Source organism: Mobula hypostoma, chromosome 2 (assembly GCF_963921235.1).
Source record: "Mobula hypostoma chromosome 2, sMobHyp1.1, whole genome shotgun sequence".
Taxonomy (NCBI): Eukaryota; Metazoa; Chordata; class Chondrichthyes; order Myliobatiformes; family Myliobatidae; genus Mobula; species Mobula hypostoma.
This window is the reverse complement of record NC_086098.1, coordinates 165,036,272-165,107,503: the sequence shown is the minus strand read 5'-3', so window position 1 is coordinate 165,107,503 and position 71,232 is coordinate 165,036,272. Positions and strand designations below refer to the sequence as shown.

Genomic DNA, 71,232 nt, shown 5'->3' with positions numbered 1-71,232 from the left:
GAGATGGTAAGGTGAGGTGGTAAGAGGAGATGTTGTGGGGAGATGGTGGGAGATGGTAGGGGGGAGATGGCAGGGGGGAGATGGTAAGGGGAGATGATGGGGGGAGATGGTGGGGAGATGGTAGGGGGGAGATGGTAAGGGGAGATGGTGGGGGAAAATGGTGGGGGGAGATGGTAAGGGGAGATGGTGGGGGGAGATGGTGGGGGGAGATGGTGGGGGGAGATGGTGGGGGGAGATGGTAGGGGAGATGGTGGGGAGAGATGGTGGGGAGAGATGGTGGGGAGAGATGGTGCGGAGAGATGGTGGGGAGAGATGGTGGGGAGAGATGGTGGGGAAAGATGGTGGGGAAAGATGGTGGGGAAAGATGGTAGGGGGGAGATGGTAGGGGGAGATGGTGGGGGGAGATGGTGGGGGGAGATGGTGTGGGGGAGATGGTAGGGGGAGATGGTAGGGGGAGATGGTAGGGGAGATGGTAGGGGAGATGGTGGGGGAGATAGTAGGGGAGATGGTGGGGGGAGATGGTGGGGGGAGATGGTAGGGGAGATAGTGGGGGAGATGGTGGGGGGAGATGGTGGGGGGAGATGGTAGGGGGAGATGGTAGGGGGAGATGGTGGGGAGATGGTGTGGGGGAGATGGTAGGGGGAGATGGTAGGGGAGATGGTAGGGGGAGATGGTAGGGGGAGATGGTAGGGGGAGATGGTAGGGGGGAGATGGTAGGGGGGAGATGGTAGGGGGAGATGGTGTGAGGGAGATGGTAGAGGGAGATGGTAGGGGGGAGATGGTAGGGGGGAGATGTTGGGGGGAGATGGTAGGCGAGATGGTAGGGGGAGATGGTAGGGGGAGATGGTAGGGGGGAGATGGTAGGGGGGAGATGGTGGGGGGAGATGGTAGGGGAGATGGTAGGGGGAGATGGTAGGGGGAGATGGTAGGGGGGAGATGGTAGGGGGGAGATAGTGGGGGGAGGTGGTAAGGGGGAGATGGTAAGGGGAGATGGTAAGGGGGAGATGGTAAGGGGAGATGGTGGGGGGAGATGGTGGGGGGAGATGGTGGGGGGAGATGGTAGGGGAGATGGTGGGGGGAGATGGTGGGGGGAGATGGTGGGGGGAGATGGTAGGGGGAGAGATGGTAGGGGAGAGATGGTGGGGGAGGTGATAAGGGGAGATGGTAAGGGGAGGTGGTAAGAGGAGATGTTGTGGGGAGATGGTGGGATATGGTAGGGGGGAGATGGCAGGGGGGAGATGGTAAGGGGAGATGATGGGGGGAGATGGTGGGGGAGATAGTGGGGGAGATGGTAGGGGGAGATGGTAGGGGGAGATGGTGGGGGAGATGGTGGGGGAGATGGAAAGGGGAGATGGTGGGGGAAAATGGTGGGGGGAGATGGTAAGCGGAGTTGGTGGGGGGAGATGGTGGGGGGAGATGGTGGGGGGAGATGGTAGGGGGAGATGGTAGGGGGAGGTGGTAAGGGGAGATGGTGGGGGAAGATGGTGGGGGAAGATGGTAGGGGGAGATGGTGGGGGGAGATGGTGGGGGGAGATGGTGGGGGGAGATGGTGGGGGGAGATGGTGTGGGGGAGATGGTCGGGGGAGATGGTAGGGGGAGATGGTAGGGTGAGATGGTAGGGGAGATGGTGGTTGGTGGGGGGAGATGGTGGGGGGAGATGGTAGGGGGAGATGGTAGGGGAGATGGTAGGGGAGATGGTAGGGGAGATGGTGGGGGGAGATGGTAGGGGGAGATGGTGGGGGGAGATGGTGGGGGGAGATGGTGGGGGGAGATGGTGGGGGAGATGGTGGGGGAGATGGTGGGGGGAGATGGTGGGGGAGATGGTGGGGGGAGATGGTGGGGGGAGATGGTGGGGGGAGATGGTGGGGAGATGGTGTGGGGGAGATGGTAGGGGGAGATGGTAGGGGAGATGGTGTGGGGAGATGGTAGGGGAGATAGTGGGGGAGATGGTAGGGGGAGATGGTGGGGGAGATGGTGGGGCCAGATGGTAGGGGGGAGATGGTAGGGGGGAGATGGTAGGGGGAGATGGTGGGGGGAGATGGTAGGGGGGAGATGGTGGGGGGAGATGGTGGGGGAGATGGTGGGGGAGAGATGGTGGGGGAGAGATGGTGGGGGAGAGATGGTGGGGGAGAGATGGTGGGGGAGGTGATAAGGGGAGATGGTAAGGGGAGGTGGTAAGAGGAGATGTTGTGGGGAGATGGTGGGAGATGGTAGGGGGAGATGGTAAGGGGAGATGGTGGGGAGAGATGGTGGGGGGAGATGGTAAGGGGAGATGGTGGGGGGAGATGGTGGGGGGAGATGGTGGGGGGAGATGGTGGGGGAGGTGATAAGGGGAGATGGTAAGGGGAGGTGGTAAGAGGAGATGTTGTGGGGAGATGGTGGGAGATGGTAGGGGGGAGATGGCAGGGGGGAGATGGTAAGGGGAGATGGTGGGAGGAGATGGTGGGGGGAGAGATGGTAGTGGGAGAGATGGTAGTGGGGAGATGGTAGGGGGAGATGGTGGGGGGAGATGGTAGGGGGAGATGGTGGGGGAAGATGGTGGGGGTAGATGGTGGGGGGAGATGGTGGGGGGAGATGGTAGGGGAGATGGTCCGGGGAGATGGTGGGGGGAGATGGTGGGGGGAGATGGTGGGGGGAGATGGTAGGGGGGAGATGGTAGGGGGAGATGGTAGGGGGAGATGGTGGGGGGAGATGGTGGGGGGAGATGGTGGGGGGAGATGGTGGGGGGAGATGGTGGGGGGAGATGGTAGGGGGAGATGGTGGGGGGAGATGGTGGGGGGAGATGGTGGGGGAGATGGTGGGGGGAGATGGTAGGGGGGAGATGGTAGGGGGAGATGGTAGGGGGAGATGGTAGGGGGAGATGGTAGGGGGAGATGGTAGGGGGAGATGGTAGGGGGAGATGGTAGGGGGAGATGGTAGGGGGGAGATGGTAGGGGGAGATGGTGTGGGGGAGATGGTAGGGGGAGATGGTGGGGGGAGATGGTGGGGGGAGATGGTGGGGGGAGATGGTAGGGGGAGAGATGGTAGTGGGAGAGATGGTAGTGGGAGAGATGGTAGGGGGAGAGATGGTGGGGGAGGTGATAAGGGGAGATGGTAAGGGGAGGTGGTAAGAGGAGATGTTGTGGGGAGATGGTGGGAGATGGTAGGGGGGAGATGGCAGGGGGGAGATGGTAAGGGGAGATGATAGGGGGAGATGGTGGGGAGAGATGGTAGGGGGGAGATGGTAAGGGGAGATGGTGGGGGAAAATGGTGGGGGGAGATGGTAAGGGGAGATGGTAAGGAGAGATGGTGGGGGGAGATGGTGGGGGAAGATGGTAGGGGGGAGATGGTGGGAGGAGATGGTGGGGGAGACGGGGGGGGAGAGATGGTGGGGGAGATGGTGGGGGGAGATGGTGGGGGGAGATAGTGGGGGAAGATGGTGGGGCCAGATGGTGGGGCCAGATGGTGGGGCCAGATGGTGGGGCCAGATGGTAGGGGGGAGATGGTAGGGGGGAGATGGTAGGGGGAGATGGTAGGGGGAGATGGTAGGGGGAGATGGTGGGGGGAGATGGTGGGGGGAGATGGTGGGGGGAGATGGTGGGGGGAGATGGTGGGGGGAGATGGTAGGGGGAGATGGTAGGGGGAGATGGTAGGGGGAGATGGTAGGGGAGATAGTGGGGGAGATGGTAGGGGAGATAGTGGGGGAGATGATGGGGGGAGATGGTAGGGAGAGATGGTGGGGGGAGATCGTAGGGGGTGATGGTGGGGAGATGGTAGGGGAGATGGTAGGGGGAGATGGTAGGGGGAGATGGTAGGGGGAGATGGTAGGGGGGAGATGGTAGGGGGGAGATGGTGGGGGGAGATGGTAGGGGGAGATGGCAGGGGGGAGATGGTGGGGGGAGATTGTGGGGGAGATGGTAGGGGGGAGATGCTGGGGGGGAGATGGTGGGGGGAGATAGTGGGGGAGATGGTGGGGGAGATGGTAGGGGGAGATGGTGGGGGAGATGGTGGGGGGGAGATGGTGGGGGAGATGGTAGGGGGAGATGGTAGGGGGGAGATGGTAGGGGGAGATGGTGGGGGAGATGGTGGGGCCAGATGGTGGGGCCAGATGGTGGGAGGAGAAGATGGTGGGGGAGGTGATAAGGGGAGATGGTAAGGGGAGGTGGTAAGAGGAGATGTTGTGGGGAGATGGTGGGAGATGGTAGGGGGGAGATGGTAAGGGGAGATGGTAAGGGGAGATGGTGGGGGGAGATGGTGGGGGAAGATGGTAGGGGGGAGATGGTAAGGGGAGATGGTGGGGGAAAATGGTGGGGGGAGATGGTAAGGGGAGATGGTGGGGGGAGATGGTGGGGGGAGATGGTGGGGGGAGATGGTGGGGGGAGATGGTAGGGGGAGATGGTGGGGGGAGATGGTGGGGGGAGATGGTGGGGGGAGATGGTGGGGAGAGATGGTGGGGCCAGATGGTGGGGCCAGATGGTGGGGCCAGATGGTGGGGCCAGATGGTAGGGGGGAGATGGTAGGGGGGAGATGGTAGGGGGAGATGGTGGGGGGAGATGGTGGGGAGATGGTGTGGGGGAGATGGTAGGGGGAGATGGTAGGGGGAGATGGTAGGGGAGATGGTGTGGGGAGATGAGTGGGGGAGATAGTGGGGGAGATAGTGGGGGAGATAGTGGGGGAGATGGTAGGGGAGATGGTGGGGAGATGATGGGGGGAGATGGTCGGGAGATGGTGGGGGGAGATGGTAGGGGGTGATGGTGGGGAGATGGTGTGGGGGAGATGGTAGGGGGAGATGGTAGGGGAGATGGTAGGGGAGATGGTAGGGGGAGATGGTAGGGGGAGATGGTAGGGGGGAGATGGTAGGGGGGAGATGTTAGGGGGAGATGGTGTGGGGGAGATGGTAGGGGGAGATGGTGGGGGGGAGATGGTGGGGGGAGATGGTGGGGGGAGATGGTAGGGGAGATGGTAGGGGAGATAGTGGGGGAGATGATGGGGGGAGATGGTAGGGGGAGATGGTGGGGAGATGGTGTGGGGGAGATGGTAGGGAGAGATGGTAGGGGGAGATGGTGGGGGGAGATGGTAGGGGGGAGATAGTGGGGGGAGATGGTAGGGGGAGATGGTAAGGGGAGATGGTAAGGGGAGATGGTAAGGGGAGATGGTGGGGGGAGATGGTGGGGGGAGATGGTGGGGGGAGATGGTAGGGGAGATGCTGGGGGGAGATGGTGGGGGGAGATGTTAGGGGGAGATGGTAGGGGGAGCGATGGTAGGGGAGAGATGGTGGGGGAGGTGATAAGTGTAGATGGTAAGGGGAGGTGGTAAGAGGAGATGTTGTGGGGAGATGGTGGGATATGGTAGGGGGGAGATGGCAGGGGGGAGATGGTAAGGGGAGATGATGGGGGGAGATGGTGGGGGAGATAGTGGGGGAGATGGTAGGGGGAGATGGTAGGGGGAGATGGTGGGGGAGATGGTGGGGGAGATGGAAAGGGGAGATGGTGGGGGAAAATGGTGGGGGGAGATGGTAAGCGGAGTTGGTGGGGGGAGATGGTGGGGGGAGATGGTGGGGGGAGATGGTAGGGGGAGATGGTAGGGGGAGGTGGTAAGGGGAGATGGTGGGGTAAGATGGTGGGGGAAGATGGTAGGGGGAGATGGTGGGGGGAGATGGTGGGGGGAGATGGTGGGGGGAGATGGTGGGGGGAGATGGTGTGGGGGAGATGGTAGGGGGAGATGGTAGGGGGAGATGGTAGGGGGAGATGGTAGGGGGAGATGGTAGGGTAGATGGTGGGGGGAGATGCTGGGGGGAGATGCTGGGGGGAGATAGTAGGGGAGATAGTGGGGGAGATAGTGGGGGAGATGGTAGGGGGAGATGGTAGGGGGAGATAGTGGGGGGAGATAGTGGGGGGAGATAGTGGGGGGAGATAGTGGGGGAGATAGTGGGGGAGATGATGGGGGGAGATGGTGGGGAGATGGTGGGTGGAGATGGTGGGGAGATGGTGGGGGCAGATGGTGGGGGGAGATGCTGGGGGGAGATGGTGGGGGGAGATGGTGGGGGGAGATGGTAGGGGGAGGTGGTAAGGGGAGGTGGTAAGGGGAGGTGGTAAGGGGAGGTGGTAAGGGGAGATGGTGGAGGAAGATGGTGGGGGAAGATGGTAGGGGAGATGGTGGGGGAGATGGTGGGGAGAGATGGTGGGGAGAGATGGTGGGGGGAGATGGTGGGGGGAGATGGTGGGGGGAGATGGTGGGGGGAGATGGTGGGGTGTGATGGTGTGGGGGAGATGGTAGGGTGAGATGGTAGGGGGAGATGGTAGGGGTAGATGGTAGGGGAGATAGTGGGGGAGATGGTAGGGGGAGATAGTGGGGGAGATGATGGGGGAGATGGTGGGGAGATGGTGGGGGGAGATGGTGGGGGGTGATGGTGGGGAGATGGTGTGGGGGAGATGGTAGGGGGAGATGGTAGGGGGAGATGGTAGGGGGGAGATGGTAGGGGGGAGATGGTAGGGGGAGATGGTGTGGGGGAGATGGTAGGGGGAGATGCTGGGGGGAGATGGTGGGGGGAGATGGTAGGGGGAGATGGTGGGGGGAGATGGTAGGGGGACAGGTGGTAGGGGGAGAGATGGTGGGGGAGGTGATAAGGGGAGATGGTAAGGGGAGGTGGTAAGAGGAGATGTTGTGGGGAGATGGTGGGAGATGGTAGGGGGGAGATGGCAGGGGGGAGATGGCAGGGGGGAGATGGCAGGGGGGAGATGGTAAGGGGAGATGATGGGGGGAGATGGTGGGGGGAGATGGTGGGGAGATGGTGTGGGGGAGATGGTAGGGAGAGATGGTAGGGGAGATGGTGGGGGGAATTGGTAGGGGGGAGATAGTGGGGGGAGATGGTGGGGGAGATTGTAGGGGGAGATGGTGGGGGGAGATGGTAGGGGGAGAGATGGTAGGGGGAGAGATGGTAGGGGGAGAGATGGTGGGGGAGGTGATAAGGGTAGATGGTAAGGGGAGGTGGTAAGAGGAGATGTTGTGGGGAGATGGTGGGAGATGGTAGGGGGGAGATGGCAGGGGGGAGATGGTAAGGGGAGATGATGGGGGGAGATGGTGGGGAGATGGTAGGGGGGAGATGGTAGGGGGAGATGGTAGGGGGAGATGGTGGGGGAGATGGTAAGGGGAGATGGTGGGGGGAGATGGTGGGGGGAGATGGTGGGGGGAGATGGTGGGGGGAGATGGTAGGGGAGATGGTGGGGAGAGATGGTGGGGAGAGATGGTGGGGAGAGATGGTGCGGAGAGATGGTGGGGAGAGATGGTGGGGAGAGATGGTGGGGAAAGATGGTGGGGAAAGATGGTAGGGGGGAGATGGTAGGGGGAGATGGTGGGGGGAGATGGTGGGGGGTGATGGTGTGGGGGAGATGGTAGGGTGAGATGGTAGGGGGAGATGGTAGGGGTAGATGGTAGGGGAGATAGTGGGGGAGATAGTGGGGGAGATAGTGGGGGAGATAGTGGGGGAGATGGTAGGGGAGATAGTGGGGGAGATGATGGGGGGAGATGGTCGGGAGATGGTGGGGGGAGATGGTAGGGGGTGATGGTGGGGAGATGGTGTGGGGGAGATGGTAGGGGGAGATGGTAGGGGGAGATGGTAGGGGGAGATGGTAGGGGGAGATGGTAGGGGGGAGATGGTAGGGGGGAGATGTTAGGGGGAGATGGTGTGGGGGAGATGGTAGGGGGAGATGCTGGGGGAGATGGTGGGGGGAGATGGTGGAGGGAGGTGGTAAGGGGAGATGGTGGGGTAAGATGGTGGGGGAAGATGGTAGGGGGAGATGGTGGGGGGAGATGGTGGGGGGAGATGGTGGGGGGAGATGGTGGGGGGAGATGGTGGGGGGAGATGGTGTGGGGGAGATGGTAGGGGGAGATGGTAGGGGGAGATGGTAGGGGGAGATGGTAGGGGGAGATGGTAGGGTAGATGGTGGGGGGAGATGCTGGGGGGAGATGCTGGGGGAGATAGTAGGGGAGATAGTGGGGGAGATAGTGGGGGAGATAGTGGGGGAGATAGTGGGGGAGATGGTAGGGGGAGATGGTAGGGGGAGATAGTGGGGGGAGATAGTGGGGGGAGATAGTGGGGGGAGATAGTGGGGGAGATAGTGGGGGAGATGATGGGGGGAGATGGTGGGGAGATGGTGGGTGGAGATGGGGAGATGGTGGGGGCAGATGGTGGGGGGAGATGCTGGGGGGAGATGGTGGGGGGAGATGGTGGGGGGAGATGGTAGGGGGAGGTGGTAAGGGGAGGTGGTAAGGGGAGGTGGTAAGGGGAGGTGGTAAGGGGAGATGGTGGAGGAAGATGGTGGGGGAAGATGGTAGGGGAGATGGTGGGGGAGATGGTGGGGAGAGATGGTGGGGAGAGATGGTGGGGGGAGATGGTGGGGGGAGATGGTGGGGGGAGATGGTGGGGGGAGATGGTGGGGTGTGATGGTGTGGGGGAGATGGTAGGGTGAGATGGTAGGGGGAGATGGTAGGGGTAGATGGTAGGGGAGATAGTGGGGGAGATGGTAGGGGAGATAGTGGGGGAGATGATGGGGGAGATGGTGGGGAGATGGTGGGGGAAGATGGTGGGGGGTGATGGTGGGGAGATGGTGTGGGGGAGATGGTAGGGGGAGATGGTAGGGGGAGATGGTAGGGGGGAGATGGTAGGGGGGAGATGGTAGGGGGAGATGGTGTGGGGGACATGGTAGGGGGAGATGCTGGGGGGAGATGGTGGGGGGAGATGGTAGGGGGAGATGGTGGGGGGAGATGGTAGGGGGACAGGTGGTAGGGGGAGAGATGGTGGGGGAGGTGATAAGGGGAGATGGTAAGGGGAGGTGGTAAGAGGAGATGTTGTGGGGAGATGGTGGGAGATGGTAGGGGGGAGATGGCAGGGGGGAGATGGCAGGGGGGAGATGGCAGGGGGGAGATGGTAAGGGGAGATGATGGGGGGAGATGGTGGGGGGAGATGGTGGGGAGATGGTGTGGGGGAGATGGTAGGGAGAGATGGTAGGGGAGATGGTGGGGGGAATTGGTAGGGGGGAGATAGTGGGGGGAGATGGTGGGGGAGATTGTAGGGGGAGATGGTGGGGGGAGATGTTAGGGGGAGATGGTAGGGGGAGAGATGGTAGGGGGAGAGATGGTGGGGGAGGTGATAAGGGTAGATGGTAAGGGGAGGTGGTAAGAGGAGATGTTGTGGGGAGATGGTGGGAGATGGTAGGGGGGAGATGGCAGGGGGGAGATGGTAAGGGGAGATGATGGGGGGAGATGGTGGGGAGACGGTAGGGGGGAGATGGTAGGGGGAGATGGTAGGGGGAGATGGTGGGGGAGATGGTAAGGGGAGATGGTGGGGGAAAATGGTGGGGGGAGATGGTAAGCGGAGTTGGTGGGGGGAGATGGTGGGGGGAGATGGTAGGGGGAGATGGTAGTGGGAGGTGGTAAGGGGAGATGGTGGGGGAAGATGGTGGGGGAAGATGGTAGGGGGAGATGGTGGGGGGAGATGGTGGGGGGAGATGGTGGGGGGAGATGGTGTGGGGGAGATGGTAGGGGGAGATGGTAGGGGGAGATGGTAGTGGGAGATGGTGGGGTAGATGGTGAGGGAGATGGTGGGGGGAGATGCTGGGGGGAGATGGTAGGGGAGATAGTGGGGGAGATAGTGGGGTAGATAGTGGGGGAGATAGTGGGGGAGATAGTGGGGGAGATAGTGGGGGAGATAGTGGGGGAGATGGTAGGGGGAGATAGTGGGGGGAGAGAGTGGGGGAGATAGTGTGGGAGATGATGGGGGAGATAGTGGGGAGATGGTGGGGAGATGGTGGGGGGAGATGGTGGGGAGATGGTGGGGGCAGATGGTGGGGGGAGATGCTGGGGGGAGATGCTGGGGGGAGATGCTGGGGGGAGATGCTGGGGGGAGATGCTGGTGGGAGATGGTAGGGGCGATAGTGTGGGAGATAGTGGGGGAGATAGTGGGGGAGATAGTGGGGGAGATAGTGGGGGAGATAGTGGGGGAGATAGTGGGGAGATGCTAGGGAGAGATAGTGGGGGAGATGATGGGGGAGATGGTGGGGAGATGGTGGGGGGAGATGGTGGGGAGATGGTGGGGGCTGATGGTGGGGAGATGGTGGGGGGAGATGGTGGGGGGTGATGGTGGGGAGATGGTAGGGGGAGATGGTAGGGGGAGATGGTGGGGGGAGATGGTGGGGGGAGATGGTGGGGGGAGATGGTGGGGGAGATGTTGGGGGAGATGTTGGGGGAGATGGTGGGGAGAGATGGTGGGGAGAGATGGTGGGGAGATGGTAGGGGTAGATAGTAGGGGGAGATAGTAGGGGGAGATGATGGGGGGAGATGGTGGGGAGATGTTGTGGGGGAATTGGTAGCGGAGATATTGGGGGAGATGGTAGGGGGAGATAGTGGGGGAGATGATGGGGAGATGGTGGGGAGATGGTGGGGGAGATAGTGGGGGAGATGATGGGGGAGATGGTAGGGGGAGATGGTAGGGGGAGATGGTAGGGGGAGATGGTAGTGGAGATGGTGAGGGGAGATGGTAGAGAGATAGTGGGGGAGATGGGAGGGGGGAGATAGTAGGGGGAGATAGTAGGGGGAGATGTTGGGGGGAGATGATGGGGAGATGGTGTGGGGGAGATGGTAGGGAGAGATGGTAGGGGGAGATGGTGGGGGAAATTGGTAGGGGGGAGAGAGTGGGGAGAGATGGTGGGGGAGATGGTAGGGGGAGATGGTAGGGTGATGTTGGGGGGAAATGGTAGGGGAGATAGTGGGGGAGATGGTAGGGGGGAGATGGTAGGGGGGAGATAGTGGGGGAGATGATGGGGAGATGGTAGGGGGTGATGGTAGGGGGAGATGGTAGGGGGAGATGGTAGGGGGAGATGGTAGGGGGAGATGGTAGGGGAGATGGTGGGGGGAGATGGTGGGGGGAGATAGTAGGGAGAGATGGTGTGGGGAGATAGTAGGGAGAGATGGTGGGGGAAGATAGTAGGGGGAGATGGTGGGAGGAGATAGTAGGGGAGATGGTAAGGGGAGATGGGGGGATGGTAGGGGGAGATGGTAGAGGGAGATGGTACGGGGGAGATGGTAGGGGGAGATGGTAGGGGGAGATGGTAGGGGGGAGATGGTGGTGAGATGGCGTGGGGGAGATGGTAGGGGGAGATGCTGGGGGGAGATGGTGGGGGGAGATTGTAGGGAGAGATGGTAGGGGGAGAGATGGTAGGGGGGAGATGGTAGAGGGAGATGGTAGGGGGAGATGGTAGGGGGGAGATGGTGGTGAGATGGTGTGGGGGAGATGGTAGGGGGAGATGCTGGGGGGAGATGGTGGGGGGAGATGGTAGGGGGAGATGGTAGGGAGAGATGGTAGGGAGAGATGGTAGGGAGAGATGGTAGGGAGAGATGGTAGGGGGAGAAATGGTGGGGGAGAAATGTTGGGGGAGAGATGGTGGGGGAGGTGATAAGGGGAGATGGTAAGGGGACGTGGTAAGGGGAGGTGGTAAGAGGAGATGTTGTGGGGAGATGGTGGGAGATGGTAGGGGGGAGATGGTAAGGGGAGATGGTGGGGGGAGATGGTGGGGGAAAATGGTAAGGAGAGATGGTGGGGGGAGATGGTGGGGGGAGATGGTAGGGGGAGATGGTGGGGGGAGATGGTAGGGGGAGATGGTAGGGGGAGATGGTGGGAGGAGATGGTGGGGTAGATAGTGGGGGGAGATAGTGGGGGAAGATAGTGGGGGAAGATGGTAGGGGGGAGATAGTTGGGGGAGATAGTTGGGGGAGATGGTAAGGGGAGATGGTGGGGGCAGATGGTGGGGGGAGATGGTAAGGGGAGATGGTAGGGGGAGATGGTGGGGGTATGGTAGGGGGAGATGGTATAGGGAGATGGTAGGGGGGAGATGGTTGTGAGATGGTGTGGGGGAGATGGTAGGGGGAGATGCTGGGGGGAGATGGTGGGGGGAGATGGTAGGGGGAGATGGTAGGGGGAGATGGTAGGGGGAGATGGTAGGGAGAGATGGTGTGGGAGAGATGGTGGGGGAGAGATTGTGGGGGAGGTGATAAGGGGAGATGATAAGTGGAGGTGGTAAGAGGAGATGTTGTGGGGAGATGGTAGAGGGAGATGGTGGGGAGAGATGGTGGGGAGAGATGGTGGGGAGATGGTAAGGGGAGATGGTGGGGGAAAACGGTGGGGGGAGATGGTAAGGAGAGATGGTAGGGGGGAGATGGTAGGGGGGAGATGGTAGGGGGGAGATGGTAGGGGGGAGATGGTAGGAGGGAGATGGTGGGGGAGATGGTGGGGGAGAGATGGTGGGGGGAGAGATGGTGCGGGGAGAGATGGTGGGGGAGAGATAGTGGGGGAGGTGATAAGGGGAGATGGTGGAGAAGATGGTAGGGGGAGGTGGTAAGGGGAGGTGATAAGGGGAGATGGTGGGGGAAGATGGTGGGGGAGATGGTGGGGCGAGATGGTGGGGCGAGATGGTGGGGCGAGATGGTGGGGCGAGATGGTGGGGGTGAGATGGTGGGGGGAGATGGTGGGGGGATATGGTGGGGGGAGATGGTGTGGGAGATGGTGGGGGAGATGGTGGGGAGATGGTGGGGAGATGGTGGGGAAATGGTGGGGGTGATGGTGGGGAGATGGTGTGGGGGAGATAGTAGGGGGAGATGGTAGGGGGAGATGGTAGGGGGAGATGGTAGGGGGGAGATGGTAGGGGGAGATGGTAGGGGGAGATGGTAGGGGGAGATGGTAGGGGGAGATGCTGGGGGGAGATGGTGGGGGGAGATGGTGGGGGGAGATGGTAGGGGAGATGGTAGGGGGAGATGGTAGGGGGAGAGATGGTAGGGGGAGAGATGGTAGGGGGAGAGATGGTGGGGGGAGATGGTGGGGGGAGATGGTGGGGGGAGATGGTGGGGAGATGGTGGGGGGAGATGGTAGGGGGAGATGGTGGGGGGAGATGGTGAGGGGAGATGGTGGGGGGAGATGGTGGGGAGATGGTGGGGAGATGGTGGGGAGTTGGTGTGGGGGAGATGGTAGGGGGAGATGGTAGGGGGAATTGGTAGGGGGAATTGGTAGGGGGAATTGGTAGGGGGAATTGGTAGGGGAAGATGGTGGGGGGAGATGGTGGGGGAGATGGTGGGGGAGATGGTGGGGGAGATGGTGGGGGGAGATGGTGGGGGGAGATGGTGGGGGGAGATGGTGGGGGGAGATAGTAGGGGGAGATGGTGGGGGGAGATGGTGGGGGCGATGGTAGGGGGAGATGGTGGGGGAGATGGTAGGGGGAGATGGTAGGGGAGATGGTGGGGAGAGATGGTGGGGGGAGATGGTGGGGGGAGATGGTGGGGGGAGATAGCGGGGGAGATAGTGGGGGAGATGGTGGGGGAGATATTGGGGGAGATGATGGGGGGAGATGGTGGGGAGATGGTGGGGGGAGATGGTGGGGAGATGGTGGGGGGAGATGGTGGGGGGTGATGGTGGGGAGATTGTGTGGGGGAGATGGTAGGGGGAGATGATAGGGGGAGATGGTAGGGGGAGATGGTAGGGGGAGATGGTGGGAGGAATTGGTAGGTGGGAGATGGTGGGGGTAGATGGTGGGGGAGATGGTGGGGGAGATGGTGGGGGAGATGGTAGGGGGAGATGGTAGGGGGAGATGGTAGGGGAGATGGTGGGAGGAGATGGTAGGGGAGATAGTGGGGGAGATGGTAGGGGGGAGATAGTGGGGGAGATGATGGGGAGATGGTGGGGAGAGATGGTAGGGGGAGATGGTAGGGGGAGATAGTAGGGGGAGATAGTAGGGAGACATAGTAGGGGGAGATGATGGGGGGAGATGGTGGTGAGATGGTGTGGGGGAAATGGTAGGGGAGATATTGGGGGAGATGGTAGGGGGGAGATAGTGGGGGAGATGATGGGGAGATGGTGGGGAGATGGTGGGGACAGATGGTATGGGGAGATGGTAGGGGGAGATGGTAGGGGGAGATGGTGGGGGGAGATGGTGGGGGGAGATGGTGGGGAGATGGTCTGGGGCAGATGGTAGGGAGAGATGGTACGGGGAGATGGTGGGGGGAATTGGTAGGGGGGAGATAGTGGGGGGAGATGGTGGGGGAGATGGTAGGGGGAGATGGTAGGGGAGATGGTGGGGGGAAATGGTAGGGGAGATAGTGGGGGAGATGGTAGGGGGGAGATAGTGGGGGAGATGATGGGGGATATGGTAAGGGGAGATGGTAGGGGGAGATAGTGGCGGGAAATGGTGGGGGGAGATGGTGGGGGACGGTAGGGTGGAGATGGTAGGGGGAGATGGTTGGGGGAAATAGTGGGGAGAGATGGTAAGGGGAGATAGTGGGGGGAGATGGTAGGGGGAAGATGGTAAGGGGAGTTGGTAGGGGGGAGATAGTAGGGGAGATGGTAAGGGGAGATGGTGGGGGGGATAGTGGGGGAAGATGGTGGGGGCATGGTAGGGGGAGATGGTAGAGGGAGATGGTAGGGGGGAGATGGTGGGGGGAGATAGTAAGGGGAAATGGTGGGGGGAGATGGTGGGGGGATGGTAGGGGGAGATAGAGGGAGATGGTAGGGGGGAGATGGTAAGGGGAGATGGTAGGGGGAGATGGTAGGGGGGAGATGGTAGGGGAGAAGCTAGGGGGAGATGGTGGGAGAAGATGGTGGGGGGAGATGGTAGCGGGGAGATGGTAGCGGGGAGATGGTAGCGGGGAGATGGTAGCGGTGAGATGGTGGGGGGAGATAGTGGGGGGGATAGTGGGGGGAGATAGTGGGGGGAGATGGTAGGGGAAGATGGTAGGGGAAGATGGTAGGGGAAGATGGTAGGGGGGAGATGGTAGGGGGGAGATGGTAGGGGGGAGATAGTGGGGGAGATGGTGGGGAGATGGTGGGGGGAGATAGTGGGGGGAGATAGTGGGGGGAGATGGTAGGGGAAGATGGTAGGGGAAGATGGTAGGGGAAGATGGTAGGGGAAGATGGTAGGGGAGAGATGGTAGGGGAAGATAGTGGGGGAGATGGTGGGGGGAGATGGTGGGGGGAGATGGTGGGGGGAGATGGTGGGGGTATGGTAGGGGGAGATGGTATAGGGAGATGGTAGGGGGGAGATGGTTGTGAGATGGTGTGGGGGAGATGGTAGGGGGAGATGCTGGGGGGAGATGGTGGGGGGAGATGGTAGGGGGAGATGGTAGGGGGAGATGGTAGGGGGAGATGGTAGGGAGAGATGGTGTGGGAGAGATGGTGGGGGAGAGATTGTGGGGGAGGTGATAAGGGGAGATGATAAGTGGAGGTGGTAAGAGGAGATGTTGTGGGGAGATGGTAGAGGGAGATGGTGGGGAGAGATGGTGGGGAGAGATGGTGGGGAGATGGTAAGGGGAGATGGTGGGGGAAAACGGTGGGGGGAGATGGTAAGGAGAGATGGTAGGGGGGAGATGGTAGGGGGGAGATGGTAGGGGGGAGATGGTAGGGGGGAGATGGTAGGAGGGAGATGGTGGGGGAGATGGTGGGGGAGAGATGGTGGGGGGAGAGATGGTGCGGGGAGAGATGGTGGGGGAGAGATAGTGGGGGAGGTGATAAGGGGAGATGGTGGAGGAGATGGTAGGGGCAGGTGGTAAGGGGAGGTGATCAGGAGAGATGGTGGGGGAAGATGGTGGGGGAGATGGTGGGGCGAGATGGTGGGGCGAGATGGTGGGGCGAGATGGTGGGGCGAGATGGTGGGGGTGAGATGGTGGGGGGAGATGGTGGGGGGATATGGTGGGGGGAGATGGTGTGGGAGATGGTGGGGGAGATGGTGGGGAGATGGTGGGGAGATGGTGGGGAAATGGTGGGGGGTGATGGTGGGGAGATGGTGTGGGGGAGATAGTAGGGGGAGATGGTAGGGGGAGATGGTAGGGGGAGATGGTAGGGGGGAGATGGTAGGGGGAGATGGTAGGGGGAGATGGTGTGGGGGAGATGGTAGGGGGAGATGCTGGGGGGAGATGGTGGGGGAGATGGTAGGGGGAGATGGTAGGGGGAGATGGTAGGGGGAGATGGTAGGGGGAGAGATGGTAGGGGGAGAGATGGTAGGGGGAGAGATGGTAGGGGGAGAGATGGTGGGGGGAGATGGTGGGGGGAGATGGTGGGGGGAGATGGTGGGGAGATGGTGGGGGGAGATGGTAGGGGGAGATGGTGGGGGGAGATGGTGAGGGGAGATGGTGGGGGGAGATGGTGGGGAGATGGTGGGGAGATGGTGGGGAGTTGGTGTGGGGGAGATGGTAGGGGGAGATGGTAGGGGGAATTGGTAGGGGGAATTGGTAGGGGGAATTGGTAGGGGGAATTGGTAGGGGAAGATGGTGGGGGGAGATGGTGGGGGGAGATGGTGGGGGAGATGGTGGGGGAGATGGTGGGGGAGATGGTGGGGGGAGATGGTGGGGGGAGATGGTGGGGGGAGATGGTGGGGGGAGATAGTAGGGGGAGATGGTGGGGGGAGATGGTGGGGGCGATGGTAGGGGGAGATGGTGGGGGAGATGGTAGGGGGAGATGGTAGGGGAGATGGTGGGGAGAGATGGTGGGGGGAGATGGTGGGGGGAGATGGTGGGGGGAGATAGCGGGGGAGATAGTGGGGGAGATATTGGGGGAGATGATGGGGGGAGATGGTGGGGAGATGGTGGGGGGAGATGGTGGGGAGATGGTGGGGGGAGATGGTGGGGGGTGATGGTGGGGAGATTGTGTGGGGGAGATGGTAGGGGGAGATGATAGGGGGAGATGGTAGGGGGAGATGGTAGAGGGAGATGGTGGGAGGAATTGGTAGGTGGGAGATGGTGGGGGTAGATGGTGGGGGAGATGGTGGGGGAGATGGTGGGGGAGATGGTAGGGGGAGATGGTAGGGGGAGATGGTAGGGGAGATGGTGGGAGGAGATGGTAGGGGAGATAGTGGGGGAGATGGTAGGGGGGAGATAGTGGGGGAGATGATGGGGAGATGGTGGGGAGAGATGGTAGGGGGAGATGGTAGGGGGAGATAGTAGGGGGAGATGATGGGGGGAGATGGTGGTGAGATGGTGTGGGGGAAATGGTAGGGGAGATATTGGGGGAGATGGTAGGGGGGAGATAGTGGGGGAGATGATGGGGAGATGGTGGGGAGATGGTGGGGACATATGGTAGGGGGAGATGGTAGGGGGAGATGGTAGGGGGAGATGGTGGGGGGAGATGGTGGGGGGAGATGGTGGGGGGAGATGGTGGGGAGATGGTCTGGGGCAGATGGTAGGGAGAGATGGTACGGGGAGATGGTGGGGGGAATTGGTAGGGGGGAGATAGTGGGGGGAGATGGTGGGGGAGATGGTAGGGGGAGATGGTAGGGGAGATGGTGGGGGGAAATGGTAGGGGAGATAGTGGGGGAGATGGTAGGGGGGAGATAGTGGGGGAGATGATGGGGGATATGGTAAGGGGAGATGGTAGGGGGAGATAGTGGCGGGAAATGGTGGGGGGAGATGGTGGGGGACGGTAGGGTGGAGATGGTAGGGGGAGATGGTTGGGGGAAATAGTGGGGAGAGATGGTAAGGGGAGATAGTGGGGGGAGATGGTAGGGGGAAGATGGTAAGGGGAGTTGGTAGGGGGGAGATAGTAGGGGAGATGGTAAGGGGAGATGGTGGGGGGGATAGTGGGGGAAGATGGTGGGGGCATGGTAGGGGGAGATGGTAGAGGGAGATGGTAGGGGGGAGATGGTGGGGGGAGATAGTAAGGGGAAATGGTGGGGGGAGATGGTGGGGGGATGGTAGGGGGAGATAGAGGGAGATGGTAGGGGGGAGATGGTAAGGGGAGATGGTAGGGGGAGATGGTAGGGGGGAGATAGTAGGGGAGAAGCTAGGGGGAGATGGTGGGAGAAGATGGTGGGGGGAGATGGTAGCGGGGAGATGGTAGCGGGGAGATGGTAGCGGGAAGATGGTAGCGGTGAGATGGTGGGGGGAGATAGTGGGGGGGATAGTGGGGGGAGATAGTGGGGGGAGATGGTAGGGGAAGATGGTAGGGGAAGATGGTAGGGGAAGATGGTAGGGGGGAGATGGTAGGGGGGAGATGGTAGGGGGGAGATAGTGGGGGAGATGGTGGGGAGATGGTGGGGGGAGATAGTGGGGGGAGATAGTGGGGGGAGATGGTAGGGGAAGATGGTAGGGGAAGATGGTAGGGGAAGATGGTAGGGGAAGATGGTAGGGGAAGATGGTAAGGGGGAGATGGTAGGGGAAGATAGTGGGGGAGATGGTGGGGGGAGATGGTGGGGGGAGATGGTGGGGGGAGATGGTGGGGGGAGATGGTGGGGGGAGATGGTGGGGGGAGATGGTGGGGGGAGATGGTGGGGGAGATAGTAAGGAGAAATTGTGGGGGGAGATAGTAGGGGAGATGGTGGCGGGAAATGGTAGGGGAGAGATGGTAAGGAGAGATGGTAAGGGGAGATGGTACGGAGAGATGGTGGGGAGATGGTGGGAAGATGGTGGGGGAGATGGTAGGGGGTGATGGTAGGGGGAGATGGTAGGGGGAGATGGTAGGGGGAGATGGTAGGGGGAGATGGTGGGGGGCGATGGTGGGGGGAGATGGGGGGAGTTGGTGGGGGGAGATGGTGGGGGGAGATGGTGGGGGGAGATGGTGGGGGGATGGTAGAAGGAGATAGAGGGAGATGGTAGGGGGGAGATGGTAGGGGGAAATGGTAGGGGGGAGATGGTGGGGAGATGGTAGGGGAGATGCTAGGGGGCCATGGTGGGGGAGGTGATAAGGGGAGATGGTGGGCTAGATGGTAAGGGGAGGTGGTAAGGGGAGATGTTGTGGGGAGATGGTGGGAGATGGTAGTGGGGAGATGGTGGGGGGAGATGGTGGGGGGAGATGGTGGGGGGAGATGGTGGGGGGAGATGGTGGGGGATGGTAGGGGGAGATGGTAGGTGGAGATGGTGGGGAGATGGTGGGAAGATGGTGGGGGAGATGGTAGGGGGAGATGGTAGGGGGAGATAGTATGGGAGATGGTGGGGGGCGATGGTGGGGGGAGATGGGGGGAGATGGTGGGGGGAGATGGTGGGGGAGATGGTGGGGGGAGATGGTGGGGGGAGATGGTGGGGGGAGATGGTGGGGGGATGGTCGGGGGAGATAGAGGGAGATGGTAGGGGGGAGATGGTAGGGGGAAATGGTAGGGGGGAGATGGTAGGGGGGAGATGGTGGGGAGATGCTAGGGGAGATGCTAGGGGGAGATGGTGGGGGAGGTGATAAGGGGAGATGGTGGGCTAGATGGTAAGGGGAGGTGGTAAGGGGAGATGTTGTGGGGAGATGGTGGGAGATGGTAGTGGGGAGATGGTGGGGGGAGATGGTGGGGGGCGATGGTGGGGGGCGATGGTGGGGGGCGATGGTGGGGGGAGATGGTGGGGGGAGATGGTGGGGGGAGATGGTGGGGGGAGATGGTGGGGGGATGGTAGGGGGAGATGGTAGGTGGAGATGGTGGGGAGATGGTGGGAAGATGGTGGGGGAGATGGTAGGGGGAGATGGTAGGGGGAGATGGTGTGGGAGATGGTGTGGGAGATGGTGGGGGGAGATGGTGGGGGGAGATGGTGGGGGGAGATGGTGGGGGGAGATGGTGGGGGGAGATGGTCGGGGGAGATGGTCGGGGGAGATGGTAGGGGGGAGATGGTAGGTGGGCGATGGTAGGGGGGAGATGGTAGGGGGGAGATGGTAGGGGGGAGATGGTGGGGGGATGGTGGCGGGAGATGGTAGGGGGAGATGGTGGGGGGAGATGGTAGGGGGAGATGGTGGGGGGAGATGGTGGGGAGATGGCGGGAAGATGGTGGGGAGATGGTGGGAAGATGGTGGGGAGATGGTGGGGAGATGGTGGGAAGATGGTGGGGGAGAAGGTAGGGGGAGATGGTGTGGGAGATGGTAGGGGGAGATGGTAGGGGGGAGATGGTAGGGGGGAGATGTTAGGGGGAGATAGTAGGGGGAGATAGTAGGGGGAGATGGTGGGGGGAGATGGTGGGGGGAGATGGTGGGGGGAGATGGTGGGGGGAGATGGTGGGGGGAGATGGTGGGGGGAGATGGCGTGGGGGAGATGGTAGGGGGAGATGGTGGGGGGAATTGGTAGGGGGGAGATAGTGGGGGAGATGGTGGGGGAGATGTTAGGGGGAGATGGTAGGGGGAGAAGGTAGGGGGAGATGGTAGGGAGAGATGGTAGGGAGATGGTGGGGGGAAATGGTAGGGGAGATAGTGGGGGAGATGGTAGGGGGGAGATAGTGGGGGAGATGATGGGGGAGACGGTGGGGGGATGGTGGGGGACATGGTAAGGAGAGATGGTGGGGGGAGATGGTGGGGGGAGATGGTAGGGAGAGATGATGGGGGGAGATAGTAGGGTGAGATGGTGGGGGAAGATAGTAGGGGGAGATGGTGGGAGGAGATAGTAGGGGAGATGGTAAGGGGAGATGGTGGGGGATGGTAGGGGGAGATGGTAGAGGGAGATGGTAGGGGGGAGATGGTAGGGGAGAGATGGTGGTGAGATGGTGTGGGGGAGATGGTAGGGGGAGATGCTGGGGGGAGATGGTGGGGGGAGATGGTAGGGGGAGATGGTAGGGAGAGATGGTAGGGAGAGATGGTAGGGGGAGAGATGGTAGGGGGAGAGATGGTAGGGGGAGTGATGGTGGAGGAGAGATGGTAGGGGGAGATGGTGTGGGGGAGATGGTAGGGGGAGATGCTGGGGGGAGATGGTGGGGGGAGATGGTAGGGGGAGATGGTGGGGGGAGATGGTGGGGGGAGATGGTAGGGGGAGAGATGGTAGGGGGAGAGATGGTGGGGGAGGTGATAAGGGGAGATGGTAAGGAGAGGTGGTAAGAGGAGATGTTGTGGGGAGATGGTGGGAGATGGTAGGGGGGAGATGGTAGAGGGAGATGGTAGAGGGAGATGGTAGGGGGGAGATGGTAGGGGGGAGATGGTGGGGGGAGATGGTAAGGGGAGATGGTGGGGGGAGATGGTGGGGGGAGATGGTAAGGAGAGATGGTGGGGGAGATGGTGGGGGGAGATGGTGGGGGAGATAGTGGGGGGAGATAGTGGGGGGAGATAGTGGGGGAAGATAGTGGGGGGAGATGGTAGGGGGGAGATAGTGGGGGGAGATAGTGGGGGGAGATGGTACGGGGAGATGGTAAGGGGAGATGGTGGGGGAGATGGTGGGGGGAGAAGGTAGGGGGAGATGGTAGGGGGAGATGGTAGGGGGGGATGGTGGGGAGATAGTAGGGAGAAATGGTGGGGGGAGATAGTAGAGGGGATATGGTAAGGGGAGATGGTAGGGGGAGATAGTGGCGGGAAATGGTGGGGGGAGATGGTGGGGGACGGTAGGGTGGAGATGGTAAGGGGAGATGGTTGGGGAAAAATAGTGGGGGGAGATGGTAGGGGGAAGATGGTATGGGGAGTTGGTAGGGGGGAGATAGTAGGGGAGATGGTAAGGGGAGATGGTGGGGGGAGATGGTGGGGAAAGATGGTGGGGGGATGGTAGGGGGAGATGGTAGAGGGAGATGGTGGGGGGAGATGGTAGGGGGGAGATGGTAGGGGGAGATGGTGGGGGGAGATGGTAGGGGGAGATAGTAAGGGGAAATGGTGGGGGGAGATGGTGGGGGGATGGTAGGGGGAGATAGAGGGAGATGGTAGGGGGAGATGGTAGCGGGGAGATGGTGGGGGAGGTGATAAGGGGAGATGTTGTGGGGAGATGGTGGAAGATGTTAGGGGGGAGATGGTGGGGGAGATGGTTGGGGGAAAATAGTGGGGGAGATGGTAAGGGGAGATAGTGGGGGGAGATGGTAGGGGGAAGATGGTAAGGGGAGTTGGTAGGGGGGAGATAGTAGGGGAGATGGTAAGGGGAGATGGTGGGGGGAGATGGTGGGGGATATGGTGGGGGAAGATGGTGGGGGGATGGTAGGGGGAGATGGTAGAGGGAGATGGTAGGGGGGAGATGGTAGGGGGGAGATGGTGGGAGGAGATAGTAAGGGGAAATGGTGGGGGGAGATGGTGGGGGGATGGTAGGGGGAGATAGAGGGAGATGGTAGGGGGAGATGGTAGGAGGGAGATGGTAGGGGAGATGCTTGGGGGAGATGGTGGGGGAGGTGATAAGGGGAGATGGTGGGGGAGATGGTAAGGGGAGGTGGTAAGGGGAAATGTTGTGGGGAAATGGTGGGAGATGGTAGGGGGAGATGGTGGGGGAAGATGGTAGTGGGGAAATGATGGGGGGAGGTGGTGGGGGAGATGGTAGGGGGGAGATGGTGGGGGGAGATGGTGGGAGGAGATGGTGGGGGGAGATTGTGGGGGAGATGGTAGGGGGGAGATGGTGGGGGGAGATAGTGGGGGAGATGGTAGGGGGAGATGGTGGGGGAGATAGTGGGGGGAGATAATGGGGGAGATGGTAGGGGAAGATGGTAGGGGGGAGATGGTAGGGGGAGATAGTGGGGGAGATGGTGGGGAGATGGTGGGGGGAGATAGTGGGGGGAGATAGTGGGGGGAGATGGTGGGGGAAGATGGTAGGGGGGAGATGGTAGGGGGGAGATGGTAGGGGGGAGATGGTAGGGGGAGATGGTAGGGGGAGATAGTGGGGGAGATAGTGGGGGAGATGGTGGGGAGATGGTGGGGGGTGATGGTGGGGGAGATGGTGGAGGGAGATAGTAGGGGAGATGGTAAGGGGAAATGGTGGGGGGAGAAGGTGGGGGGATGGTAGAGGGAGATAGAGGGAGATGGTAGGGGGGAGATAGAGGGAGATGGTAGGGGGGAGATGGTAGGGGGAAATGGTAGGGGGAGATGGTAGGGGGGAGATGGTGGGGAGATGGTAGGGGAGATGCTAGGGGGAGATGGTGGGGGAGGTGATAAGGGGAGATGGTGGGCTAGATGGTAAGGGGAGGTGGTAAGGGGAGATGTTGTGGGGAGATGGTGGGAGATGGTAGTGGGGAGATGGTGGGGGGAGATGGTGGGGAAGATGGTAGTGGGGAAATGATGGGGGGAGATGGTAGGGGGGAGATGGTAGGGGGCGATGGTGGGGGGAGATGGTGGGGGAGATGGTGGGGGAGATGGTGGGGGGAGATGGTGGGGGGATGGTAGGGGTAGATGGTAGAGGGAGATGGTCCGGGGGAAATGGTGGGGGGAGATGCTGGGGGGAGATGGTGTGGGGAGATGGTAGGGGGAGATGGTAGGGGGAGAGATGGTAGGGGGAGAGATGGTAGGGGGAGAGATGGTGGGGGAGATGATAAGGGGAGATGGTAAGGGGAGGTGGTAAGAAGAGATCTTGTGGGGAGATGGTGGGAGATGGTAGGGGGGAGATGGTAAGGGGAGATGATGGGGGGAGATGGTGGGGAGATGGTAGGGGGAGATGGTGGGGGAGATGGTGGGGGGAGATGGTGGGGGGAGATGGTGGGGGGAGGTGGTGGGGGGAGATGGTAGGGGGAGGTGGTAAGGGGAGGTGGTAAGGGGAGATGGTGGGGGAAGATGGTGGGGGAAGATGGTGGGGGGAGATGGTAGGAGGAGTTGGTAGGGGGGAAATCGTGGGGGGAGATGGTGGAGAGATGGTAGGGGGAGATGGTAAGGGGGAGATGGTAAGGGGGAGATGGTAGGGGGGAGATGGTAGGGGGGAGATGGTAGGGGGGAGATGGTAGGGGGAGATAGTGGGGGGAGATGTTGGAGGGAGATGGTAGGGGTAGATGGTAGGGGGGAGATGGTAGGGGGAGATGGTAGGGGGAGATGGTGGGGGGAGATGGTGGGGGGAGATGGTGGGGGGAGATGGTGGGGGGAGATGGTGGGGGGAGATGGTAGGGGAGATGGTGGGGGGGAGATGGTAGGGGGGAAATAGTGGGGGAAGATGGTGGGGAGAGATGGTGGGGAGATGGTGGGGAGATGGTAGGGGGAGATGGTCAGGGGGAAATAGTGGGGGGAGATGGTGGAGAGATGGTAGGGGGGAGATGGTAGGGGAGATGGTAGGGGAGATGGTAAGGGGGAGATGGTAAGGGGGAGATGGTAAGGGGGAGATGGTAAGGGGGAGATGGTGGGGGGAGATGGTGGGGGAGATGGTGGGGGTGATGGTGTGGGGGATAGTATGGGGGAGATGGTGGGGGGTGATAGTGGGGGGAGATGGTAGGGGGAGATGGTAGGGGGAGATGGTTGGGGGAGATGGTAGGGGAGAGATGGTAAGGGGGAGTTGGTAAGGGGGAGATGGTAAGGGGGTGATGGTATGGGGAGTTAGTGGAGAGAGATGGTGGGGGGAGATGGTAGGGGGAGATGGTGGGGGGAGATGGTGGGGGGAGATGGTAGGGGGTAGATAGTTGGGGGAGATGTTGGGGGAGGGATGTTGGTGGGGAGGGATGTTGATGGGGGAGATTTTGATGGGGAGATGTTGGGGAGAGATGTTGGGGGAGTGATGTTGGGGAGAGATGTTGGGGGGAGGGATGTTGGTGGGGCAGGGAAGTTGGTGGTGAGATGTTGGTGTGGAGATGTTGGTGGGGAGATGTTGGTGGGGGAGGGATGTTGGTGGGGGAGGGATGTTGGTGGGGGAGGGATGTTGGGGGGAGGGATGTTGATGGGGGAGTTGTTGGGGGGAGATGTTGAGGGAGGGATGTTGGTGGGGGAGATGTTGGTGGGCGAGATGTTAGTGGGGGAGATGTTGGTGGGGGGAAGGTGTTGATGCAAAGACATGGTGGGGGAGATAGCTGGGTATGAATAATCAATTAGCAATACCCAAAATGCTGCAGGAATTTACTGCCACCAATGGCTTGAATCTGTGCTGAATTCTCTGTGATTCCTTGAAGAGGAGGGTAACCACACCAGACTGTCACTGCTGAAGTTTAATTTGTTGATTAAGGAAAATGGGAGGACATTATCACATGAATTTTAACCCAAGAATTACGACTGGGAAAAAAGCCACTTTCAAAGCAAAGACTTACTGACATTAAAAATAAATAGGTCTTGTTCCCAAGCTATTGGCCTCATCTTCTGCCACAATGAGGCCACTCACTGGGTGGAGGAGCAACACCTCATATTCCATCTAGAATGCCTTGAACCTGATGGTATGAAGATCGAATTTTCTAACATCTGGTAATTTTCTTCTCCTGCTTGCCTCTTCCTGCCTGCATGGTTGCCTCCCACCGCTTGTCTTCATCTGCCTATCACCTCCCCCTGGTGACTCTCCTCCTTCCCCTTCTCCCATGATCCACTCTCCAGTCCTATCAGATTCCTTCTTCTCCAGCCTTTTCCACTGATCAACTCCCTGATTCTTATTAAACCCCTACCCCGCCCACCTGCTTTACTTTATCATGTCCTCCTTCCTCTCCTCCCAACTCCTTATTCTGGCAACATCCCCGTCCTTTCCAGTCCTAGTAAAAGGTTTTGGCCCAAAACCTCAATTGTTTATTCGTTTCCATAGATTCTGCCTGATCTGCTGAGTTCCTCCAGCATTTTGTGTGTGTTTCTCAAGCTATTTTGCCCCTTTACCATACTATTTTATTTGACTGAAACTTCCAAAATTTTATTTCTGTTTAGTGAATTTCTATGAAAACTATTTGTGCACTTGGAGATGCAGAGCTCCGTCAGTCTGGTGTGTCACCACTGCCACCCAGAGGGCATCATTAGTACTGCAGCACCCTAGTTGGGATGTTCCCACAGATTAAAGGTTCGCTTCATTTGTCACATGTACATCGAAACATACAATGAACTGTCATTTGCATCATTGACCAACACAGTCCAGGGATTGTGCTGGGGACAGCCCACAAGTTTCACCATGCTTCTGGCTCCAACAAAGCATGCCCACATCTCACTAACCCTAACCAGTATGTCTTTAGAAACCGGAGCACCTGGAGGAAATTGACATGTTCACAGGGCAAACATTCAAACTCCTTGCCAACAGCAGTGGGAATTGAACCCATCAGTGTTTGCTGGCACAGCAATGCCCTGTGCTAACCACGACACGTCTGTGTTGCCCCGATCACATGGGACAAAGACGAACGATCTGGGAAATGATTCAGAATCATGGTCCTAAGCACTGGGGGCTGATGCCCCTGTACCTGTGCCCTAGTAACCAGCTCCCAGTACATACGACAGTATACATTCCTGACCTAATAAAGTGGCCATTACTGTAGTCCATCCACTTCAAAGTTCCATGCGCTGTACATTCAGAGATGTTCTTCTGCACACAACCCTGGTAACACATACTTATTTCAGTTCCAGTCAGTTTGAACAGGTCTAGCCATTCTCTTCTGACCTCTCTCACACGATTCACTGTAAACTCTAGAGACTGTTGTGCGTGAAAATCCCAGATCAGCAGTTTCTGAGATACTCAAACCACCCTGTCTGGCACCGACAATCATTCCATGGTCAAAGTCACTTAGATCACATTTATTCCCCATTCTGATGTTGGGTCTGAACAACAACTGAAGCTCTTGACCTTGTCTGCATGCTTTTATGCATTGAGATACTTCCACATGATTGGCTGATTAGAGATTTGCAGTAATGAGCAGGTGTCTGAGCCACAAGTGTGTAGGTTCTCAGAATATTAACTGTAATGTTAACTGTTAACTGCTAATAATAAAATGGCTTCTCTGTAGTGTTATAATGAAATGACTTCCCTGTACTGTTAACTGGTGAGGTAATGTTCTGTGTAGCTGAAATGTTTGGGTTATAACTATAGGTAACAGAGGAACTAACCAGTGGAAGTCTTGTTATTCTATCTGTATGTGTGGGAACTGGAGTTGGTGCGCAGGGATTAGAGCGAGGAGGAACGAAGAGGAAGGATGTGCTGGACGCACTCTGGTAGACCACCATGTTTGGTCCCAGTCAGAGGATTGAGGAGTTCGGAGGAGATCAAATGGAGGAGAGAAGACTCCGTTCATTGAGCTCCAACGGTTGTGCACGAATTGGTTGAACTCTGATAAGTTTGGCGCCTTATTTCTCCTTTTAATTTGTATCTCTATTAACCACAGTCACAGTAAGATTTATAAAGTGTAATCAGTTAATCGTACAATGTGTGCTGTCTGATATTTTATGTGTGAGTTTGTACCGGGGTGTGTTACACAGCATCTACACAAAACATACGACATGGTTTGGTGGGCAGGCGGGATTTCCCCTAGACAAACGTGAGTCGGTAGCCCTAAGCGTTACAACACAGCTGATGCCTCTCCTCATGCTTCCAGTTCTCACCACCTTCTCTTATCAGAGTCCAGTACTTGGTAGCCCTTTGTGTGTCAGCCCATTCCCTCCATCACCCAACTGTGACCTTCTCCGTCCCACACCCCCCCCCCAAACCTGGCAACACTTACTGAGGGTTCAATTCCCAGCATGGTTTGTAAAGAGTCTGTGCATTCTCCCTCTCCCCGACCACGAGGGTTTCTGCTCTCCTACCACACTGCAAAGGCTTATGGGTTAGAGTTAGGGGGCTGCTATGTTGGTGTCAGAAGCATAGCGACACTTGCAGGCAACCCCCAAAACTTCCTTGGAAAGTGTTGGTCATTGAGCCAGCAACACGATGGTAGCATGACCCTATCACAGCTCAGGGCATCGGAGCTGGGAGTTCAATTCCAGTGCCCTCTTTAACCAAGTTTGTACGTTCCTTCTCATATGCACGTGGGTTTCCTCCAGGTGCTTTCGTTCCACCCACATTCCAAAGATGTCCCGGTTAGTAGGTTCATTGGTTATTGTAAACTGTCCTGTGATTGGGCTAGGGTTGAATCAGTGGGTTGCTGGGCAGTGTAGTTTGTTGAGCCAGAAAGGCCTGTTCCTCACCGTATCTCTAAATAACCAAAAATAAAATAAATTTCACTGCATGTTTCAATTACATAAAGCTAATCTTTACCTGTACACAACATTGGCACCATTAACCCTCCCCAAATCCTGAACCACGACTTTATAAAAGCCTGGTTAGGCTGCTAGATCAGGGGTTCCCAACCTGGGCTCCACAGACCCCTTGCTAATGGTTTTGGTCCTCAGCATAACAAAGGTTGGGAACCCCTGACCAAGTGTGTTATGTCAGTTCCCGTCCCACACCCAGGAAGAACACAATAGATAGAGAAGGGGTTCTCCAGGATGTGGCCTGGATTGGCACAGTTCAGTCAGGAGAGGTTGTACAGGCTGGAGCTGTTTTCTCTGGAGCAGAGGCTGATGGTGTCATGACAGATTATGATGGACGTAGAAAGCGAGGGTCCTTTATGTGGTGGAGGTATCTAAACGTAGAGTCTATAACTCTTCCAGACACAGTCCCAAGCCCAGCTGGGCATGGGGCTAACAACCCAATTCTGTAAAAGCCCAGAGCTACAGAAACACCAACAGAAGCTCATCCCTGGGAAAGGAATGGGACACTAAAAAGACAGGCTACACCTGGGTTAACATGAAAGACTGGCCCGGGACAGAGGACCCTGAGAGCTGCTGTCGGTGGCCTGTGCACCACCCAGGGTGATGGACTTAGTTAAGTAAGTATAGGTATAAGCTGAGAAGTAGGAGCTTTATTTGTGTAGGTGAACCAAAAAGAGTTAGTATGAATGTAGTGGGCTGAAGGGCCTGCTTCTGTGCTGTACCATTCTGCAGTTAAATGTGATCTGAGGAGGGTTTTTTCACCTGGGGAGAGCAGAGTTGGAATCTGGAATGAAATATCTGAAGAGGTGGAGAGGGCAGCATCACAGAACAGTACAGCACGGTACAGGCCCTTTGGCCCATAATGTTCTGCAAACTTTTCACCTACTCTGAGATCAATCTAACACTTCCTTCCCATGTAGCTCTCCACTTTTCTGTCACCCATGTGTCTGTCCAAGAGTCTCTTAAATGTCTCCAATGTATCGGCCTCTTCATTGCACCCACCACACTCCGTGTAAAATAAATTTACCTTTGACATCCCCCTGTACTTTCCTCCAATCACCTTAAAAAGATGGTCCTGGTATTAGTCATTTCCACCCTGGGAAAAGGTCTCTGACTGTCCACTTGATGTATGCCTCTTATCATTTTGTACAGCTCTATCTCTGATCTGGACAAGCACTAGGATCTGGAAGGGAGAGAGGGACAGGGACCCGGTGCACACATGTAGGCCATGTGGTGTACATACAGACTGTACACTTGATAGGCAGGAAAGGTGTTGGGGTGGAGGGAATGTTTCTGTGCTGTACAACCCTGTGGCTTGATGACCCCACTCTGCTCTTTGATAAGGGCACTATTGTGAAGCATACCAGAGGTTTCTATTGGGGTACCTACCCAGGAAACAAACTTTGACCTCAAACAGCATGAATGAAAGAAAAACTGATCTACGGCACAGGATCAGAAAAAGCTGCAAGGGTTGTAAAGGCAGTGGTCCTGGTGAAGGTCAGCCCAAACCACTGACTGTCCACTCGTTTCAACAGATGCTGCCTGGACTGCTGAGTTCCTCCAGCACTTTGACTGTATTACCGAGGGTTGTTAACTCAGCCAGCTCCTTGTTAACTGGCCTACTCATCATCAAAATCATCTTCAGTAGGCAATTTCTCAAGAGGGTGACCTTTGCCATGCAGGATGTGCCCTCCTCTCATTGCTATCGACAGTGAGGAAGTACAGGAGCCTGAAGACAGATACTCAGCGTTTCGGACAGATCCTTCCTCTCCACCATCAGATTTCTGAACAGTCCATGAATGCTGCCCTGCTTTTGCTCTCTTTTTGCACTACATATCTATATTTTTATACGTTTCGTATTGTAACTTTTAGTAATTTCTTTTATGTAAGGCACTGTACTACCGCGATGAAACAACATATGCCTGTGATAATAAACTCGATTCTGAGGACTATGCAGGAGGGAAGGGTTAGATTGATCTTGGGGTTGGTTACAAAGTCAGTACAGTATGGTGGGCTGAAGGGCCTGCCTTCTATAACACTATCAGACCCGACGGTAGTGTTGCTGTTTGTGTAATCCTGCTGTGCTCATACTGACTACTGAATTTCCTACCTTACAACAAAGGTGACCCTTCAATGGGTCTTCACAGGCTGCAAAATGCACTGGGGTGTAGTGACGTTGTGAAGAAACACGGTTACTTTGTTATTAAAAAAGCGAAACAGGAAAACCATTTTCAAGAAGAAATCATTGGACTGCCCGCACTCCAGAGGGCAGTGTTGCTCCAATTTATTGACTGACATTCAGTTGAGAGTGAGGCTGCACCAGTCCAACAATGGGCTTTTCAGAGCTGGGGAGAGACTAGGGCTACAGACCATATGACATAGGAGCAGAATGAGGCCATTCAGCCCCTCAAATCTGCTCTCCCATCCAATCATGGCTACTATTTTAAAAATTCCATTCTGCTTGCCTTCTCATTGTAATCCTTAACCCCCTTACCAATCAAGAACCTACAACCTCCACTTTAAATATACCCAATTACATGGCCTCAGTCCTTTGTGGCAACTACTTCCACAGATTCACCACTGTCTGTCGGAAGAAATTCCTCCTCATCTCGATTCTGAAGGGTTTATTATGATGCTGCCCCCTTGGATCCTGGAGTTTCCAACCAATGGAAACATCCTCTCTACATCCGCTCTATCCAGGCTTTTCAGTATCCAGAAGAATAGGGATTTATCCATCCTTGACTTCCCCATCGGGAGACCACAGTCAGTGAAGATTGGAAGAAAACATCTCCTCCACACTGACAATCAACACTGGTGCACCTCAGGGATGCATGCTTAGCCCACTACTCCACTGCTTCTACACCTATGACTGTGTGGTGAGACAGAGCTCAAATGGCATCTATAAATTTGCCAAGGACACCACTACACCATAAGACTACACGACTCAGGAGCAGAATTAGGCCATTTGGCCCATCGAGTCTGCTCTGCCATCATGACTGATCCATTTTTCCCCTTCTCAGCCCCAGTTCCCGGCCTTCTCCCCGTAATCTTTGATGCCATGGCCAATCAAGAAGCCAATCTCTGCCTTAACTACACCCAATGACCTGGCCTCCACAGCTGCATATGGCAACAAATTCCATAAATTCACCACCCTCTGGCTAAAGAAATCTCTCAGCATCTCTGTTTTAAATGAACACCCCTCTATCCTGAAGCTGTGTCCCCTTGTCCTAGACGCCCCCACTATAGGAAACATCCTTTCCACACCTACTCTATTTAGGACTTTTAACGTTTGAAAGGTTTCAATGAGATCCACCTTCATCCTTCTAAATTTCAACAAGTACAGGCCCAGAGCCATCAAACATTCCTCATATGATAACCCTTTCATTCCCAGAATCATCCCTATGAACCTCCTCTGGACCCTCTCCAATGCCAGCACATCTTTTCTAAGATGAGGAGCCCAAAACTGTTCACAATACTCAAGGTGAGGCCTCACCAGTGCCTGATAAAACCTCAGCATCACATCCCTGCTCTTGTATTCTAGACCTCTTGAAATGAATGCTAACATCGCATTTACCTTCCTCACCACTGACTCAACCTGCAAGTTAACCTCCAGAGTGTTCTGCACAAGGACTTCCAAGTCCCCCTGCATCTCATATTCCTGGATTTTCTGCCTGTTTGGTCATAGAAATAAATGTGCAGACTATTTTCCAAAGTGCACGACCATGCATTTTCCAACATTGCATTTCATTTGCCACTTTCTTGCCCATCCTCCTAATCTGTCTAAGTCTTTCTGCAGCTTTCCTGTTTCCTCAACACTAGCTACCCCTCCAACAGTCTTTATATCATCTGCAAACTTAGCAACAAGGCCATCTATTCCATCAAAATCATTGATATGCAGCATAAAAAGAAGCGGTCCCAACACTGACCCCTGTGGAACACCACTAGTCCACATGCCAAGCAGAAAAGGATCCTTTTATTCCCACTCACTGCCTCCTACCAATCAGCCAATGCTCTAACCATGCTAGTAATTTTCTTGTAATACCATGAGCTCTTAACTTGGTAAATAGCCTCTCACGTAGCACCTTATCAAAGACCTTTAAAAGTCCAAATATACAACATCCACTGCACCCCTTTATCTATCCTACTGGTAATTTTCTCAAAGAATTCCAACAGGTTCGTCAGACAAGATTTTCCCTGAAGGAAACCATGTTGACTTTGTCCTATCTTATCCTGTGTCACCAAGTACTCCATCACCTTGTCCTTAACAATTGACTCCAACATCTTCCCAACCACCGAGGGCAAGCTAAATGGTATATAATTTCCCCTCTGCTGACTTCCTCTTTTTTTAAAGAGTGGAGTGACTGTTTCAATTTTCCAGTCCTCTGGCACCAAGTCAGAATCCAATGATTTTTGAAAGATCATTGCTAATGCCTCCGCAATCTGTACCACTACCTCTTTCAGAACCCTGGGATGCAGTTGATCTGTCCGGGTGACTTATGTACCTTTAGGTCTTTCAGCTTTTTGAGCACCTTCTCCCTTGTAATAGTAACTGCACTCACTTCTCTTCCCTCACACCCTTCAACACCTGGCACACTGCTAGTGTCTTCCACAGTGAAGACAGATTCACGACACATGCTGGTGATAATAAACCTGATTCTGAAATACTCATTTAGTTCATCTGCTGTCTCCATATTCGTCATTATTATTTCTCCAACCTCAATTTCTAATGGTCCCATATCCACTCTCATCTTTCTTTTTAGTTATTTATATATATCTACACACACACACACACTTACTTGAAAAAGGTTTTTTCTTTCCACTTCGATATTGTTTGCTACCTTGCTTTCATAATTCATCTTTTCCCTCCTAATGACTCTTTCAGTTGCTTTCTATAGGTTTTTAAAAGCTTCCCAATCCTCTGTCTTACCACTAATTTTGCCCTCTTCTTTTGCTTTTACATTGACTTTGACATCCCTTGTCAGCTATGGTTATACTAGTTTACCATTTGAGTATTTCTTCATTTTTAGTATCCCTCTATACTGTACCTTCCTCATTTTTCCAAGGAACTCAAGACACTGCTGCTCTGTTGTCACCCCTGGCCAACTCCTGTCTCATACCACTGTAATTACCTTACTCCCTTAAAATGCTGCTACATCAAACTTCACTTTCTCCCCATCAAATTTCAAGTAGAACTCAATCATGTTGTGATTGAGTTTATTACAAACACCCAATCCAGTACAGCTGATCCCCAAGAAGGCTCAACGACAAACTGCTCTAAAAAGCCATCTCATAGGCATTAAACAAACTCACTCTCTTGAGATCCATTACCAATCTGATTTTCCTAATCGACCTGCATGCTTAAAGCGCCCATGACTATCATAACATTGCCCTTTTGACACGCCTTTTCTATTTCCCATTGTAATCTGTAGTCCACCTCCCAGCCACTGTTGGGAGGCCTGTATATAACTGCCATCAACGTCCTTTTACCCTTGCAGTTTCTTAACTCAACCCACAAGGATTCAACATCTTCCAATCCTATGTCACATCTTTTTATCGATTTGATGCAATTCTTTACCAGTAGAGCCACAACAACCCCTCTGCCTACCTTCCTATCCCTCTGATATAACATGTAACCTTGGACATTCAGCTCCCAACTACAATCGTCCTTCAACCACGATTCAGTGATGGCCACAACATCATACCCGATAATCTATAAAAGTGCAACAAGATCATCCAAGCAACACACATGAAATACTGGAGGAACTCAGCAGGCCAGACAGCATTTATGGAAAAGAGTACAGTCGACATTTTGGGCTGAGACCCTTCGGGAGGACTGAGAAAAAAAGATGAAGAGTAGATTTAAAGTGTAAGGGGAGGAGAAAGAGAAACACAAGGTGATAGATGAAACTGGGAGAGGGAGGGATGAAGTAAATAGCTGGGAGGTTGATTCGTGAAAGAGATATAGGGCTGGAGAAGGGGGAGTCTGATAGGAGGACAGAAGAAAGAAAAGGGGAAGCAGCACCCAAGGGAGACGATGGGCAGGCAAGGAGATGAGGTGAGAGAGGGAAAAGAGGATGGGGAATGGTGAAGGAGAGGGCGGGGGGGGGCATTACCAGAAGTCCTTACTTCTGACAAGATCATCCACCTTATTTCTTATACTCCATGCATTGAGATATAACACTTTAAGTGCTGTACTTGCTACCCTTTTTGATTGATACTCATCCTGTTGAGTGCAATTTTGTCCTCATCTGCCTGCCCTTCCTGACAGTTTGACTATATGCTACTTTTGCTTTTTTACCATCCATCCTATACCAAGTCCCTTCACTCCAGTTCCCACCACCCTGCCAAATTAGTTTAAACCCTCCCCAACAGTTCCAACAAACCTGCCCGTGAGAATATTGGTCCCCCTTGGGTTCAAGTGCAACCTGTCACTTTTGAACAGGTCATACTTCCCTCAAAAGTGATGCCAATGATCCAAGCAACTGAAGCCCTGCCCCCTGCACCAGCTTCTCAGCCGCGCATTTATCTGCCAAATCATCCTGTTTCTACGCTCACTGGTGTGTGGCACAGGCAACAATCCAGATATTACTCTCCTGGAGGTCCTGCTTCTCAGCTTTCATTGGCAGAATTTCAGAAAGTGACGAGAGGGCATACATGAGCAAGATATATCAGCTAGATGAGCGATGCCACAACAATCTTGCACTCAATGTCAGTAAGACCAAGGAATTGATTGTGGACTTCAGGAAGGGGAAATCAAGGGAACACACTCCAGTCCTCATGGAGAGATCAACAGTGGAGAGGGTGAGCAGTTTCCAGTTCGTGGGTGCCATCTTCTCTGAGGATCTATCCAGGGCCCAACACATCGGTGCAATCATTATATTTCATTAGCAGTTTGAGAAGACTCACAAATTTCTACAGATGTACCGTGGCAAGCATTCTAACTGGTTGTATCACTGTCTGATATGGAGAGGCCACCGCACAGGATCAGAAAAATAAACAGCAGAAAGCTGTAAACTCAGCCACCTCCATCATCTGCACTAGGCTCTCTGGCATTGAGGGCATCTTCTAAAGGTGATGCCTCAGAAAGGCAGCACCATCATTAATGACCCTCATCAACTAGGACATGCCCTCTTCTCATCGTTACCATCAAGGAGGAGGTACAGGAGCCTGAAGACACAAGAGCAATGATGGGACCCAGTACTCCGGACACACTAACTGACTGACCCTTGTGTATCCCAGGACACACCCAGCTAGGACTTCCTGACATCCACAATCCAGGTCTTGCTCTCTTCTCACTGCTGCCACGATGAAGGTGGTACAGGAGCCTCAGGACCCACACCACCAGGTTCAGGAACAGTTATTACCCCTCAACCATTAGCCTCTTGAACCAGAGGGGATAACTTCACTTAGTTTCACTTGCCCCATCACTGAAATGTTCTCACAACCCAAGGACTCATTTACAGGGAATCTTCATCTCTCGTTCTTGATATTTATTGTTTATTTATTTGTCTGTCTTTCTTTTTGTGTTTTCACAGTTTGTTGTCTTATTTTACACTTTGGTTGTTTGTTCTGTTGAGTGTGGCATTTCGTTGATTCTATCGTGTTTCCTACGAATGCCGGCCGGAAGGTGACTGTCAGATAGTACATGGTGATGTATATGTACTTTGATAGTAAGTTTACTTTGAACGGATGTCCTTCATCACTGGTCACGTTGCTGGATTTCAACATGGACCACAGAATGGAGGCCTGACCTCCAACTTCTCCACATTGTGGTCCCTAAACCCTAACCTTTGGGTGGACGGACTCTTGGATAGGGAGGGTGGGGTGAGAGGGGAGGTACACAGTGAACAGTGTGCACGGGAAACCGTTTCATTTTGTGCCAGTGGCAATAACTTTGCCGTCCCTTCTCAGCCTTCGTCCCCACCGGTGGTGCAGGTGTGCTGCCAATTTCCATCTGACACCTCCGATCCATGATACAGCACACTGGCATAGCGGTAAGTGTGATGCTTTACAGTGCCAGACCCTGCCCTCAAGTCCAGCCGCTAACTATAAGGAGTTTGTGCATTCTCCCCGTGACCGTGTGGAAGCCCCACCCCCACCCCCGAGAGCTCGTTTCCTTGCACTTTCCAAAGGCATACAGGTTAGGGTTAGCAAGCCATGGCCGCACTTGAATGCTGCCCCCAGCACAGCCTTGGACTGTGTGGTTGTTTACACAAATGATGCATTTCACCGTAACTTTCGACATACATGTGACAAATAAAGCTGATATTATCTTATCTTCCCTGGACAGGTGGAGGGGTCTCCCAGCTGACTGGGAACACCACGACAATGGCAAACGGCAGCTCTAATCCTAGCAGAGCTACTCAGGGGCCAAAGCCCGATTCAGCTCACAGCATTCCCGCCTTCCAGGGGGGCAGGAAGAGGCCCAGTATTCCCAGCACACAAATGATGATAAATATCCAAAGGAAGATCCTGTCAATCACCATGGCAACATACTTCCAATCTTCCTTTACCTGCAATAGAGAGCAAAAAGTTCCCAGATTACTAGGGCAACCATGTACGTGCAGGAATAGCGCTGGAAGTCAGTTCCTGACCTCTGATTACCAACCACTGGAGCAGGAGGTAACCTGCTTAAGTAATTCAGTAACCATAACGTACGTGGATTACCTATCACGCAAGTTGACAGGGTGGTTAAGGTGGTGAGTGGTGTGTTGGTCTTCACTAGTCAGGGGACTGAGTTCAAGAGCCACGAGGTAATATTGCAGCTCTATAAAGCCCTGGTTAGACCACAGAGTTTTGTGTCCAGTTCTGGTCACCTCTTTATAGGAAGGATGTGGAAGCTTCAGAGAGGGTGCTGCTTGTATTAGAGAGCAGGTCTTATGAAGATAGGTTGAGTGAGCTAGGACTTTTCTCCCTGGAGTGAAGAGGGTGAGAGGTGAAATGATAGAGGTGTACAAGATGATAAAAGGCATAGATCGAGTAGACAGTCAGAGACTCTTCCTCAGGGTGGAAATGGCTAATACATGGGGACATAATTTTAGGGTGATTGGAGGAAAGTATGGGGTTGTCAGAGGTATGTTTTTTTTTGGTTTTTTTGTACAGAGAGAGTGGTGGGTGTGTGGAACACCCTGCCAGGGGAGGTGGTGACAGAGGCAAATACATTAGGGACATTTAAGAGACTCTTAGCTAGGCACATAGACGATAGAAAAATGAGGCTGGGTAGGAAAGAAGGGATAGATTGATCATAAAGTAGGTTAAAAGGTTGGCACAGCATCGTGGGCCGAAGGGCCTGTTCTGTGCTGTAGTGTTCTGTAGTGTTCTGTGTTCTATGTGAACTCTACATAACCTGACAAAGACTGACAACCAATGAGCAAAAGACGACAAAGTGTGGAAATAAAAATCATACTGAGAACACGAGTTGTGGGCAGCCCCTAAAATTCTCTCTGTTGTTTCTCTCGACACCACCCCCCCACCATGGTGTCACTACTCACCGAGGAATCGGCGTCCTCTGCACGGAGGTGGTCAGCGATGTAGTGGACACCTTCCACTGCTCTCTCTATTGCAGGGTCCAGCATCACACTCCTGTCCTTTCTGGAACTCCCTCCACCTGCACGTCGCTTCCCGCCCGAGGCTCTGCCCCTCTCTTTGCAGGCACGCTTGCTCCTCGATGTGGATGAGGTGGTCCGGGCGTAGTCTTCACCCTCATAGCTTGGAGAGTCAGCTATGGGCCTGGAGTGGCCATTAGCTTGGGGACAATCCTCAAGCAGGTCACTGTACTGGACAGTGATACACTGGCGTCCAGCGCTGGTCAGTGGGTCACCCACTGGCCTCCCATCAGACTGCTCACTTGCCTGGCAGGGAGTGTGGCTGATGGGCGCTGAGTGCTGGTGGCTGACCTTCGCTCGGTCGCCCATTGGCACAGTGCACTGAACAGCTGGCAGCTTGCAAAGTACCCCACACTGCAGCTGTGCAGAGGCCAAGGATGGTCGATCAGATTCCCAGTCAAGGTGCCTCCGGCCATCTTCAGCCGAGCGACCCACTGCCGCGTAGGAGAGTCTGAGCAGTTCCCTGCAACTGCGGCTCGCGAGCGGGGGCCTCTCCATCAACAGGAGGCGAGGGATGAGACCGAGGAAGGACCTCCGCACCCAGCCAGGCATGGTGTGGGTGCGGGGCGAGCGGTGGTGGACGTTCAGTACGAACACCGTGATGATAATAGAGAGCGTGACGAAGATCATGGTGAAGAGGAGGTACTCCCCGATGAGGGGGATGACGAGCGAGGTGGAGGGGATGATCTCTGTGATGAGCAGCAGGAAGACGGTGAGTGAGAGCAGGACGGAGATACAGAGGGTGATCTTCTCACCGCAGTCTGATGGCAGGTAGAAGACCAGCACAGTCAGAAATGATATCAGCAAACAGGGCACGATGAGGTTGATGGTGTAGAAGAGGGGGAGCCGTCTGATGATGAAGGAGTAGGTAATATCTGAGTACACTTCTGCACAGCATTCATACTTCTTGATGTTGTAGTTCCCGATGGCACTGACGATGGCCCACTCTCCGCTTTCCCAGTAGTCCTTCTGGTCCACATGCCTGTGCATGCTTATTAGATCAATCTTGGCTTTGTCAAACGTCCACGATCCAAACTTCATGGTGCAGTTCTGCTGGTCGAACGGGAAGAAGGTCACGTCGATGTGGCAGGAGCTCTTGTAGATGGCCGGAGGGACCCACCGAATCCTGCCGGTGTGGAACAGGTGGGCTTTGGTCAGGCGAGTGACTGCAAAGTCCCCGTCGGCACTGCGGCAGGAAAACCCGACAGCGTCAGCAAAGGTGAACACAAAGACGGAATCATGAAAGATCTCCACCCTCCAGGCCAGGCCATCTACTCACAGCTACAACAAGCCTGAAGTCCCACACCACCAGGTTCAGAAACCGTTATGCTACAACCACCAGGCTCCTGAACCACAGTACTGAGCTGATTCCACAATCTACAGACTTTAACAGCCCATAGTGTTACAGTATGAAGGCAGCGATTCAGAGCTACAAGTCACTTCTTCAATCAGCATACACAATCGTAATCAATACAGCAGCACCGTGCCGTGTCCACTCTGATCACTTTGCACCACCATGGACTTTGTGTTCCTTTCTGTACTAATTGTGTTCTTTCTGGAAAAAACTTTGTGTATAATCTGTTTTCTGGTCTATGTATGTAAACTAATCCTATGTACTGACTATCTACACTCAGTAGCCACTTTATTCATAACCTCCTGTTCCTAATCAAGTGGCCACGTTTGTGGCCTCTGCTGCTGTAGCCCATCCACTTCAAGGTTGGACGTGTTGCGCATTCAGAGATGTCCATCTGCACACCACTGTTGTAACACTTGGCTATATGAGTTACTGTCAGTTTGAACCAGTCTGGTCATTCTACTCTGACCTCTCTCATTAATAAGGTATTTTCTGCCACTGAACTGCCGCTCATTAGATTTTTTTTTTTGTTTTTCTGCACTGTTGTCCAAACTCTAGAGACTGTTGTCTGTTCATGTCCCAGGAGATCAGCAGTTTTTGAGATACTCAAACCACCCTGTCTGGCACCAACAATCATTCCACAGTCAAAGTCACTTAGATCACATTTCTTCCCCATTCTGATGTTTGGTTTGGTCAACAAATGAACCTCTTGACCATGTCAGCATGCTTTTATGCATTGAGTTGCTGCCACCTGATTAGCTGATCAGGTGTACAGTGTACCTGATAAAGGAGCCACTATTTATATTTATTGTGCATTTTTATTCTGTTCTTTATGCTGCATCAGCTCCAGATTGGGAATGTGGTCGGGATGTGAGGAATGCGGCTGGGATCGCAGGCAACGCAGTCGGGATCGTACGGTTTTTATTGCCTCTTAGCTCTGGTATCACCCTTGTCAAATTTTCACCATCTGTCTGCCCACTGTTCAGAACATAGACCCAAGCTGTGCCCAAATGGCAAGAGTGACAATTGACAATCAGGTTTGTTGTCACTGACATGACGTGAAATTTGTTAACTTAGGAGCAGCAGTTCAATTCAATACATATCTAGCAGAGAGAAAAAAAATAATAATAAATTAATAATAATAATTATAATAATAAGTAAACAAGTAAATCAATTACATATATTGAATAGATTTAAAAATGTGCAAAAACAGAAATACTGTATTTGAAATAAAGTGAGGTAGTGTCCAAGGGTTCAATGTCCATTTAGGAATTGGATGGCAGAGGGAAGAAGCTGTTCCTGAATTGCTGAGTGTGTGCCTTCAGGCTTCTGTATCTCCTACCTGATGGTAACAGTGAGAAAAGGGCATGTCCTGGGTGCTGGAGGTCCTTAATAATGGACGCTGCCTTTCTGAGACACCGCTCCTATAAGATGTCCTGGGTACTTTGTAGGCTAGTGCACAAGATGGAGCTGACTAGACTTACAGCCCTCTGAAGCTTCTATCGGTCCTGTGCCGTAACCCCCCCAATACCGGACAGTGATGCAGCCTGTCAGAATGCTCTCCACAGTACATCTGTAGAAGTTTGAGTGTATACATTGACATGCCAAATGCCTTCAAACTCCTAATGAAGTATAGCCACTGTCGTGGCCTTGCCAAGTTTTCGTAACGTTTAGCCTGGTCTCTCTGCTTATTCCATTTTATTTGGAGACACAGCATGGTGACAGGCGCTTCTGACACAACAAGCTCCTGGCACCCTACACGCCATGTGACCAATTGGCCTACAGGCCAACCGAGCACACCCACTATTTATTAACACTAACCCATAGATCTTTGGAGGGTGGGAGGAAACTGAAACTCCCGGAAGAAATCCGCTTGTTCGCAGGGAGAACGAGAAAACTCCTCGCAGACAGCTGCAGGAATTGAACCTGGGTCACTGGTTCTGTTATAATGTTACACTAACTACGAAGCTACAGTGCCGCTTTCCTGGGGACTGAGCTCTGCAGGGAGGGACAAGCAGACACCAGCTGTTAAACAAAGTCATGCAATCGCCTCGCCACCCACTTGTTGTAAAGGATGATGTCAGGTCTCCAGAGAAGCTCTGATGGAACTCTGATTGAAGTCACGTTCTCATATTCTGAGGGATCCCAGCGGAGCTTGAAGTCATTCCATTCCTGAAAAATGGATCAGAAAGATCAGGTTTCAGATAACGCAGGATGCCATGGCATGGAACTGCAAGAGGAGGTGGAGGACCACGAGGAAAACAGACCTGCTTTACCCAGACGTTGGTCGTCATCATTTGATTCTTTTCATCCTGTGCGGAGAACACAAGGTGTCACAAGTGGAAAACTTTAAACTGAATAAAATATACGAGCAATTTGTACATTCTCCCCGTGACCGCATAGGTGTCCTCCCAGGGCTCCAGTTTCCACCCACATTCCAAAGGTTATAAGATCCTAAGACACAGGAGCAGAATTAGGCCCTTTGACCCATTTAGACTGCTCCACCATTCCACCATGACTGATTTATTTTCCCTCTCAACCCCATTCTCCTGCCTTCTCCCCATAACCTTTGACACCCAGACTGATCAAGGACCCATTATTCATTCATTATGTGCTGAGTCATCTGATGTGGGTCATCATGCTCTTTCCATGACCATGATTGTTCTTGGCAAATTTTTCCACAGAAGTGGTTTGTCATTGCCTTCTTCTGGGTGGTGTCTTTACAAGACAGGTGACCCCAGCTATTATCACTACTCTCCAAGGTTGTCTACCTGGCGTCAGTGGTCACATAACCAGGACTTGTGATATGGACCAGCTGCTCATACAACCTGCTCTCATGGTTTCATGTGACCAAGATCGGGGGTGGGGGGGAGGGGGGGGATAAGCAGGTGCTACACCTTGCCCAAGGGTGACCTGCAGACTAGCAGAGGTTAGGAGCACCTTGCACCTCCTTTGGTAGAGACACCCAAAGAACCTATCACCCTCCACTTTAAATATACCCAATGACTTCACCTTCACGCGGTCTTTGGCACTGAATTCCACAAATTCACCCTCCTTTGGCTGGTGAAAATCCTCATCTCTGCTCTAAATGAACATCCCTCTCTTCTGAGGCTGTGACCTCTGATTCTAGACTAACCCATTATAGGAAACATCCTCTCCACATTCGATAGGTTTCAATGAGATCCCCCCTCCTTTTTCTAAAATCCAGTGAGTAGTAGATTAATTGGTCACATGGGTGTAAATGGACAGCAGGGGATTGTTGGGCCGGAGGGCCTGCTATTGCACTGTACCTCTTGTTACGTACCCCGTAACTGGGTTGCCAAACCAGCAGAAATGGATCACTCAGTTGGAGTCTGGAGTACTAGAACTAAGAAAGTTTTATTAAAGAAACAAGCAACACATTAATCGAAAGGATAATAAATGCAACAGTTCAGCGATGATAAACGCACATGTGCACAGAATTAAGATAACAGCATCAATCAAGCTCTATCGTTGTCTAGGGGTAAATGACCAATTTCAAACTGACTCAAAGTTCAGTCCAGTTAGTAGTTCAGTTCGCAGTAATCGTTGCCATGGCGATGGACAAGGTGGGGGAAGAGAGACATAGAATAGGAACAACTGATCATTCAGAACACGGCTTCACTCACAGACCAGCGAGATGGCTCACAAACAGCTTTTGGGCGGGTCCTTGGTGATGTCACCTGAGGTCACCGACTGTGACCCCTCCTCCAGATGCGGTCGATCCTCTGCAGTGAACCCGGCACCCAGGCAAGGGCGGACACACACCGGGTTCCCGCTGATCGTACCTTTCCACCCTTGTCGTTGTCTGGTGCTTCTCACCCACTCGTGAGAGGCGCACCGCTTCCAGGGTCTCGTTACCTCGGGTGGCGTGTGTGTCCTGTCTTAGCGAACCTGTCCCCTTTTTATCCCCCTGCTGGGGTATCGCCTGTCCATCACTTCAAACAGTTCAGGGTTCAAAGGGGGGAGCCGCTCCAGACAGCTCTCTCTCCCACATCCCTTCATTACACATCTCCAGACGCTGCTCCATTGTTCCTTATCTCTCCTTCCCCTGAGGGCAGGTGGCAGACCAACTGCTGATGCCACTGATGCTAGCCCAGGCCAGCAAACATCTTAATTTTATGTGTATTCTCGTAACACTCTCAATAAAGTTAAAGTAAAATGAAGGAATTAATAAAACCTGTATTATCTCTGGGAAAGTTCTGGGAACATTGCTTGATGAAACTGAATATTAGTTGAGGAGTTTTACCTGACACTCTGAACCAGAGGTTGCAGAGACCAGAGCACTTAATCGAACCCTGACACTCCCAGTGTGCGACTGAGGGAAGGGTGAGACATTTGACCTCTGACAGACCTGCCTCATTCCATTTTTGGGGATCAGCTTTGGGGTTAGCTGAGCATAGTGGAGACTGTGAAATGTCTGCACTGGCTGGATTTCCCATTGGAGATGGACCGGGTCTTTGGAGATGATTCCAGCACCACAGGAAGGAGTTTGAATTTCTGAAGTTCAGACACTCGAGAGTACTCCAGAGTTAATGGGGCCTCTCTAGACCCCAGACCCTCTCCAGGACAGGCCTTCCCCCACTACCCAGCAAACTCTCCCCCCCCATACACTCCAGGATACCCCCCACCCTGTCAACACTCTCAGGGATGCCCAACACTACAAACCCCTGACCCTTACAGGGATGCCTCACCTCTAGCCCACCCTCTAACCATATCTGGAATGCCTTCTGACCATCTATGGGACGCACCCCACCATCCTGACCACCTCCAGGATACCCTTTCTGATCTTTTCTGAATCATCCCCCAGCCCTCTCCAGAATACAACCCAATCCCCACCTTCTCTGAGGTGCAGACACTTCAATGATGTAACAACAGCTACTTTTCACGCAATGAGTCACCGAACTTAACTCAGAAATGAGTGACGGGGCCACCTCATCTCACTGTTGGCTGAGGCTCCCCTCATCCAACCGCCCCAGGCTGATCACCGATCATTTACATCCTAGCAGGGTGGCCAGGGTCACATCAGAGAGACACTGGCTTCACATGGACAGCACTCCCTCAGCCACACACTAAATCACTCACTCTCCAGGTTAGTCTGGGAGTCAGATCAAAACTCCACGATTGACACCCAGGACGGGACTCTACCCCAATTTCACAGAGAGGGTGGAGTCCCTGATTCACAAGGGGGACTGGTCTGTAAATATCTCTGACCAACAGCAATGGGAGATCAGAGTCATAGATCACCACAGCACAGAAATAGGCCCTTTGGCCCATCTAGTCCATGCTGAACTATTATTCTGCCTACTCCATCGACCTGCACCTGGATCATAGCCCTCCATACCCTTCCCATTCGTGTACCTAGCCACAACAATTTAAGTAACAACTGCAATGAATATAGAACAGTATAGGGTCTTCAGCTTACGATATTGTGCCAAACCTTTTGATGTACTCTAAGATCAACCTAACCTTTCCTTGCTACATAGCCTTTTTTTTCTATCATCCATTTGCCTATCTAAAAGTTTCTTAAATGCTTCTAAAGTATCTGCCTCTACCACCATCCCTGGCAACATGTTCCACACACCCACCACTCTGTGTAAAAAACCTTTGACAAGCCCCACTGTATTTTCCTCCAATCACCTTAAAATTATGCCCCTCCCATATCAGGCATTTTATATATATAGTGGGTTTATGTTGATGGAGCGAATGGCCTGCTTACACTGCAGACTGTGTATCTGTCACCTTCCCACCCCTACAACACACACAGGTACAGAGCAAGACTCTGAGCTGTGTACGCTCTTGATCATTCCAAACCCATTAACCAACCAACCAACCTTTCCCACCACTTCTCATTTCATCCACGTACCACATCTACCAGTTGGGCAATGGACAGTCCAAAGTGGACGAAGACAGTGTCAGAAGAGTTGGCCACGGGTCGGGATAACTTGTTGTAGCCGGTGAAGAGTGTCTTCAGCAGTAGCTCCTCCGCCTGTGGCTGACTTCCCTCCTTACAACAAACTGACAACAGAGAGGTTATTCAGTAACAGCGCACACACCACCTTCCCCAGTACATCCTGGTGCAATTCTACACTGGCATCCTCACATCAGTCATTACCGTCTGGTTTGGTGCAGCATCCTCTCACAAGCTACGGAAACGACAGTGAACAGTCAGATCAGCTGAAAAGGTCACCGGCTGCAGTCTACCGTCACTTCAGGACTTGTATGTGTCTGAGAAAGAGGTGACCAGGAAAAACCACTGTGGACACTACCCACCCTGCAGACCACCCTTTCCAAAAGCTCCCTTCTGCAAAGTGCTATCGGGTTATTAAAACAAAAACTTCACACCATCTTAAAAGTTTCTTCCCCAGCGAGTGAATCTGATCAACCATTCTAGTTACACCCCCACCCACTCTGTTATCCCATCACTGCACTGCAAGCATTTTAAACCATGTTTTATAATGCTGTTTATACGGTCAACACAGTGCCTAGAAAAAGGTTTCAAACCACCCCCCCCCAGAAGTTTTCATGTTTTATTGTTTTACAACACTGAATCACTGTGGATTTAATTTGGCTTTTTTGACTCTTTTGTGTCAAAGTGAAAAACACAGCTCTACAAAGTGATCTAAATTAGTTACAAATTTAAAATACAAAATAATTGATTGCATACGTATTCACCCCTTTCAAGTCAGTATTTAGTAGATGCACCTTTGGCAGCAATTACAGCCTCGAGTCTGTGTGGATAGGTCTCTATCAGCTTTGCACATCTGGGCACTGTAATTTTTCCCCATTCTTCTTTACAAAACTACTCAAGCTCAGTCAGATTGCATGGGGATCATGACCTTTCAAGTCCAGTCACAAATTCTCAATTGGATTGAGGTCTGGACTCCGACTTGCCCACTCCAGGACATAAATTTTGTTCTTTTTAAGCCATTCCTGTGTAGCTTTAGCTTTATGCTCATGCTCATTGTCTTGCTGGAAAACACATCTTCTCCCAAGTCACAGTTCTCTTGCAGACTGCACCAGGTTTTCCTCCAGGATTTACCTGTATTTTGCTGTATTCATTTTACCCTCTACATTTACAAGCCTCCCAGGGCCTGCTGCAGTGAAGCATCCCCACAGCATGATGCAGCCACCACCATGCTTCACGGTAGGGATGGTGTGTTTTTGATGATGTGCAGTGCTTGGCTTACACCAAACAAAGCATTTAATCTGATGGCCAGAAAACTCAATTGTGGTTTCAAAAGACCATAGAAGCTTCTTCCAGCTGACTTCAGAGTCTCCCAAATGCCTTCTGGCAAACTGTAGCCAAGATTTCATGTGAGTTTTTTTTCCAACAGTGGCTTTCTCTTTGCCACTCTCCCATAAAGCTGTGACTGGTGAAGCACCCAGGCAACAGTTGTTGTCTGCACAGTCTCTTCCATCTCAGCCACTGAAACTTGTAACTTCTCCAGAGTTGTCATAGGTCTCTTGGTGGCCTCCCTCACTGGTCCCCTCCTTGCACGGTCACTCAGTTTTTGAGGACGGCCTGCTCCAGGCAGATTTACAGCTGTGCCACATTCTTTCCACTTCTTGATGATTGACTTCACTGTACTCCGAGGGATATTCAGTGACTTGGAAAAATTTTCTTGTATCCAAATCCTGACTTGTGCTTTTCAAAAACCTTTTCATGGAGTTGTTTGGAGTGTTTGTTTGTCTTCATGGTGTAGTTTTTGCCAGGATACTGACTCACCAGTAGTTGGGCCTTCTTCTTCTTCTTCGTGTGTTGTTTTATGGCAGTTGGCAAACCAGCTTTAAGATGCATTACTGCCGCCTGTTAGACTGGCGTGTGGATCATTGGATAAACAGGAGAAGGGAAAAGAATTGCATTCCCTGTATTCTACATAATAAACCTGAGCCTTTCAGCTACTTCATGATACGGATCTGTATTTCTCTTGAGTTCCCACTTAAAGTATCTTCTATACCCACATCAGTTTTTTTGTTTATCTTAAGCGCTCCTATCATCTTCACTCTTTCTTTTTGATACTTCTTACATTTTATCAATACATTTTCAACTGTTTCTGGTTGATTACAGTATTCACACAACCCAGTTGGATGTTTCCCTATTCTGCGTAATGTGTAATTAAGATTAGAGTGTCCAATTCTCAAACGACTGATGATCACTTCTGTCTTTCTATATCCACTTGACAATCTTTTGTATCTGACTTGCCTCTGTATTTTGTACAGTTGTCTCCCTGTTTCACTCTCATCCCAATGCTTATGCCATGTCTCCTCAATGCGTGTTTTAATAATGCTTTTGACTTCCGCTTTGCTAAGAGGGAACTGGACCTCTATTATAGATGATTTGAGCAATTGTTTAGCTGTACTATCCACCTTTTCATTACCCTCCACTCCACAATGAGCAGGAACCCAAAGAAAGCTTACTTCTACCCCATTTTTGGTCAGTGTATATAACTTGCATAGAATCTCCAATAAAATATTCTGTCTACTTTCTGATTTTCTTGATTTGATCGAGGTTAATGCAGATAAACTGTCTGAACAGGTTGCAGCCTTTTTGATATTACAGTATTTTCATCTATCCAAGATAATGCACTCAATATTGCCATTAATTCTGTTGTACACACTGATAAATGGTTTGATGTTCTTTTCCTGATACTAGTTTTGCACTGAGGAATGTAGACTGCAATACCTGTGTGGCCAGATCTAGGGTCTTTTGATCCATCCATAAATATTACAAGTTCATTTCTAAAATGCAACTCTATATATTCTTGTACTATCTGTTCGATTCCATAGTTAGACTTCTTTTTTAAAACAACACACACAAAAGTTGCTGGTGAACGCAGCAGGCCAGGCAGCATCTCTAGGAAGAGGTACAGTCGACGTTTCAGGCCGAGACCCTTCGTCAGGACTAACTGAAGGAAGAGCTAGTAAGAGATTTGAAAGTGGGATGGGGAGGGAGAGATCCAAAATGATAGGAGAAGACCGGAGGGAGCAGGATGAAGCTAAGTTCTGGACAGGTGATTGGCAAAAGGGATATGAGAGGATCATGGGACAGGAGGACTAGGGAGAAAGAAAAGGGGGAGGGGGAGAAAAAACAGAGGATGGGCAAAGGGTATAGTGAGAGGGACAGAGAGAGAAAAAGGAGAGAGAGAGAAAAAGAATGTGTGTATATAAATAAATAACAAATGGCGTACGAGGGAGAGGTGGGGCATTAGCGGAAGTTTGAGAAGTCAATGTTCATGCCATCAGGTTGGAGGCTACCCAGACGGAATATAAGGTGTTGTTCCTCCAACCTGAGTGTGGCTTCATCTTTACAGTAGAGGAGGCCGTGGATAGACATATCAGAATGGGAATGGGATGTGGAATTAAAATGTGTGGCCACTGGAAGATCCTGCTTTCTCTGGCGGACAGAGCGTAGGTGTTCAGCAAAACGATCTCCCAGTCTGCGTCGGGTCTTGCCAATATAGAAGGCCACATCGGGAGCACCGGACGCAGTATATCACCCCAGCCGACTCACAGGTGAAGTGTCGCCTCACCTGGACGGACTGTTTGGAGCCCTGAATGGTGGTAAGGGAGGAAGTGTAAGGGCATGTGTAGCACTTGTTCCGCTTACAAGGATCAGTGCCAGGAGGGAGATTGGTGGGGAGGGATGGGGGGTGGGGGAAACGAATGGACAAGGGAGTCGCGTAGGGAGCGATCTCTGCGGAAAGCAGAGGGGGGGAGGGAAAGATGTGCTTAGTGGTGGGATCCCGTTGGAGGTGGCGGAAGTTACGAAGAACTATATGTTGGACCTGGAGGCTGGTGGGGTGGTAGGTGAGGACAAGGGGAACCCTATTCCTAGTGGGGTGGCGGGAGGATGAAGTGAGACCAGATGTGCGTGAAATGGGGGAGATGCGTTTAAGAGCAGAGTTGATAGTGGAGGAAGGGAAACCCCTTTCTTTAAAAAAAGGAGGACATCTTCTTCGTCCTGGAATGTAAAGACTCATCCTGAGAGCAGATGCGGCGGAGACGGAGGAATTGCGAGAAGGGGATGGCGTTTTTGCAAGAGACAGGGTGAGAAGAGGAATAGTCCAGATAGCTGTGAGAGTCAGTAGGCTTAAAGTAGACATCAGTGGATAAGCTGTCTCCAGATTCTCCAGAAAGATCTAGAAAGGGGAGGGAGGTGTCGGAAATGGACCAGTAAACTTGAGGGCAGAGTGAAAGTTGGAGGCAAAGTTAATGAAGTCAACGAGCTCAGCATACGTGCAGGAAGCAGCGCCAATCACCTCCCTCTCCTTTCTAGATCTTTCTGTCTCTATCTCTGGAAACAGCTTATCTACTGATGTCACCACTACTGATCCCACCACTAAGCACATCTTTCCCTCCCCCCCCACCCCGCTTTCCACAGGGATCGCTCCCTACGCGACTCCCTTGTCCATTCATCTCCTCCATCCCTCCCCACCGATTTCCATCCGGGCACTTATCCTTGTAAGCAGAACAAGTGCTACACATGCCCTTACACTTCCTCCCTCACTACCATTCAGGGCCCCAGACAGTCCTTCCAGGTGAGGCGACACTTCACCTGTGAGTCGGCTGGGGTGATATACTGCGTCCAGTGCTCCCGATGTGGCCTTTTATATATTGGCAAGACCTGACGCAGACTGGGAGATCATTTTGATGAACACCTACGCTCTGTCCGCCAGAGAAAGCAGGATCTCCCAGTGGCCACACATTTTAATTCCATGTCCCATTCCCATTCTGATATGTCTATCCACGGCCTCCTCTACTGTAAAGATGAAGCCACACTCAGGTTGGAGGAACAACACCTTATATTCCGTCTGGGTAGCCTCCAACCTGATGGCATGAACATTGACTTCTCAAACTTCCGCTAATGCCCCACCTCTCCCTCGTGCCCCATTTATTTATATACACATTTTTTTCTCTCTCTCCTTTTTCTCCCTCTGTCCCTCTCACTATACCCCTTGCCCATCCTCTGGGTTCCCCCCCACCTTTCTTTCTCCCTAGGCCTTCCGTCCCATGATCCTCTCCTATCCCTTTTGCCAATCACCTGTCCAGCTCTTGGCTCCATCCCTCCCCCTCCTGTCATTTCAGATCTCCCCCTCCCCCTCTCACTTTCAAATCTCTTACTAGCTCTTCTTTCAGTTAGTCCTGACGAAGGGTCTCAGCCCAAAATGCCGACTGTACCTCTTCTTAGAGATGCTACCTGGCCTGCTGCGTTCACCAGCAACTTTTATGTGTGTTGCTTGAATTTCCAGCATCTGCAGACTTCCTCGTATTTGCGTTTCTTTTTTAGAAGTTGTTGCAGGTTTTAATCTACTGTATGCGTTGTAAAGAGCCATGGAGGAACATCAGATATTGCAACTGGAGGGATATATTCCATTTCGTGTAGACTATATTTTTGTGCTGCTGCATCCCTGAGCCATCCAAAGCTATTATAACTTGACTTATTATGCTCCCAGCAGTCTTTTAATGTAGCTTTAGCTGGATGTGAGTAGTCATGCCCCATGTGTTAACCCAGTAATTTAGCATTAGCTTTATTCTTCTAAGTCTTAATGGCATTTACCCCATTTCGACTTGAAGAGCTGATATAGGTGATGTTCTGAAAGCACCACTACATATCCTGAGGGCCTGAGCTTGCTCATCATCCAGTATTTTTAAATTACTGTCTGCAGCTGACATGTAAGCTTCACTTCCATAATCCAATGTAGCCCTCATTAAAGCTTGATAAATATTTAGTAGCAATATCCTGCTCACACCCCAGTCCTGTCCGGCAAGACCCCTCAATAAGTTATTTTTTTACATTTGTTTGTAATTTTCTCGATTTGCTTTTTCCATGTAAGTTTCTCATCAAATAACAAACCAAGGAACCAAATTACCTTTACCTGCTCTAATTTTTGTTCATATAATTTCATGGAAACTGGTTTGTGACTTCTTGAGAAACATATCACTTGCGACTTACTTGTAGACAATTTGAAACCCCATTTATTTGCCCACTCCACTTTATTTATTGCATCTTGCATTTTCCTTTGTATATAAATTAAATTTCGTACCTATAAACCCATAAAGCCCCGTCATCTGCATACAAGGATTTTCCCACACTATGTTCAACTTGCGCAAATATGTCATTTATCACTATGGAAAATAGTAATGGACTGCAGACACTACCTTGTGGTGTTCCATTTTCAACCGAATATGTCCTGGAGTACTCCGTTTCCACCTTGACTTGAATTGTTCGACCAAAAAGAAAGTCTAGAACCCAATTATATAATCTTCCTTCCACCCTTAGTTCTTTCAATTGAATTAACACTCCCTCTTTCCAGAGCATATCATATGCCTTTTCTATGTCAAAAAATACCGCCAGGACCATTTCTTTATTTGTTCGAGCCTTCCTAATTTCAGATTCCAAGCTAAGTATTGAATCTACTGTAGTTCTTCCTTTACAAAAACTGCTTTGGTAGGGAGAAATAAGATTTCTTTTTTCTAGGAAGTATGTAAACCTATCAGTTATTATTCGTTCCATAAGTTTACCTAGCTGTGAAGTTAGTGCCATTGGTCTATAATTTGTTGGGTCTGATGAATCTTTACCAGGTTTTAATACTGGAACAATAACAGAATGTCTCCATGCAGTTGGTAGTTCACCTATTTCCCATATTTTATTAAACAGTCTCTGTAGAACTAGAAGTGCACTTCTTGATAAATGCTTCAGCATTATACCCCATACTTGATCCTTCCCAGGAGAAGTTGGCCGTGCATTCAGAATGGCTCTTTCTCTTTCTGTTATGCTAATAGGTGTATCCAGCATTTCTTCTGATGTTGCTCTTTTGTCTGTAATTCCTGAATTTTGCTTAAGCCTCTCCTCCCTTTGCTGTCTAGCCTCGACCGTCAAATTCTCCGAGCTATGTAGGTTTACAAAAGTCTTTGCCAATATTGCTGTTTTTTCTACATTGTTAATTGCCATTTTGTCCTTACTTTTTAGCACAGGAATCTCTTTATTACTTCTTATACCATTCATTTTCCTTATCATGCCCCATATTTCAGACAGCTGAGTTTCTCTTCCAACTTTGTTATAGTACTGTCTCCAAAATGCTCGCTTTGCTTGTCTGATTGTTTTCCGAACTTCTGCTTGTGCTCTTTTATATTGTATTAATGTTTCTACCGAATGTTGTCTTTTTAACATTTTAAATGTTTTATTTCTTGCTTTTATAATTCTACTACATTCACAATTCCACCATGGAACATTTTTCCTCTTTCCTGTACCTTTACTTTTTGGAATTGTTTCTTCTGCTGAATTTATAATTGCCATGACCAATTTACCACTCATTTCTTCTATATCTGATATATTTTCGTCTAAAATCTTTCTGCATCTTACTTCACTACTTTTTTGAAATATCTCCCACTCTGCCTTATTTGGTTTCCACCTTGACACTCTAGATCCTACATTTTGTTCTATTTTAACCTGAATCCTTGTGAGTATGGGATAGTGATCACTTCCTACTGTAGTTTGTTTTAATACATTCCAAGTACTGATTCCTGCTAATTCTCTACTTACAAATGTTGAGTCTATTGCAGTTTCTGTGTTTTGGGACATATTATATCTCGTACCTTCTCCATTATTTATACATACCAGTTTTTCATCATCTAGAAATTCTTCTATCACTAATCCGTTTTCATCCACATTTTTACATCCCCATAGTGTACTGTGTCCATTGAAATCCCCGCACCATATTATTTTCCCTTGCATCCTACCACCCACTTCGTTTAATGTATCTTTGCTTAGTCTTCTACGTGGATTATAATAATTTATTATTACCAAGCTTTCTCTGCCTATCCATATTTTGATTATTATTGATTCATACTTCTGCCCTATGTTGACTATATTATATCTTATCCCACTGGTTATAAATATTGCTACTCCTCCACCATCGCCATTGCTTCTATCCCTCCTAATTGCTGTATATCCTTGTAAAACAAAATCTAATTGTGGTTTCAACCATGTTTCTTGTATACATAGAATCTGAGGTTTTCCTTAAGTTCTGATACATATTTCTTAAATTCTTAACCATTTGCGATAAGACTCCTTGCATTCCATTGCAAAATATATATTACCATTAAGATCCTGCCTCGCCTGCCAGTGATCTGTTTGATCCTCCATTCAGCGTTTTTTCAACTGCTTCCCACCTAAGCCCTGTAATACCAAGATATTTTTCTGCAGACTTGACTATAATTTTAATTTTTTTCTGTTCTTTTGTCTGTTTGCGCTGAACAGTTAATTGCATCTACTATAAACAGTACGAAATCTCTTCTATTCATTATTAATGTGTCCTTAGTTATCATATTACAGCCCTCACAGTTCACCAGTTTATTATTCCCTGTATTTGTTTGCTTAATAGCTTTCTCCTTTTCAGTGAAACCTTTCACTGCCTCAGCGTGACTAATCCCTTGAGTTACTTTAACATATTGTATCTCAGCTGCCCTCTTGCTAATAATGCACCCCCGATAAGCTGCACCGTGTTCCTCTAGTCACTTTCTATTGTCGAGTATTGAGCATTGTACTTTTTTGCCATCTATTTTATTTAATCTTATCACTTTGCCTTGCTGAGGGCTAACCCAACAAATCACTAATAGTGATCCATTTTGTAATACCTTAGCTCTTTTGACTTGGTCCTCAAGTTTGTTGATTACCTTCCTCACATGAATCGGGTTCCAATCCCCAAAAGATGCCCCATCTTCGCTCAGTTTTGTAATTGCTTTAATCTCATCCTCTTTACATTCTTTTGCTATCCTTTTTCGATCATTCCCTGACCCCTCAGAATTTGACTGCTCATACCTCTGTTTTCTTTTCTTACTTTTTACACTCCATTCCTCTTTCCCGCCATCTTCCATCTCTAACTCAGTTCCCGAAATGTCACTTCCTCTTGCCATCCTCCATCCGTTCACAGTCTAGTTGTTTAGTAGACGGGGCCAACGAACTTAACCTGTTCTTTAACAGATTTGACAGTGTGGCCCCTGCCCATCCCACACATGAGCCGTCTGTTGTTTGCCCCCAACCAACACATATTCCACTCTCCCCTCCTACCCCTCCTCACAGTCCCCTACCCTGCTCTCATGACTATACCCCCTCCACACACAAAACCACCACGGTGGGCTTCACAGCTCTACAGGTGAGAAGACAGCTGAAACATCTCAACCCAAGCAAGGCTGCAGGACCGGATGGTGTCAGTACCAGGGTGCTCAAAGCCTGTGCCCCTCAGCTAGGTGGAGTACTTCGCCATGTATTCAACCTGAGCCTGAGGCTCCGGAGGGTTCCTGTACTGTGGAAGACGTCCTGCCTCGTCCCTGTGCTGAAGACGCCACGCCCCAGCGGCCTCAATGACTACAGACCGGTGGCATTGACCTCCCACATCATGAAGACCCTGGAGAGTCTTGTCTTGGAGCTGCTCCAGCCTATGGTCAGGCCACACCTAGATCCCCTCCAGTCTGCCTACCAGCTCCGACTAGGAGTTGAGGATGCCATCGTCTACCTGCTGAACCGTGTCTACGCCCACCTGGACAAGCCAGAGAGCACTGTTAGGGTCATGTTTTTTGACTTCTCCAGTGCGTTCAACACCATCCGCCCTGCTCTGTTGGGGGAGAAGCTGACAGCGATGCAGGTGGATGCTTCCCTGGTATCATCGATTCTTGATTACCTGACTGGCAGTACGGACACACACTGTGTGCTTGCAACAGTGTGTGTCCGACAGAGTGATCAGCAGCACTGGGGCTGCATAGGGGACTGTCTTGTCTCCCTTTCTCTTCACCATTTACACCTCGGACTTCAACTACTGCACAGAATCTTGTCATCTTCAGAAGTTTTCGGATGACTCTGCCATAGTTGGATGCATCAGCATGGGAGATGTACAGGGCTAAGGTAGGAAACTTTGTCACATGGTGTAAGCAGAAATATCTGCAGCTTAATGTGAAAAAGACTAAGGAGCTCGTGGTAGACCTGAGGAGAGCTAAGGTACCGGTGACCCCTGTTTCCATCCAGGGGGTCAGTGTGGACATGGTGGAGGACTACAAATACCTGGGGGTACAAATTGACAATAAACTGGACTGGTCAAAGAACACTGAGGCTGTCTACAAGAAGGGTCAGAGCCGTCTCTATTTCCTGAGGAGACTGAGGTCCTTTAACATCTGCATCTGCCGGAAGATGCTGAGGATGTTCTATGAGTCTGTGGTGGCCAGTGCTATCATGTTTGCTGTTGTGTGCTGGGGAAGCAGGCTGAGGGTAGCAGACACCAAAAGAATCAACAAACTCATTCGTAAGGCCAGTGATGTTGTGGGGATGGAACTGGACTCTCTCATGGTGGTGTCTGAAAAGAGGATGCTGTCTAAGTTGCATGACATCTTGGACAATGTCTCCCATCCACTACATAATGTACTGGGTGGGCACAGGAGTACATTCAGCCAGAGACTCATTCCACTGAGATGCAGCACAGAGCATCATAGGAAGTCATTCCTGCCTGTGGCCATCAAACTTTACAACTCCTCCCTTGGAGGGTCAGACACCCTGAGCCAATACTGGCATAATTTACATATTACTTTTTAACTATTTATGGTTCTATTACTATTTATTATTCATGGTGCAACTATAACGAAAACCAATTTCCCCCTCAATAAAGTATGACTATGACTAGCCAACCGCTGTCATCCTCTGAAAAAACAGCAAAAATCCAAAGCAAAACGCTGCAGGTGGAACTCCAGCCGTCTCTCCAACACTCCACCAGCCCTCCCAAAAGCTCCTTCCTCAGGTCAAGGGCCAGCCAGCAGTTGGGCCTTCCAGATACAGGAGTATTTTTACTACAATCAACTGAAACACTTTGACTGCACACAGGTGATCTCCATTTAACTAATTATGTGACTTCAGAACCAATTGGCTGCACCAACTGTGATTAGGTATGGCATATTAAAGGGGTGAATATTTTTTATAGGCACTGTGCATGGTGTTTATGTTTTCATGCACATAAACTATATATCTAATTCTTTACACCTATTGAATGTTGTTTTGGTTGCATGACTCACCCTGATCAACAGGACCACAGCAAATTCCTAACACATGTAAATGTATACAGTGAATAAAGTTCATCCTTGATTTATGCAAATTTTTCTTAATTTCTTCTGGTCCCTCCCGTTGGTGCTCAGTGAAAGACAAGCTGCGTTGTGTTTGTTTGTGGACTGCTGTGGGATTATTCTTGCCAATAACATCCAGGCAGCATCAATTGACAGAACATGACTCAGGGACTTGGGCTATAATATATATTTTTTGTGACTGTTTGTAATAGTTTATATACCTTGGCCCTGCAGGAGTCGTGTTTCATTTGGCTGTATTCATGGGCATTAATGTATGGTTGAATGATAATTAAACATGAACTTGAATTAAAATGTGGGAATCAAACCTGCATCCATCACTTTCATTCGCAACTTGTTCCACACTCGCAACATATTCTGAGTGAAGAGGTTCCCCCTCACGATCCCCTTAAACATCTGTTGCCTGGTCTGGATAACTTTAGTGATGGGGAGAGATTGATCAGGCTGGGCTGGTTATGGAAAGGACTCTGGTGATGGTGAAATTTTCTCAGGCTGGGCTAGTATGGGGAGGATATTTGTGATGGGGAGAATTGGACAGACTGGGCTTGGTATGTGAAGGACTTTACTGATGGGGAGAGATTGGTCAGCCTGTTTGTTATGGTAAGGAGTTTAGTGATGGGGAGAATTGGACAGGATGTGCTTGGTTTCGAGAGGATGTTAGAAATGGGGAGAGATTGGTCAGGCAGGGCTTTTTGTAGGGAGGACTTTTGTGATGTGGAGAGATTGGAGAGGCCGGGGTAGTTATGGAAGGACTTTTGTGACGGGGAGCGGTTGGACAGGCTGGGATTGTCAAGGGGAGCACTTTAGTGGTGCGGAGAGTGGAGACAGGCAGGAGTCGTTATGGGCTGATCTTTCATGATGGAGAGAGATTGGAGAGGATGGGCATGTTAAGGTGAAGTCTTTAGTGATGGGGCGAGAGGGGACAAGCTGGGGTTGTTATGGGCTAGGCTTCCGTGATGGACAGAGATTGGAGAGGCTAGGCTTCTTATGGGAAGGACAGCATAGGCTCTGCTTGTTATTGGGAGGACTTTAGTGATGAGTAGCGATTCGACAGTTGGTCTTGTTATGTGGAGGACTTCAGTTATGGGGACTGATTCAGCAGGCTGGGTTTGATATGGGGAGGACAGTACTAACGGGGAGAGATTGGACAGGTTGTGTTTGTTTCAGGAGGACAGTAGTAATGGGGAGAGATTGGACAGGTTGTGTTTGTTTCAGGAGGACTTTCGTGACGGGGAGAGATTGGACAGGTTGTGTTTGTTTCAGGAGGACAGTAGTAATGGGGAGAGTAGTAATGGGGAGAGATTGGACAGGTTGTGTTTGTTTCAGGAGGACAGTAGTAATGGGGAGAGTAGTAATGGGGAGAGATTGGACAGGTTGTGTTTGTTTCAGGAGGACAGTAGTAATGGGGAGAGTAGTAATGGGGAGAGATTGGACAGGTTGTGTGTGTTTCAGGAGGACAGTAGTAATGGGGAGAGATTGGACAGGTTGTGTGTGTTTCAGGAGGACAGTAGTAATGGGGAGAGATTGGACAGGTTGTGTTTGTTTCAGGAGGACAGTAGTAATGGGGAGAGTAGTAATGGGGAGAGATTGGACAGGTTGTGTTTGTTTCAGGAGGACTTTCGTGACGGGGAGAGATTGGACAGGCTTGCATGTTATCCGAAGGACTTTTGTGATGGGGAGATTGGTCAGTCTGGACTTGTTATGGGGAGAGTACAGCCTTCCTTGTTATCGGAAGGACTTCAGTTTTGACTAAAGAGTAGGGAGAGTTTTGACAGGCTGCACTTGTTATGGGGAAGACTTTAGTGATGGGTAGTGATTCCTCAGGCCGGGCTTGTTATGTGGAGAACCAGTGATAGGAGAGATTCAACAGGGTGGGCTTGTAATGGAGAGGGGTTTTGTGATGGGGAGTGATTGCACAGGCTAGGCTTATAATGGGGAGGACTTTAATGATTGGGAGAGAGGGGACAGGCAGGCATTGTTATGGGGTGAACCCTCGTCATGGAAAGAAATTGAAGAGCCAGTGCTTGTTATGGGAAAGACTTTACTGACGGGGAGAGATTGCATAGGCTGTGCTTATTATCAGAAAGACTAGTGATGGGGGAGAAAAAGCCAAATTCACTCAACCTATTCTCATAAGGTACGCTCTTCAATCTAGGCAACATCCTTGTAAACCTTCTCTGTACTCTCTCTACAGTATCCACATCCTTCCTGTAATGAGATGTCCAGGATTATACACGGTACTCCAAGTGGGATCTCACCAAGGTCTGGTATAGCTGTAACAGCCTCACGGCTCTTGAATTCAATCCCACGGTTGATGAATGCCAACACACCATACGCCTTCTTAACAACACTGTCAACCTGCACAGCAGGTTTGAGTGTCCAATGGACATGGACCCCAAGATCTCACTAATTCTCCACACTGGTGAGAGTTCTACCATTAGTGTTATATTCTGTCTTCAGATTTGACCTACCACTTCACATTTACCTGGGTTGAACTCCATCTGCCACTTCTCAGCCCAGTTCTGCATCCTATCAACACCTCTGGCAACCCTCCAGACTATCTACAACATGACCAACTTTTGTGTCATGAGCAAATTTACTAACCCACCCTTTATATCTTTATCCAGCTCATTTATGAAAATCACAAAGAGAAGGGGTCCCAGAACAGATCCCTGTGGAACACCACTGGTCACCAATCTCCATACAGAATATGACCTGTCTACAACCACCCTTTGCCTTCTGTAGGCAAGCCAGTTCTGGATCCCCAAAGCAAGGTCTCCTTGGAACCCATGCCTTCTTACTTTCTCAATAAGCCTTGCACGGGGAGCCTTATCAAATGCACAACATCCACTGCTCTACCTTCATCAATGTGTTTTGTTACATCCTCAAAAAATTCTATCAGGCTCGTAAGGCATGACCTGCCCTTGACAGAGTCATGCTGACTATCCCTAATCAAATTATGTCTCTCCAAATGCTCATAAATCCTGCTTCTCAGGATCTTCTCCAACAACTTGCCCACCACTGAAATAAGACACACTGGTTTATAATTTCCTGGGTTATCTCTACTCCCTTTCTTGAACAAGGGAACAATATTTCAATCCTCTGGTATTTCTCCTGTCCCTATTGATGATGCAAAATCATCACCAGAGTCTCAGCAATCTCCTCCCTCACTTCCCACAGTAACCTGAGATATACCTCATCCAGACCTGGCAACTTATCTAACTTAATACCTTTCAACAGTTCCAGTACATCCTCTTTCTTAATGTCTATACACACAAGCATTTCAGTCTGCTGTAAGTCATACCCACAACTGCCAAGGACCTTTCCAATGGTGAATACTGAAGCAAAGTATTCATTAAGTACCTCCGCTACCTCCTCTGGCACCATACACGTTTCCACTATCACACCTGATTGGTCCTATTCTCACACAACTCATCCTCTTACTCTTCACATATTTGTAGAATGCCTTGGGGAATTCCTTAATCCTGCTCACTAAGGCCTTCTCATAGCCCCTTCTAGCTCTCCTAATTTCATTCTTAAGCTTCTTCCTGGCACCCTTGTAATTTTCTAGAGCTCTAATAGTACCTAGTTTCTTGAACATTTTGTAAACTTTTCTTTTTTCTTAACTAGATTTTCTACATCCTTAGTACACCAGGGTTCTTTTACCCTACCATCCTTTCCGTGCCTCAATGGAACATACCTATGCAGAACTCCATGCAAGTGTTCCCTGAACAGGGAGGACGTTAGTGATGTGGAGAGATTGGACAGGTTGTGCTTGTTATGGAAGGACCAGTGATGGTAAGAGATTGGAAAGGCTATGTTTGTTATGCAGAGGACATTAGTGATGAGGAGAGATTGAAAAGGCTGGGCAGTATACGCAGAGGAGTTTAGTAATGTGGAGAAATTGGACTGGCTGGGCTTGTTGTGAGAGGACTTCAGTTATTGGGAGACAATGGACGGGGTGGGCTTGTTGTTCTGGTTATGACTTGAGTGATGGGGAGACATGAGACAAGTTGTTCTTGTTATGGGAAGGGCTTTAGTGATGGAGAGAGATTCGACAAACTGGGCTTGTTACGGGGAGAGGTTTAGACCATAAGAAGTAGGAGTAGGAGTAGGCCATCTGGCCCATCAAACCTGCTCTGCCATGAAATAAGATCATGGCTGATCTGGCCATGGACTCACCTCCATCTACCTGCCTTTTCCCAAAACCCTTAATTCCCCTACTATGCAAAAATCTATCCAACTTTGTCTTAAGTATATTTACTGAGGTAGCCTCCACTGCTTCATTGGGCAGAGAATTCCACAGATTCACCACTCTCTGCGAAAAGTAGTTCATCCATACCTCCGTCCTAAATCTACTTCCCTACATCTTGAGGGTTTGTCCCGTAGTTGTAGTCTACCTACAAGTTGAAACAGCTTTCTTGCCTCTATCTTACCTATTCCCTTCATAATTTTATATGTTTCTATAAAATCTCCTCTCATTCTTCTGAATTCCAGTGAGTACAGTCCCAGATGACTCAGTCTCTCCTCATAGTCTAACTCAGGGGTCCCCAACCTTTTTTGCACTGTGGCCGGTTTAATATTGACAATATTCTTGTGGACCGGCCGACCCAGGGGGGGCGAGGGGCAGTTGGGTTGCCAACAGACAAGAATAGCAGTAAAATACGTTGTGTTTACCAGGTAAAACTACAATGACCATGAAGCCTTGCGCAAGCACTAGTGCACATGCGTGTACCTGCCGATATTTTTTTTTCTACAGATCGTTTTTGCCGATTCTGTTCGGGGGGCGGCGGGAGGGGTGTTAATCACAACCGGAATATCGGTGATAAGTGACTACACTCAATTTCGTTTCCAAAAGGGTTTATCTAACGAATTTAATATTAAACACACAGTGCATATTTTCCTCGCATGAATATAGCGATAAGTCAATTATCGGGGAGGACAGGGAAGCTTGAAGTAAGTGTTGAACGAACTTCCAGTAGAAGTGGTAGAAGCAGGTTCGATATTATCATTTAAAGAAAAATTGGATAGGTATATGGACAGGAAAGGAATGGAGGGTTATGGGCTGAGTGCAGGTCGGTGGGACTAGGTGAGAGTAGTGTTCGGCACTGACTAGAAGGGCCGAGGTGGCCTGTTTCTGTGCTGTAATTGTTATATGGTTATATAAGTAAGTCAATAGCATCATAACATTTTAAGTAACGTTTGGATATTAAACACACAGCACATATTTTCCCCGTATGAACATATAAAATTATTCCAACACACCAATATCATTGAATCAGTGGGAGCCCTGGGCTTGTTTTCCTGCAACAAGACGGTCCTATCGAGGGGTGATGGGAGACAGCGATACTCAAAGGGGGTTCCTTATGTCCAGTCTATTCCGCAATTTAGTTTTCGTTGCATTCATTGCAGAGATATGTTGGAAATGGAAGCAACGTTTTCAGTGCTTTCATGACTATCTCAGGATATTTAGCCTTGCCTTTGATCCGGAATGACGGCAGAGATGTTATGTCAAACATAGTTTTCAGCACATCGTCATTTGCAAGTTCGAGGAGTTGATCTTCTTCCCGCGCTGACATGCATGATGCGCGGGTAATGACCTCGCGTACATTCAAGCTCAACAGTGCGCGTGACAGGGAATGAGGAAAGGTGCAGCTGACTCATATCACCAAATCATATTGTTTCCTCGCGGCCCGGTAGCACACACTTTGCAGCCCGGTACCAGTCCACGGCCCGGTGGTTGGGGACCACTGGTCTAACCCCCCCATCTCTGGAATCATCCTGGTGAACTTCCTCTGCACCACTTCCAAAGCCAGTATATCCCTCCTCAATTATGGAGACCAGATCTGCATGCAGTACTCCAGGTAGGGTCTCACCAGTACCCTGTACAATTGCAGCATAACCTCCCTGCTCTTGAATTCAGTCCCTCTAGCAATGAAGACCAACATTCCATTTGCCTTCTTGATAGTCTGCTGCACCTGCAAACCAACCTTTTGTGATTCATACACAAGTACTCTCAAGTTCCTCTGCACAGCAGTATGCTGCATTTTTTACTATTTAAATGATAATCTTGTTTCATTTTTCCTTCCAAAGCGGATGACCTCGCCTTTACCATCATTGTACTCCATCTGCCAGACCCTTGCCCACTTACTTAACCTATCTATATCTCTCTACAGACTCTCCATATCTCCTGCGCAATTTGCTTTTCCACTCAATTTAGTATCATCAGCAAACTTAGATACATTACACTCGGTCCCCTCTTCCAGATCGTTAATGTATATTGTGTACAGATGAAGGCCCAGCACCGACCCCTGCAACACACCACTCACCACTGATTACCAACCAAAGTAACACCCATGTACCCTAACTCTCTTTCTGTTAGTTAGCCAATCCTCTACCCATGCCAGTACATCACCCCCAGCTCTATGCATGTTTATCTTATGGATAAATCTTTTTTTTAGAGTAGGACAGCACATTACAGGCCCTTCGGCCCACAATGTTGTGCCAACCCTCAAACCTTGCTTCCTATATAACCCCCCACCTTAAATTCCTCCATAAACCTGTCTAGTAGTCTCTTAAACTTCATGAGTGTATCTGCCTCCACCACTGACTCAAACAGTGCATTCCACGCATCAACCACTCAAACCTTCCTCTAGTATCCCCCTTGAACTTCCCACCCCTTACCTTAAAACCATGTCCTCTTGTATTGAGCAGTGGTGCCCTGGGGAAGAGGCGCCGGCTACCCACTCTATCTATTCCTCTTATTATCTTGTATACCTCTATCATGTCTCCTCTCATCCTCCTTCTCTCCAAAGAGTAAAGCCTTAATCTCTGATCATAATGCATACTTTCTAAACCAGGCAGCATCCTGGTAAATCTCCTCTGTACCCTTTCCAATGCTTCCATATCCTTCCTATAGTGAGGTGACCAGAACCTCCACACGACCAAGTATCCTGCCATTTACTTTGTACTCTGCCTTGGAGTTTGTCCTTCCAAAGTGTACCACCTCACACTTCTCCGGGTTGAACTCCATCTGCCACTTCTCAGCCCACTTCTGCATCCTATCAATGTCTCTCTGCAATCTTTGACAATTCTCTACACTATCTACAACACCACCAACCTTTGTGTCGTCTGCAAACTTGCCAACCCACCCTTCTACCCCCACATCCAGGTCGTTAATAAAAGTCACGAAAAGTAGAGGTCCCAGAACAGATCCTTGTGGGACACCACTAGTCACAATCCTCCAATCTGAATGTACTCCCTCCACCACCACCCTCTGCCTTCTGCAGGCAAGCCAATTCTGAATCCACCTGGCCAAACTTCCCTGAATCCCATGCATTTTAACTTTCTGAATAAGACCACCGTGTGGAACCTTGTCAAATGCCTTACTAAAATCCATATAGATCACATCCACTGCACTACCCTCATCTGTATGCCTGGTCACCTCCTCAAAGAACGCTATCAGGCTTGTTAGACACGATCTGCCCTTCACAAAGCCATGCTGACTGTCCCTGATCAGACCGTGATTCTCTAAATGCCTATAGATCCTATCTCTAAGAATCTTTTCCAACAGCTTTCCCACCACAGACGTAAGGCTCACTGGTCTATAATTACCCGGATTAGCCCTACTACCTTTTTTGAACAAGGGAACAACATTCGCCTCCCTCCAATCCTCTGGTACCATTCCCGTGGACAACGAGGACATAAAGATCCTAGCCAGAGGCTCAGCAATCTCTTCTCTCGCCTCGTGGAGCAGCCTGGGGAATATTCTGTCAGGCCCCGGGGACTTATCTGTCCTAATGTATTTTAACAACTCCAACACCTCCTCTCCCTTAATATCAACATGCTCCAGAACATCAGCCTCACTCATATTGTCCTCACCATCATCAAGTTCCCTCTCATTGGTGGATACCGAAGAGAAGTATTCATTGAGGACCTCGCTCACTTCCACAGCCTCCAGGCACATCTTCCCACCTTTACCTCTAATCGGTCCTTCCTTCACTCCTGTCATCCTTTTGTTCTTCACATAATTGAAGAATGCCTTGGGGTTTTCCTTTACCCTACTCGCCAAGGCCTTCTCATGCTCCCTTCTTGCTCTTCTCAGCCCCTTCTTAAGCTCCTTTCTTGCTTCCCTATATTCCTCAATAGACCCATCTGATCCTTGCTTCCTAAACCTCATGTATGCTGCCTTCTTCCTCCTGACTAGCTTTTCCACCTCACTTGTCACCCATGGTTCCTTTGCCCTACCATTCTTTATCTTCCTCACCAGGACAACTTTATCCTTAACATCCCGCAAGAGATCTCTAAACATCGACCACATGTCCATAGTACATTTCCCTGCAAAAACATCATCCCAATTCACACCTGCAAGTTCTAGCCTTATAGCTTCATAATTTGCCTTTCCCCAATTAAAAATTTTCCTGTCCTCTTTGATTCTATCCTTTTCCATGATAATGCTAAAGGCCAGGGAGCGGTGGTCACTGTCCCCTAGATGCTCACCCACTGAGAGGTCTGTGACCTGACCCGGTTCATTACCTAGTACTAGATCTAGTATGGCATTCCCCCTGGTCGGCCTGTCCACATACTGTGACGAAAATCCATCCTGGACACACTTAACAAATTCTGCCCCATCTAAACCCTTGGAACTAATCAGGTGCCAATCAATATTAGGGAAGTTAAAGTCACCCATGATAACAACCCTGTTATTTTTGCACCTTTCCAAAATCTGCCTCCCAATCTGCTCCTCTGTATCTCTTCTGCTACCAGGGGGCCTATAGAATACCCCCAATAGAGTAACTGCTCCCCTCCTGTTCCTGACTTCCACCCATATTGACTCAAAAGAGGATCCTGCTACATTACCCACCTTTTCTGTAGCTGTAATAGTATCCCTGACCAGTAATGTCACCCCTCCTCCCCTTTTTCCGCCCTCTCTATCCCTTCTAAAGCACTGAAATCCAGGAATATTGAGAATCCGTTCCTGCCCTGGTGCCAGCCAAGTCTCTGTAATGGCCACTACATCATAATTCCATGTATGTATCCAAGCTCTCAGTTCATCACCTTTGTTCCTGATGCTTCTTGCATTGAGGTACACACATTTCAGCCCTTCTACCTTACTGTCTTTACACCATTTATTCTGCTTCTCTTTCCTCAAAGCCTCTCTGTATGTTAGATCTGGCTTTACTTCATGCACCTCTTTCACTGCTCTATCGCTCTGGGTCTCATCCCCCTCGCAAATTAGTTTAAACCCTCCCGAACCATGCTAGCAAACCTACCTGCAAGGATATTGCTCCCCCTCGAGTTCAGGTGCAACCCATCCAATCTGTACAGGTCCCACCTTCCCCAGAAGAGATCCCAATGATCTAAAAATCTAAAACCCTGCTCCCTGCACCAACTCCTCAGCCACGCATTCAACTGCCATCTCCTCCAATTCTCACCATCACTATCACGTAGCACTGGCAGCAATCCTGAGAACGTCACCCTTGAGGTCCTGTTCTTCAGCCTTCTGCCTAGTTCCCGAAACTCACACTTCAGGACCTCATCCCTCTTCCTGCCTATGTTGTTGGTCCCAACATGTATCACAACTTCTGGTTGCTTTCCCTCTCGTACCAGGATGTTGTGCATCCGGTCAGAGAAATCCCGGACCCTGGCACCCTGGAGGCAACAAACCATGCGGGTGTCCTTCTCATGTCCACAAAATCTCCTGTCTGCTCCCCTGACTATAGAGTCTCTAATGACGACAGCTCTCCTCTTCTCCGTCCCACCCTTCTGCACCATAGGGTCAGACTCAGTGCCGGAGGCCCTGCCACCGTGGCTCACACCTGGTTGGTCGTCCCCGCCAACAGTATTCAGGATGGTAAACTTATTATTCAGGGGAATGGCTACAGGGGTGCTCTGCACTACCTGTCTGCTCACCTTCGCTTTCCCCCTTCTGACTGTCACCCAACGACCTGCTTCCGACAGCCTAGGTGTGACTACCTCCCTGTAGCTCTCATCTATGACTGTCTCATTCTCCCATATGAGTCGAAGGTCATCCAGCTGCTGCTCCAGATTCCTTACACGGTCTTCCAGATCGCCCAGTCGTATGCACTTCTGGCAGATGTGACTCTGCGGGAGAGGGGCGTTCCCCCAGGACTGCCACATCTCACATGAGAGGCACATCACCGCCTCAGGAGACATTGTAAAAACTAACTGCGAGCAAGCTCGTCCTCCGCCTCTTCTCGTCGAAGCCTCTCGAGTCAAAGCCTCAAAGCTCCACTCCTTCACTGGCCCACTCACTCTCATGTCTCCTCTCATCCTCCTCCTCCTCTTCAAAGAGTAAAGCCCTAGCTCCCTTAATCTCTGATCATAATCCATGCTCTCTAAACCAGGCAGTATCCTGGTAAATCTCCTCTGTACCCTTTCCAATGCTTCCACATCCTTCCTATAGTGAGGACACCAGAACTGGACACAGTACTCCAAGTGTGGCCTAACCAGAGTTTTACAGAGCTGCATCATTACATCGCAACTCTTAAACTCTATCCCTCGACTTATGAAAGCTACCACCCCATAAGCTTTCTTAACTACCCTATCCACCTGTGAGGCAACTTTCAGGGATCTGTGGACATGTACCCCGAGATCCCTCTGCTCCTCCACACTACCAAGTATCCTGCCATTTACTTTGTACTCTGCCTTGGAGTTTGTCCTTCCAAAGTGTACCACCTCACACTTCTCCGGGTTGAACTCCATCTGCCACTTCTCAGCCCACTTCCGCATCCTATCAATGTCTCTCTGCAATCTTTGACAACCCTCTACACTATCTACAACACCACCAACCTTTGTGTCGTCTGCAAACTTGTCAACCCACCCTTCTACCCCCACATCCATGTCGTTAATAAAAATCATGAAAAGTAGAGGTCCCAGAACCGATCCTTGTGGGACACCACTAGTCACAACCCTCCAATCTGAATGTACTCCCTCCACCACGACCCTCTGCCTTCTGCAAGCAAGCCAATTCTGAATCCACCTACCCAAACTTCCCTGGATCCCATGCCTTCTGACTTTCTGAATAAGCCTAGTGTGGAACCTTGTCAAATGCCTTACTAAAATCCATATAGATCACATCCACTGCACTACCCTCATCTATATGCCTGGTCACCTCCTCAAAGAACTCTATCAGGCTTGTTAGACACGATCTGCCCTTCACAAAGCCATGCTGACTGTCCCTCTAATCCTCTGGTACCATCCCCATAGACAACCATGCAGCACCTTATCGAACGCCTTCTGGATATCCAAGTAAATACTGGCCATCTGTTCCCCTCTATCCACTGCACTCATTATTTCCTCAAAGAACTCCAGTAAGTTTGTCAAACAGGACCTGCCTTTGTTGAATCCATGCTGCGTTTGCCTGATGGATCCATTTCTTTCCAGAAGCCTCACTATTTCTTCTTTAATGATAGCTTCAAACATTTTCCCAGCTGCAGTTGTTAAACTAACTGGCCTATAGTTACCTGCCTTTTGCCTACATCCTTTTTCGAACTGTGGTGTGACATTTGCCATCTTCCAGTCTGCTGGGACCTGCCCAGAGTCCAGAGAATTTTGGTAAATGATCATCAAAGCCTTCACTATAACTTCTGCCACTTCCTTCAGTACCCTGGAATGCATTCCATCATTACCATTTCTTCATTACTCAATATCAATTCCCTCTTCTTGTCCTCCCAGGGACCTACGTTCACTTTAGCCACCCTTTTCCACTATATATAATTATAAAAATTTTACTTTCCATTTTTATATTTTGTGCTAGTTTATTTTCATAATCTAGCTTCCCTTTCTTTATTCCTCACTTAGTGGCTCTTTGTTGCTTTTTAAAGTTTTCCCAATCTTCCAGTTTCCCACTACTCTTGGCGACTTTGTACGCACAAGCTTTTAGTTTGATGCCTTCCTTTATGTCCTTAGTTATCCAAGGCTGCCTCTCCCCACCCTTACTGCCCTTGCTTTTAACTGGAATATACTTTTGTTGAGCACCATGAAAAATTTCTTTGAAAGTTTTCCACTGTTCTTCAACCATCCAACAATATAGCCTGTGTTCCCAGTCATCCCATTGTAGTCTCCATTGTTTAGGCATAATACACTGGGGAGAGAGGGGGGGAGGGAGGAGAGAGAGGGGGGGAGAGGGGGGAGAGAGAGGGGGGGTGAGAGAGAGGGGGAGAGAGGGAGGAGGGGAGAGAGAGGGAGGAGGGGAGAGAGAGGGAGGAGGGGAGAGAGAGGGAGGAGGGGAGAGAGAGGGAGGAGGGGAGAGAGAGGGGAGGAGGGGAGAGAGAGGGAGGAGGGGAGAGAGAGGGGGAGAGAGGGGGGAGAGAGGGGGGAGAGAGGGGGAGAGAGGGGGGAGAGAGGGGGAGAGAGGGGGGAGAGAGGGAGAGAGGGGGAGAGAGGGGGAGAGGGGGGAGAGGGGGGAGGGAGAGAGAGGGGGAGAGAGGGGGAGAGAGGGGAGAGAGGGGGGGAGGGAGAGGGGGGAAGGGAGAGGGGGGAAGGGAGAGGGGGGAAGGGAGAGGGGGAAGGGAGAGGGGGAGGGGAGAGGGGGAGGAGAGAGGGGGAGGTGAGAGGGGGAGAGAGGGGGAGAGAGGGGGAGGGGAGAGGGGGAGGGGAGAGGGGGAGGGGAGAGGGGGAGGGGAGAGGGGGAGGGGAGAGGGGAGAGGGGGGAGAGGGGGAGAGGGGAGAGGGGAGAGAGGGGAGAGAGGGAGAGAGGGGAGAGAGGGGGAGAGAGGGGGAGAGGGGGAGAGAGGGGGAGAGAGGGGAGGAGAGAGGGGAGGAGAGAGGGGAGGAGAGAGGGGAGGAGAGAGGGGAGGAGAGAGGGGGAGGGGGAGAGCGGGGAGGAGGGGGAGAGGGGGAGAGGGGGAGAGGGGGGAGGAGGGGAGAGGGGGAGAGAGGGGGGAGAGGGGGAGAGAGGGGGGAGAGGGGGAGAGAGGGGGGAGAGGGGGAGAGAGGGGGGAGAGGGGGGGGGGAGAGAGGGGGGAGGGGGGAGAGAGGGGGGGAGGGGGAGAGAGGGGGGAGGGGGAGAGAGGGGAGAGAGGGGAGGAGAGAGGGGAGGAGAGAGGGGAGGAGAGAGGGGGAGAGGGGGAGAGCGGGGAGGAGGGGAGAGGGGGAGAGAGGGGGAGAGGGGGAGAGAGGGGGAGAGGGGGAGAGAGGGGGGAGAGGGGGGGGGGAGGGGGAGGAGGGGGAGAGAGGGGGGGGGGAGAGGGGGGGGGGGAGAGAGGGGGAGGGGGAGAGAGGGGAGGGGGAGAGAGGGGGAGGGGGAGAGAGGGGGGGGGGGAGAGAGGGGGGAGGGGGAGAGAGGGGGAGGGGGGAGAGGGGGGAGGGGGAGAGAGGGGGGAGGGGGGAGAGGGGGGAGGGGGAGAGGGGAGAGGGGGGAGGGGGGAGGGGGGAGGGGGGGAGAGGGGAGGGGGGAGGGGGGAGGGGGGAGGGGGAGAGGGGGCTGTGGAAGGGTTGGAAGTGGGAACAGAAGAGGGAGGGGACAAGGAGAGGGGAAGAGAGAAGGGGACAGCAAGGGGAAGAGGAGGAAAGGGGGAAGAGGGGGGAGGGGAAAGGGGAAGAGGGGGGAGGGGAAAGGGGGAAGAGGGGGGAGGGGAAAGGGGGAAGAGGGGGGAGGGGAAAGGGGGAAGAGGGGGGAGGGGAAAGGGGAAAGGGGAAAGGGGAAGAGACGAAAAGGAGAAGAGGGAAAGTGGAAGAGGGAAAAGGGGAAGAGGGGAAAGGGGGAGAGGGGAAATGGGGAAGAAGGGGGTGTAGGGTGGAAGATGAAGTTAGAAGAATGAGAAAGGGTTGCGGGAGGGGGAGAGGGGGAGAGGGTGGAGAGCGAAGGGGGCAGTTATGTTGGCACAGCGGGCAGACGGGCGGCGGGGGGGCAGAGTAAGAGCGAGAAGGTGGAGCAGATGGGGAACGGGGGGATATGGTGGGAGCTGGGGCACAGGGGAGTTTAGGGTAACGGGGGGGACATGGTGGGAGCCGGGGCACAGGGGAGCAGACGGGGAACAGGGGGGACATGGTGGGAGCCAGGGCACAAGGGAGTTTAGGGTAACGGGGGGGACATGGTGGGAGCCGGGGCACAGGGGAGTTTAGGGTAACGGGGGGGACATGGTGGGAGCCGGGGCACAGGGGAGCAGACGGGGAACAGGGGGGACATGGTGGGAGCCAGGGCACAAGGGAGTTTAGGGTAACGGGGGGGACATGGTGGGAGCCGGGGCACAGGGGAGTTTAGGGTAACGGGGGGGACATGGAGGGAGCCGGGGCACAGGGGAGCAGACGGGGAACAGGGGGGACATGGTGGGAGCCGGGGCACAAGGGAGTTTAGGGGACATGGGGGAAGAGGGAGGCAAAGGGGGCAGAGTTGCGGGCAAGAGATATAAATTGAGAGAAAGAGAGAGAGTTTGTATCAGATAGATGGGTCCACCATTTCTGAAAAGACGGATTTTACTGGATTCCCTCGCCTTCAGACCCCGTCCGCAAGTGCTCCGCTCTCCCTTTATACCCCCCCCCCATCAGCAACTTTTACTCTCCCCAACACCCCCAGCCTGTCTCCCGCCCGATGCCTGCTTCGTGCCCCTGGTCCGAACCCTACCTGGGGCCGTCAGGAGGAGGAGGAGGAGCATCGGAGCGGAGCCGCGACTCCAAGAGGTTTCCGTCCTGTAAGGGATCTCCATTCCCCAGCCCCCTGCACCTTCCGCAGTTGTCCCAGGACCTGCGGCAAGGCGGGCGCTTTCAACCAGTCAGTGCAGCCGGCGGGCGGCTGAAACTCCACCTCCGAACCCTCCCCTTCTCAGGACAGCGGGCGTTCACCCAGCCTCTGCCTGGATACCCCTGGCTCCAGGCAGCCCCTTCTGCACCTCCTCCCCCCGGCACACTCCCACCTCGAATACACCCCCTCTCTCCCCCCTCCAAACACGGACACATTCGAGGGAGAGCCCCTCCCTCCCAGGACGCTTCGTTTCTCCAAGTTCACCCTGCCTTCAGCCAACCCCTCTATCCCAGTCACCTCTCTCACATCCCCTTCCCAGAGGGAAGGCACCCTGCTGTCTTTGACAATAAACTAATATGAAACTGCTTCTAGTCACCAGTAATAACTACCACAAAACTATACAACTGTTCAAAGGATATTTACAAAATACATAAATAGTGCAGATAAAGGAATATCAAAGTAGTTTTTGTGGTTTATGGACCAATTTGAAATCTGATGGCAGAGGGGAAAGAATTTATTCCTAAATTGTTGAGTGTGTGTCTTCAGGTAATGAGAAGAGGACATGTCCTGGATGGTGCTGGTCCCAGATATTTTCTCTTCTGACCTCTCACATTAGGCAGAAGAGCAAAGCACGAAAGCACATACCAGCAGGATCAACGACAGCTTCCATCATCCTGTT

General features: G+C 52.1%; 1 protein-coding gene across 2 annotated transcripts; it reads right to left on the bottom strand.

Moving 5' to 3' along the window:
* Positions 1 to 35,267: 35,267 nt before the first annotated feature.
* On the bottom strand, positions 35,268 to 70,565 carry LOC134342640 (neuronal acetylcholine receptor subunit alpha-2-like). 2 transcript variants are annotated; one of them, XM_063041002.1, is made up of 6 exons: positions 70,437 to 70,565; positions 44,592 to 44,743; positions 40,975 to 41,019; positions 40,770 to 40,879; positions 37,240 to 38,539; positions 35,268 to 36,261 (listed from the first exon to the last, which is right to left on the bottom strand). In XM_063041002.1, exons 1-6 carry the CDS (start codon positions 70,516 to 70,518, stop codon positions 36,136 to 36,138), a joined length of 1,815 nt encoding a protein of 604 aa, XP_062897072.1. In that variant the 5' UTR covers positions 70,519 to 70,565; the 3' UTR covers positions 35,268 to 36,135. The 2 variants fall into 2 exon arrangements, with proteins under 2 accessions (XP_062897072.1, XP_062897073.1); XM_063041003.1 differs by having other exon boundaries at positions 37,240 to 38,479.
* Positions 70,566 to 71,232: the final 667 nt, after the last annotated feature.

What these genes read in the sequence shown, in the direction of transcription:
- LOC134342640 (XM_063041002.1), bottom strand. Translation starts at nt 70,518, where the DNA reads ATGGAGATCCCTTACAGGACGGAAACCTCTTGGAGTCGCGGCTCCGCT. An exon ending in GACATCATCCTTTACAACAA is followed by an intron (nt 38,540 to 40,769) that starts GTGGGTGGCGAG and finishes TTCCTGCCGCAG; the next exon opens with TGCCGACGGGGACTTTGCAG. An exon ending in CAGAGGACGCCGATTCCTCG is followed by an intron (nt 36,262 to 37,239) that starts GTGAGTAGTGAC and finishes TCTCTATTGCAG; the next exon opens with GTAAAGGAAGATTGGAAGTA.